Source organism: Camellia sinensis, chromosome 4 (genome assembly GCF_055761805.1).
Source record: "Camellia sinensis isolate YWXY chromosome 4, ASM5576180v1, whole genome shotgun sequence".
In the NCBI taxonomy this organism is placed as follows: Eukaryota; Viridiplantae; Streptophyta; class Magnoliopsida; order Ericales; family Theaceae; genus Camellia; species Camellia sinensis.
Genome location: NC_138964.1, coordinates 146,955,559 through 147,027,647, shown reverse-complemented (window position 1 = coordinate 147,027,647; position 72,089 = coordinate 146,955,559). Strand labels below are relative to the sequence as shown.

At 32.7% G+C, this 72,089-nt stretch overlaps 1 protein-coding gene and 3 long non-coding RNA genes across 9 annotated transcripts; 2 read left to right on the top strand and 2 right to left on the bottom strand.

The window, feature by feature from the left end:
* Positions 1-27,035: 27,035 nt before the first annotated feature.
* On the bottom strand, positions 27,036-30,687 carry LOC114318498 (uncharacterized). 3 transcript variants are annotated; one of them, XR_014327649.1, is made up of 5 exons: positions 30,484-30,645; positions 29,955-30,048; positions 29,782-29,869; positions 29,457-29,659; positions 27,036-27,167 (listed from the first exon to the last, which is right to left on the bottom strand). It is a non-coding gene; the product is annotated as an uncharacterized LOC114318498 (long non-coding RNA). The 3 variants fall into 3 exon arrangements; XR_014327650.1 differs by having other exon boundaries at positions 29,782-29,887; positions 30,484-30,620; XR_014327651.1 differs by lacking the exon at positions 29,782-29,869 and having other exon boundaries at positions 29,457-29,577; positions 30,484-30,687.
* A 6,054-nt stretch (positions 30,688-36,741) lies between these two features.
* Positions 36,742-38,759, top strand: LOC114318496 (uncharacterized). Its single transcript, XR_003649028.2, has 3 exons — positions 36,742-37,089; positions 38,116-38,267; positions 38,359-38,759. It is a non-coding gene; the product is annotated as an uncharacterized LOC114318496 (long non-coding RNA).
* A 1,386-nt stretch (positions 38,760-40,145) lies between these two features.
* LOC114318478 (uncharacterized) lies at positions 40,146-46,353 on the bottom strand. Of its 4 annotated transcripts, none has more exons than XR_014327646.1 (4): positions 46,077-46,353; positions 40,885-44,463; positions 40,719-40,784; positions 40,168-40,642 (listed from the first exon to the last, which is right to left on the bottom strand). It is a non-coding gene; the product is annotated as an uncharacterized LOC114318478 (long non-coding RNA). The 4 variants fall into 4 exon arrangements; XR_014327648.1 differs by having other exon boundaries at positions 40,246-40,642; positions 40,885-43,178; XR_014327647.1 differs by lacking the exon at positions 46,077-46,353 and having other exon boundaries at positions 40,246-40,642; positions 40,885-43,178; positions 44,175-46,031.
* An 11,496-nt stretch (positions 46,354-57,849) lies between these two features.
* On the top strand, positions 57,850-61,401 carry LOC114318477 (bidirectional sugar transporter SWEET5). The gene is made up of 6 exons (XM_028265374.2): positions 57,850-57,889; positions 58,258-58,294; positions 59,165-59,381; positions 59,520-59,681; positions 59,789-59,908; positions 61,255-61,401. The coding sequence occupies exons 1-6, from the start codon at positions 57,850-57,852 to the stop codon at positions 61,399-61,401; spliced, it is 723 nt and encodes a 240-aa protein (XP_028121175.2).
* Positions 61,402-72,089: the final 10,688 nt, after the last annotated feature.

Sequence of the window (72,089 nt, the reverse complement as noted above, 5' to 3'; positions counted from 1 at the left end):
TTGGAGTTATTATTTGATGTGGTTGTGGTTGTAACTTCGACCACTTCATATCTTAACGAAGATCACATATGAGAATGGTCCCGTGTGCAAGCCTGTATCAGTAACAATTTATTTGGAAAGCAGTTGTGATATGGTTTGTGGGGTTAGTTTTGTGTAAACATTTTCTTGATAGAGATCAAGGCCAGATTGCATGGTCAAGTATCATTTTTACCAGTGAACCCCTTATTAGTTACTATCACTTCGTTTGGGTACAGAAGTTCTTTAAAATTAAAGTGAATAAAATCTTATCTTCGGTTAATTATTTCACAAAAAATATTAAATAAGTTAATAATATTATCCGTTGAAAGATAAGTCATGTTAGTTAGATTATGTAATTTTAATTAGTAATTTTGTAACTAAAAAGTATGAGGTGAAGCAATGTTTAAGTGATATTTTACTAAAATTTATTCAATTTTTAGTTGGTATTATAATTTTATATTGTTCAGTTTTAGTATTTTTTTTTTTGGGGTATTTTTTTTAAGGTTCCTGATATTATGATTTTATAGTATAAAGGACATCAAACATTTTCATGATGTCTAAGGTCCCTCAACAATAATCCAGAGAAAATTGGTCCAGCAAAAATTCAAGCCAGAGAAAATTGGTCCAGAGAAATTTTGAATTTCTCTGACCTCCTTAGCCTTTCATGGACACTGCCAGAGAAATTTCCTTAGCCTTTCATGGACTCCAGAGAAAATTTAAATTTATTTGCCGTGGGTTTGATCCTCCACTAGCAGCATCCTGGTTATATGATTATGAATTACAAATTCTTCAATTTTGCCAAAAGATTTCGTTAATGTTAATTTTGCCAAAAGTCTATATCTGCAATTGTTTGGTCTTTGGACTTTTATACATAAAGACTTTTGGTTGGTGACTTTTGGTGAAGTTACTGGATAGAGCCACACAAATTTCTCTAGATAGCTTCATATTTGTTTGTTTGTTTGTTTGTTTTTTTTTTTTTTTTTTTGTCTTTTGTTCAATTTTGTCTGGTTTGATCAAAAACACAAATTTTTTTTACACAATTTTCTTTGGATAGAGCCACATAAGGCCACACAAATTTTCTCTACACAATTTTCTTTGGATAGAACCACACAAAGTCACACAAATTTTCTCTAACACAATTTTCTCTAGATAGAGTCACGCAAAGCCACACAAATTTTCTCTAGCATAATCTTCTTTGGATAAAACCACACAAAACTACACAAATTTTCTCTACACAATTTGCTGCCAATGTGAGTCACTAAAATCAGCATCTCCCTCAAACATTAAGGTGAAATCCACTTCTATAGTGAAGTAGAGGGACTAACCTACTATTTGTAGTTCTATTTAATAAGCCAACTATACTCTTAAGTTAATTCTTGTCTGCTTGAGGGTTATCCCCCGATGATTGATCTATTATCTTTAAGCAGAGAAAATCTCGCTATTGCCAATAAATGCTTCGGTAAGGTATTCTCTGTTATTTTGTAAACAATGTAAAATTAAAGACGTCATTATAGAATGCATATTTTCTACCAAGAGGAAGGTCGGGGTTGACTTTCAAAGCATTTTAGTATATTTGGTAATCTCCATGTTAGCTAATTTTGGTTGGATCAATTTGTAAGTTATATACCCAGTATAGCACTGCAAGCACATAGATTGGGGTCAAAGGTATCTCTATTGGTGTGCTAGTTGCCTTGTATATACTTCTGTGGATTTGTATGAGAGATAGAGAATTGAGCAAGAAGAAGAAGAGGAGGTTGTATGGACTAAGACTAAAAATTGAAGACAACAAAGTTGTATGGGCTTACCAGGCAGTGATGAGCTTGCAATTATCAAAGACCATTATCAAAGATCTATACCAACTATACATAAGTTTCATAGCTCACACTGGATTCAGATTCATTCTCTAGTTTCCTCAGACTGGATTTTCTCTGGATTTCTTTGGTACTCAGAGAAATTTCAATTTTCTCTGGTTTGAACCCAGAATTTCTCTGGGCAAAGAATTTCTCTGGGAAATTCCCAGAATTTCTCTGGGTTGGATTGAATTTTCTAGCAGCATCCTGGTTATATGATTATGAATTACAAATTCTTCAATTCTGCCAAAAGATTTCGTTAATGTTACTGGATGTGTGGAACCTAAGGAAAATTTCTTTAATGTTAAACATGCCAAAAGATCCATGCTTGAAACCAGAGAAATTCTCTAGATCAACCCAGAGAGTTGAACCCAGAGATGTTGCCTTCCATAATATATACCTTTGACTCTAACAACCAAACAATGCATAAAGCTGAGAATTTAATTACCAGAGCTAGAGCTAGATGAAACGAGAGTGAGCCAAGCAAGAAGAAAACAAAGCAGCATTAGAGTTCGCATCTTCTCTCTTCTTCACATCTTTCGGGGTTCAAGATTGTGCTGGTGGTTGTTGGTGTAAAAAAAAAGAAAAAAAAGAAAAGAGATACACATACAGCAACACACAAGCTCCCTCACTCTCTCGGTGATGGTCTCGTCCTCCGCCGACTTCTTCTTGCAGATCATGCAAATGCCGTCTTCGTCGCAGGGGAGGTTGCTAGAGTGCGCCATTGAAGAAGGAAAGGCAGGCCGGGTTCCGACGATCATCTCAGCTCTCCATGATCGATCTGTATTTCAGAAACAGAGTGATGATGATTGCGTTTCCGATCACGAACAGTGAACTCTGTGTGTGTGCGTGTTTGATCGTGGTGATGAGTGAGAGTAGAGAAAATGAAAGGGGCTGAATTTCTCTGTGATAGATGGGAGGGACCTTACACATCAAAAAATAATATCGTGGATCTCTTCCATTACGAAAAGTGGGGGAGGGATCCTAGACCAATTTTCCTTTTTTTTTTTTCTTATTGTTAACATGATTTTTCTATTTATTTGAGTAAAATTTTAATATATAATTTGACAGTAATATATAAAATCAAACTTATCATTTGTCAATGTTAGGTTTTTGAAAACTCCGAGCCGGCCTATAAATTAATAAATTTTATTTTTCTTATTAACATGACTTGCGAGTTATCTCTATCTAGGTAAAAAAAAAAAAAAAAAAAAAAAAAAAAAAAAATAATAATAATAATTAAAAAATAAAAAAAATAAATTTATTAATTTGAGCAATATATTTTTTTATATAAAAAAATATCATAATGCTTGGGCCGTAATCTACAATGTTTGTTTGGTATGGGACTAAAATAAAGTGGGGGATAAAATAATCATAAAAAGATAAAATAAATTAAAAAATTAATAAGATAAAATGTTATATCTAAATCATAATTATTTTTCTTTTTCTCTTATAAAAATTAAAAAATCCAACCCAAATAAAACTTATAATCTCAAATTAAAATAATAATAATAAAAAAATTCAATTCAATAACCAATGTCTTTGTCATCCCAACAAGATATTTTTTTGGAATGTAAGAAAAAAAATTTGTATTAAAAAAGGAATGGGCAGAGGCAGGACTCCATCACCATCATTGGCTGACGGACCAGAAACGGCAAGTCCTCATAACGGACCCTACTTATATTATTTTACACACTGTTTTAATTTTTAAGAGAAGTAATTGAGACCCCTCAATCACCGATCTCCACCACCCCACACACGTGGGGTTGGTGATTAGGGGAAGAAAAAAAAAATAAAAAATAAAAAAACAAAAATCTAACCAATCACAGGACAAGGGGTCGTGGGGGTCAATATTTGGAAAGGGTCTGGATCATTTTTGTTTTTGAAAAGTATTGATAGAGTAGCACACGTTTATTTAAATCAATACAATTAGTAGGGGTGAGCACGGGTCGGTTGCGGCCACAGAACTTTCAATCCGTCATTCGTCCGCCAGATTGGTAGATTGGAGAAAATCAATCCGCATCCATCCGCCAATCCTGCGGATGTGGATTGAGCGGATTGGCGGTTTGGCAGATGGATGCGAATCAGTTTGGCGGTTTAAAATTTTATAAATTTTCAACATAATTCAACTTGTGCACTTCCTAAAAAAAAAAGAAAGTATTACACTCAATAATTTAAAAAAATATTACAATCACTGCGTGTCTCATCTAAAGTAAGAAAATTTAAAACTTTAGGATATCACAATCACTGCATGCTTCATCCACATACTATAATCACAGCATTCTTCATCCACATAAAGTATTACAATCTATGGTTCTTAAAATATAAAAATAATTAAAACCACCAAAACTATGAACATGACAGTAGTAGAGATTGTATGTCTCTGTATTATTACATTTTATATCTGTTTTTGAAAACAAAAACCAACCAATATATATCATATTTTCTATTTATTATTTTTAGAGATAGATTTAATAACAAAAAAATATAGATAAATAATACGTTTATTTTTTTCAATTCAAAAAAAATATTCAAGTTGAAAGTTTTTTTTCAACAGAATATTTAAATTCTTTTTTAATTGAAAACACAAACAAAATATTTAAACAAACTGAAAACACAAAGTCTTATAAATTACTAGGGGTGCTCGCGGTTTGACAGTTCGATTGCGGCCAAAGGAATCTCAAATCCGCTATCCATCCGCTAGATTGGCAGATTGGAGAAAATCAATCTGTAACTGTCCACTTGTAATCACGCATCCGTCCAAAATACAACGGATCGATTCGATTCGGTCAATTTTGACAAATCGATATATCCATTAATCACCCCTAACAATTAGCACAAGTATGTTGTACAAAAAAATCATTTTATTATTGAGCTTTCTTGTCATACCTTGATAACCATGTTGTATTGTTTGAAAGTCACATATAAGATGATGAAATAACTTAAAAAATAGTATTACAATACATATATATATATATATATATATTTGGCAAATTTGATTGTGTGGCAATCAAAAGAGAATCTATTGATAGAGGAAAAACCTTACATGCACATTTTTGTGAAAGCCCCACCTTTATTTATGTTAGGAAAAATTATAAATAGATGGTACAATCACAGAAAATTACGTTGTAAATGAGATTTTTTTTTGGGTGCAACTCTGACATATAAGAAAAGTTGTACTAAGCAAATGAATGAATTTGTAGCAAAACACAGGAGAGTTGCGCACAATCATGAAAATGTAATTTTTTTACCACTATTCCACTGAAATGTAATTTTCACTTTATGTTTTGTGTATATTTCTTTGATGTAATCCTTATTAAATTAAATTAATTGTGAAAATTATTATTTTCAACTCAATTCAATTTTCTCTCATTTTAAAAAACTAAATTCTATTTTAAATATTTTTGTTTGTTTACTGGATTAACTCTAAAGCTCTAAACAAAAATATATGTTGGGAAATTTTCAAAATTCAATTTTAAAATTTTTGAGCATTTTCAAAATATTTCTTATTTATTTTTGAAAAGCTCGAAATAAGTTTGAGAATTTTTTTAAAATGTTTGGAACATGTAATAAACAGTTACATGAAATTATGAAGAAAGATGCTAGTTTGCATGTATACGCATCATGCGCATTGTAAGAATGATGTACGTATAGCACTATGATGGTATATTTTGCACCGGAGATGATTGAGGGCCCGAGATTTCGGGGCTCGAATGCCCCGAAATTCCATTTCAAGTAAAAAAAAAAAAAAAAAAAAAAAGGAAAAAAGAAAGAAAAAAAAAGCAGTTTCCAAAAATAGAAATTAGGGGTATTAGGGGCAACTTTTTTAGGGCCACCAATCATTTTCCATTTTGCACTTAGCGTTCTTGTTTGCTATAAAAACTGATGTGGAAATGATATGACATGACTCATGACCAAAATGGCAGACAGGTGGCATAGTGATGTGGCACAATGGTTGGATGGTTATGTGTTCAATTTTGATATGTATTTTCTTGTGGCTTCATTGTATTGGTAACTAAGTGCACACTGTCTACACTACAGGAAAAATGGCCTACTGTAACCTTTTTTTTTTTTTTATGGCATTTAAGGAAACGCCACTATAAATTAATGAAACACAACGTTTTCAAAAAACGTTGTCTCCGATCTTAGTGAAACGACGCCGTATTGGGTCAATGTATTGACCGTCCAAACCTCTATCTCTTTGAACTCAGTCTCTCTCTCTTTCTCAGTCTCTACTACAACTCAGTCTCACTCTCTTCCAAAACCCCCAATTTGAAGCTCTCATTCTCAACCCTCGATTTGCTCGATTGCAGATCCAAAACCCTCGATGGTTTACATTTCATCGACCTCTGTCGCTCGCAATCGAACTCTCTAACTATTCTTCATCGATCTCTGTCGTTCGAGAGCTTTGCTCTAGCTGTTCTTCATCGAACTCGAACTCAATCTGTTCTTTATCAAATTGATCTGTTCTTCATCAAATTGCATATCCAAAATCCAAAATCGATCTGTTCTAGTTGATCTCTCTTGCTCTTATATCAGGTACATTTTTCATTTTCTACTTTCTCATTGTCAAATCTGCTGATTAACTCTGTAATTTTTTCATTCTTTAGTTAAAAAAAAAAAAAAACTAGTTTATATAATTTGTGATGATCTTGCTGTTCTAGTTCTTTAGATTACTTATGATTTCAGCATTTTATACAATTTCGTTCTTCTAACTAGGCTAGTACTGAACTTTTTCATTACTCTTTTTTTTGTTTTTTTTTTTTTTGGGAGGGGGAGGGGTCATGTTGTTTGATGCTTTAAAAAGTACACAAATTGAAGTTTTGTACTTGTTTATGGTCTCTAATTGGCTTTTGTATACCACTTGTTTGACAAATTATGCTGTTTTGATAGCCTGGAAATACACTAGTAAACTATGGTGTGGTTAAATTGTTGGCAATTTGTTGTCTATTTTTAGATTTTAATATTTCCAAGATCATGGTTGTAATGTGTATGATGAACACGGAGAATAAATAGTCATCAACAAGTAGATAAGGAAGAAGTTTAATGATCGAGCTAAATTATAGGGTTGTTTATGGAGATAACCCTTTTGCGATGTCCACTAATTGGACACTTAAAAGATAGGCATCAAGATTTAGACATGGACACTTGGGATGTTATCCTGATTGAGGTATAAAACCAGCACAAATGATTCAGGTACAACTTCATAACAATGTTTAAGCCACAAAGACCATTTATTATGAGCAGTTTTTAGAACTGGCCACATATCTTCTCATGAATGGCTAGTTTATACACAAAAATCAAAATAAATAGCTAATCCTAGACATGCTGGGTAGAAGTCTCCGTAAGTATCAAAACCTCCCTTGTTCTTTACCTTCTCTTACCTCCCATTAACTAATTAAATACATAAGAAATACAAAGGGAAGGGTTCCTTGATCAGGCTTGATTATTCCCCTCCCTTTTCACGTTTGAAAACCATTTTTCACCAATTTAATAGAGATGTTTGATGAATTGGCGGCTGTTGCACTTAGATGGGATTTCTCTTGGTGTTTAGGGGGTGATTCTAATATCATTCGCTTTTCTTCAGGGAGGTTGCTTGGTGTGCACATCTCCAGATCTATGATAATTTTTTCCATCTTCATTGATGACTTGGGTCTGATGGACCTTCCTTTGATGGGAGGACCTTTTATTACCTAATCTAATAATCAAAAGGCTCCCTCCATGTTTGGCATAACAATTTCTTGGTGTCTTCAGAGTGGGAAAAGTATTTTTGCTTAAGCGATTCAATTTGTAGGCCTTAGTGAGGATAGTTGTTCCTAAAGATTTTCCACGTATGTCAATCTGCCTATTATCTTGTTATGATTTACCACATTATTGTGTGGATGTCATTATATGATTGATTGATTAATTAGAATTGGCTAATTAAATAGATTAATCCACTTGGTTTATTTTAATTGCTAATTTGTTTAAGAGTCTGGCTTATTTCCAAAATCAAAGTGTCATGTTTTATTTGTTGCACCACCAGGATGCAAAAATCATAACAGTTGTTAATTTAGCAAGTAATTATCCATGCATGCATGAATAGCCGTAGACTTATCCAAGAATCTTCATTAGAGATACCTAGTCATCTTTGATGAGACTCTTCTTGTATAGTTCAGTTTGGACAGTTCAGGAGCACAAGTCTATGTTGTATTAATAGTTCCACTGTTTAAATGTAGTCCATCTCGTAGAGATTTCGTGTAGTAGCTCCTTATGTTCTCCAGGTGCATACTAGACAAGTTGTAGCAATACACCCAGTCTATGTAGTGTACTTGGAGAACCATGGGGAGATAATGCCAAAATTTCATTAGAGATGGATAGAGCGGTATGAGCTACTTTTTACAATATAGACAGTGCATTCCTGAATGAGAAAGTAGGATGAACCAACCTATTAGAGAAGAGTTAGAGATGAATGGTGTCATGTCGCATGCATTATAAGGTACTTAATTGAGGTTAAGCATAATTAAAATGAAATAAAATGATAAAAGTTGGATAAATCAGCATAGGTTGCATCCAGAATGTATTGGTCAAAATTGAATCGACCAATAAGGAATTATGATGTTAGCGACAATCCTGGGATATTACTGGGTTATGCTTTAGGAAAAGGAAAAAGGTTTGCGCTTGATAACACACCATGGGTACACGCTCATTGGTATGTGTTATTTAACACTCCTGCAGTTGTCCCATATCGAGAGTAAGATACAATCTTTGTTCCAAAATTTTATTGATACCATTAATAAGTATATTGCATTTTATAAGTACTTTAAATGTATAGGGTGCATCTTGATTTTATTAAGAGGTCACATCGTCGTCTCAAAGATTTTGATGTGGATCGCCGTCACAATGATGAGTTTCCTAGATGGTTTAATTCTCATGTAAGTACTAATAACTTACATGTTTCTAATTTTCAATTCTCATGTTTTCAATTTTTAATTCTCTGTTAGTTGATGTTTAATTTTGTTAACTTTTTAAAAATAGGTTGAAGGGCTTCTAGCTATTAAAAATGCTATGTTGTCAAATGAGATTAAAACTTTGGCATTGGGACCAAGTGAAAAGGCCATGAGATTCAGTGGGTATATAATTAATGGTACTAGGTATCATATGAGGAGTCGTGAGTAGAGAAGAAAAACTCAAAATAGTGGGGTTATGGTGAAAGCAAAGTTTTGTAGCTATACAAGTACCAATGACATGAATCCTGTGGAAGGTGAAGTAGCATACTATGGATATATAACAGATATTATTGAATTGTATTACTCATACGGCCGTAAATATGTGCTATTCATGTGTGACTAGATTGACAACAACAAAGGACTGAATCATGATGGGTTTGGTTTCACACTTGTTAATTTCAATCATTTTTTATGTACAAAGAAACAAAATAACGACGAGCCATTCATCTTAGCATCTCAGGCATAACAAGTTTTCTATGTTAATGATCCCGTTGGAGCTGATTCGGATGTTGTAGTCAAGATGAAACCTAGAGACTTGTATGAGGTGTGTGGAGAACAACTAATTAATGATGGAGAACATCACAATGAAATGGAAGGATTTGGTGACCAAGAATTAGATGCAACTTCATTTGCTTGTGAAGATGACATAAATTGGGTTAGGCAAGGTGATGTTGGAACAACTATTGATGAAACTATTGGACCTCTTGGGATATTGACACAGACACAATCTGAAGAAGATGAAGAAATGATATAATATTGTAATTTTGTGTCATATTCATTGTTACATTTGTGCTTTTAGCATGGATATTCATGTTAATGAAACCTTTGCTTTTATAATGCGTCATTTGTTTGCTTTTCAACGTGACTGTCCTTGAGACAACCTTTTGTGTCCTTGAGAAGGATCATATCTGTTATATTAAGATTGTGTTTAAAATTTAAATTTGTAGAGAAACTTTTCAATATTTTGGAAAGTCTTAATGTAGTAGATTCTTTTGTGCCAAAAATGGTGTTAAGCTGGTTAATTACTTTTGAATTTTTATATATATTGTTTGGTTGTAAGGTTGTCAAGGGTCTTTTTGGTATTTAGATATTAAAATTACCTTGCATCATTAGAATTTGTTAACAGAAATTTAAGAGAGGGGAGTTTATATGTACATTGTCAAGTAAAATTCTGTTGTTTTTGTATTCACTATCATATCTATTGTACTTTATATTCATTGTTAACCCATAAAATTCTATATGTATGCTTGTGGTCTTCTATAAACTAGCATGACAGATCAACGATGCTCTAGGCAGAGGCAACATTCAACCTCTGCAAATTCTGAGAGTTCTTATAGTGGGAGTTCAGATGAGAGTTCAGAGGAGAGTACACGCATCATACCTGATCCACCCATGTCATGGTATCCTCCATGTAGCTTGCCTAGTACATCATTGAGTACTGGTTCAACACATGACACTACTGCTGGTATGAATTATTTTATTCAATTGAATTACTCTATTAGATTTCTCTGTTTATGTTCTTTTTTCTTTTAATGCTTTATATTTCTTTTTTTTTTAACTAAGTGATTTTAATCTTTGCTTTCTTGTTTAATTAGTAACTCAATTACATTTAAGTCAGTAAAAAAAAATAAACAATGAAATACCAGCAAGCTACATTTACAGCTGATAGAAAACTTGCACACAGCTAAATGTTTTTGAATCTTAACTTTTTTGGCTGCATAACATCTTTATTCCTCCTCCCCTTGCCCACTTAACAGGTTCTATAAATTGAACTGACCTAATTTGCTCCATGGTTTTCAACTATTTTTCCCTTTGTCAAAAATCTATGTAGGCTTGGCTTTTGGCTTTGAATTGCAGAGACATTGTAAAACAGTCTCTCTTGTGTCCCGTTTGAGAAATATAGTCTCATTTTGATCGCATTTAGCCTGGAGCTTAAGTCATTTAAACTAAGTGATTTTAATCTTTGTTTTCTTGTTTCATTAGTTACTAAAAATGAAGATTTCTTTTGTTGACAATCACATTAATTTCTTTAACAGAATTGTGACTGGAACCCAAGTATCTTATCAATTTTTGTCATTCTTTCTAGTATCTTCTAACTTGACATTGATATTTGGATGTGTAGGTCGTAGTTCGAGAGGCCCAACACTCATGCATGGTAGTGATTAGAACCCAAGTAGTGGCATTTTACATATTGTGCCTAATGAGTTGAATCAAGTGGTTGATGGGTATACACCCTTGGCTTCTCATTTGGGTGTTTTAGCTCGAGATGGGAACCTTATGCCCCTCACTTATAGAACTTGGAGCCATGTACTGAAGGAAAACAAAGAGAGAATTTGGAGAGAAGTAAAAGTAAAATAATTATTTCATTTATTATTTTGGGAATATCTTTTCTTCATTGTTCGCCATGAAAATATGGACTTGTTTTGAATGAAATATTGATGAAATTCTCTTTATTATTGTTATTGTTGATATGATCGATGAACTTTTCTCATTTTCTGTTACACCTTGATGATGAATTTATTTGTTAGAACACTTTATTTATGATTATGATCTTCTTTATGTTATGGTATAAAATTTTCACTTTAGCATCATGCAATAGTCACAGAGTAAAAAAATACTGGTTTGTTTGCTACTATTGTGGGCTTGCTGCTGTGTGTATGCTACAACGTGTATGTTGTTGCTGTTGTGTGTATGCAATAGTCATAAAGTTGCCAATTATTTGTAGGTCAATACAGATGCTGACGAGTCAATGAAGAAATTTCTTTTGGTATCTATTGGAAAAAAATGGAGAGAGAGGAAGGCTAGAGTTAAAAAAATGGGGTATATGCCATTTGACAACTATGCTGATAGGTTAACTCATCGACCCGAAAGAGTACATGAGCATCAATGGCGAAGCTTAGTCTATTATTGGGGCACTCGGAAGGCACATGTATCATTTAATTTTAAATTGTACTTTTACATGGGATTAGTGTTAAATTGTTTATTGAACTCTATTGTAATCTCATAAGATGAGTTTGTTGATTAATAAATTATCTTGTGTTTGTGTTCATATATAATAGAAAAAAAAGTACAAAAACCAAAGAAATTCGGAAGAAGAAGACATTAAATCACATAACCGGCAAAAAACCATTCTCCGTTGTTCGAGTAGAGGTATACAGTTTCTTTATATTTCAAATTGAAATTGTATATTTTGATTTTGTTACTTAATTTTAAGTGTAATTGTAGGAAACTAATAAGAAGAATGGAGTTCCTGCAACTCGCTTAGAGGTGTGGATGGCTGGGTACTCGAAGGATAACAAACCAAGTACTGATAAAGTTACTGAGGCCATGGTATGTAGCACAATTATTATATACTTTGCATGTATGGAATGTATTAGATACTTGTCTCATATTTGTTTCTTTATTTATTTTTTAAAAGTAAAATTAGATTTCATAACAGTATACATCCATCATATTAATTTAATAATGTAGCATTACTTTTCTCTCTAAATATTCGTGTACACGTACGTAGATTGACAGAGAATTGCATGTTACTTTCAAAATTTGTTACATTTTCTTAAAAAACTAGAACAAGTCAATTAAGTTTTCTTTTTTACTTGGCTGTAAGCAGTGCCCTAATTAAGTTTTCTTGTTTACTTTGGTTACTTTTGAGAAATGCTTTGTGCTTGCTATTTGACAGACTGAGAATTTTGAAAGAGAGAAGCTTATTTAACACTTAAAAGACAGAAAAAGAAAAGAAAATAAAAAAAACACCAGAGACAGCTTTAGGACCTCAAAACTCAGTTCTAACATAGAACTGTAAATTTAGAATGTATATGATATATTTTGATAGTTTAGAATGTAAATTTGTACGTTTGTTTAGCTTAATTAATTAATGTTAATGTTATAATCAGTGCTGTGTATATGTTGTTGTATGTATGCTACTGAGATAAAAATTCATAAAACCCCAAACTCCCTGCTGTGACAAAGGAGAAGCAGAACATGGGTTGAGATTTTGCTGATGCTGCCGTGTCTGTTGCTGGGTGAACTTGCCTTGCTAGTCTTGGTTGTGTACCTAGAAGTGAGATTACTTAGCCATGTGATAGATTGTTTATAATGATAGATTGTTTGTTTAAATGGCTGCATATTACTGGAAAGACGTGTGGCTGCTGATGTTAGCTTTTGCCATGTACTCTTGATGTGTGGCTAAATATTGCTAGAAAGACGTGGCTGTTGCTGTTTGTATTTTTTCAATGATTTTATGGTTTTCATTTCTATGCTACTTCGTTCCAGTCTTAGATGTTTTCATGGCAGTTAAATGGTCGTTATTATGTCTTGCTTGTAGGTTGAATTTTATTGATGGCTAATTAACTAATTAACAATTGCAGACACAAATGAAGGAGCTTGGGGCACAATCCAATGCTACAGATGAAGAGATTATCACACAGGTTCTAGGGCCTGAGCGACCTGGTCGTGTTCGAACATATGGATTGGGTCCTTCTCTGACCAATGTCTTTGGAGGCGGATATAGGCAATCACAAGAACAAACTCATATCATCCAAACGCAAGTCCAAGAGCAACTTAACCAATATAAAGCACAAATGGAGATGCAAATGAAGGAGATGATGGATGCTATGCTTAATCAACATAAAGTACAAATGGAGATGCAAAGCACAATCCAAGCTCAACAAGCACGAATAGAGCAATTGGAGTCTCAACAGGCCATGGGTGGGCCTTTTGCACCAGCTGCTACACATGTGCATTCACAGTAACAATCCCATGCATACACCTCCTCATTTAATTGCCATCGTTCGTCCGAGGAAGTGAGTTAATAGTTAATTATGAAATTTTCAATATGACATTTTATTCATGTTATTTGTTCTTATCAAATGCAGGTTCACATATCAAAGAAAGAAAAGAAGAAAAAGAAGAAGAAGTAAATATGACAAACTCAATGAAAGACTCAACAAAAATAGCATAACACAAGGTAAAGGGTTCCATGTTTTGCTGAGTTTAAGTACTAGTTATTCTTATAGAAAAATGGTACACAACATTTCTCTCTCATTTTCTTACTAGTCACTAGGCACAAACTTGAGGGTTCCATGTTTAGTCACCCAAATATATTGTTTCGATTTACTTTTTCTTATTAGTTGCACAGATCCAATTGATAATCCTTTGTTTAGAAGCAACAAGATTTGAATTTGATCATATTATGGTATTTGAAACTCAACAATTTTATGGGTATCAAATTTGGGTATAAAGTGATGTGTTATATTATCATATTATTAATCAAATTATGTGATTCTCCGAAAAAAAATTATATAGACTCATTTATCAGAATAATGTGTATTAACAATTATTCTGATAGGTGTTGTGTTTGATAGTGATAGCTCCAACTCTGCCATATCATATCATTCTATATACTTCTTTTTAACAATTATTGATTGCTCTGCCGATAAATGGAACTGGTTTGGCTCTGGCAGTGCTTGGCCAAGATCCAAACCTGAGGTCTGCAATAGAGAATTGCTAAAGGAGGCGTGTCTCTGTACCAGTTGAAGTGCATGAAAGCACTAATGGTCCTCATATTTGATATTGGCCAAGGATAAGGCTCCTTTTATGATATTTGATTTCTCATTACTGCAGGTCAACAATTTTGGGATTTTTGAACCATACAAAGGAACCATCTATGGAACAACAATCTCTAATGAGTAGGACGTTGAGCCTCTTGTCGATTACCAATGGTATTGCTCATTTATGGAAATATCTTAATTGAAGTTTTAAGTTTGGAAATGTTGTGTTTTATTGTCTTGGCATAAGTTCTGTAACAAATGTAAAGAATTCAATTAAGACACAATATATACTGTTTAATGGATAATATTATACTATGTGGTTTTTTTTTTTTAGAGATTATGATTTTGCAATTGTTTGGCCTTTTCTGTATCACGGATTAGATTTCTTCAATGCTAATTTCCATTAATTAATTTGGTCAAGAAAACAATATGGTTTTCATGTTGTGGTTATGTAGGCAATTGTTGTTCTTATTCAAGATGTGAATACTGGCATAATGGCATATATTTTTAAATCAGATTCATCTCTTCAGTGTTTTGGCTGCTGCAATGCCTTTGTTTGGCTGCCGTAATGCCTTTTGTTTGTTGGAGCTTTGTCTAGAATTCCCTTGTTAAAAAAAAAATAAAAAATGGATGCATCCATGTGAGTTTGAGCCATTTGTGCTCAATTTCAGAATCAGGAATAGAGAGAGCGGGGAAAGAGAGAGAGAGAGAGAGAGAGAGAGAGAGAAGATAAAGAACCCCCCCAAAAAAGTGGCATTTTTGCAAAAACGCCACTAAATGACATCATTATGATGTCGCAACGTTAGTTTTTCCAGAATTAAAAAAAAAAAACAAAAGTGGTGCTTTTTTGAAAAACACCACTAAATGACATCATGATGATGTCACACGTTATTTTATGATGGAAACAGAGGCGGATGTCAACGAATTTGTGGCGTTTCAAAAAATGCCGTCTAATAGTTTTAGTGACAGTTTTCAAACGTTGCAAAGCTATTGCGGTGCCTGTATCAACGACGAAAAATTTAAACGTTGCCGTAACATTTTGTGGTATTTTTCATGCTTTTAGCGGTGTTTTAAAATCGCCGCTAAAACTTGATTTTCCTGTAGTGCTAGTAGAGATAAATATTGTCTTTAGTAACCTAATGCACGTTGATAAGGGTAAATATTATGTCTAACAAATCGATGCCACAACATGACTTTAAACATTTTTCCAATAGATTGACCTCAAACAATAACAAAAAGGCAAGATTAAACTTGGGATCCTATTTTCACTTACTTTGTCAATTATCTCTATGGGTTAGCTTGTTTGGATAGAATGGTCAATGATTTGAATCTCTCTGCATATATGTGAATCTTATGCACTATATATTTATTTTAAAAAAAATGCTTAGTGCATTGAAATAGAGAGAGCTGGACTCCGCCCAAATAATGTGGTTAGACGATTGCTCGAATGATCGATACCACCCTTATCAACTGCAATTGTTACCCTTATTAATCAGTGTGTCAACCGACATCCTTCTAGATAACCGGCAGGATGACCTCCTGGATGACTTGTCGGACGACCGGCATGCACAAATTCAAATAATTCGAATGAGACCAAATTCGATGAATGTGGCATTGCTCGCATTTAAATTTCTCTTTTCCACGTTGAGAATTTTTTTGATATAGTGTTATATTTAATTTTTATTCTTATGATTGTAATTCAACAAATTTCATCATAAATAACATATATGAATAATAAAAACATTGTATATATATCGAGTTTAAAAAAATTCTATTTAGTGGGGTCATGCAAACTCCATAATTCAATACCTAACGACACCCTTGGAAATACCTACTACTAAAGGGAAAAAAGGATCAACATGAAAAATGATCAACATGATGATGAAACTACAACCAAGCAAATAACAAAACTAGAGCAAAACAATAAAAGTAATTATATATATATATATATATATATATTGTTGAAAACAAGAATAGACTACATTAATTTCCACAAATATTAGTCCTCAGACCAACATGCATTTACTCTTGCATTTTGAGAAGAAAAAAAAAATCATAAAATTATAAGGGAGAATTACAATTTAGGCTAATCTTTTAAAAATAATTTTAAACAAGTAACAAACTTTATGAACATTAATAACTAATAATTTATTCCATGAATATGTAATTATTTTCTGGAATGGCCACTAAAATGTTAATTTCCCAAATTGTAATGGGGTTATGTTACATAAGACACAAATCATAGAATTTGTAGTAAAACGAAGTGTTAATGACACTAAGACCCCCTAAACTATTACTGAAAATCACTTTACCATCTATAAACTTGTATATATTGACCCTTTCCACTCAAGGTTCTAAAAAAACGGCTATTACGTAACGTAACGGGCCAGTTTGTAATAGAAAATGGAGCTATTGTTTCGAATACCCACCGATATACTGTTGTGAATTCATCGGAAAACTAGTTGGTTCTTGTTACGTAATAGGGTGTAACCCCCTACACAAGCTGCGACAGGCTGATACTCACCAGTTTGGACCGGTATTGGAAAGAAAGCATTGAAAAACCTGTAAAAATGGTTAAGAAATTTCACAGCCGTGACATTCGATTCCTAATACATACCGACCAATTCTACTGATAATGATACTCTGCGATCGATATCGATATTGTTACGTTACCCAATACTACAATTTAGAACCATGTTTCCACTATAAAAATTATACAAATATACCTCTTTTGAAGGTGGTCTAGAGAGAGTCTGTAAGGGTGAAAGTGATAATTTTTTTTTGTAGTTATGGGTTTTAAAATGTACGGATTCATAAATAAAAAGAATAAAATGATATTCTTTAATAGTTGAGGGAGTCTTGGTGTGAATAACCCTAAAGGAAAAGTGCAACAATGAAGAGAGACCAAGGCAAGGTGAGAGAGGAGATAGGAACGACCAACAATGGACGAAAGTGGAAAGATCATAGAAAATTTTAAGGAAGTACTTCACCATCTTCATTGCTAACATCCCAGATCCTATGTCAGCAGAATCACGAAAAGGAATTTTTCAAAGATTTGGTAAGGTTATTCATGCTTCAATCCCTGATAAAAGAACAAAGCATTTTAACTCAATATTTGGGTTCATAAGATATGAAAGACAAGAATCGGCAGAAGAAGTAGTCCGCAAGATTAATAGTGCTTGGTATGATGAGTTCAAACTTTTGGTAAAGCCAACAAGATTTGATAAGCCTTTTCGGCAAGGCTTACATGATAATCAGAGAACATTGCAACAAAAAAGCCTACAAAAGCCACTTCAACCATCATTTCGGGGTGTCAATGAGAGATATGATCATCACATACTAGTAGGGAAGAGACCATTTTATGAAGATGCAGTGAAACGTACAATAAAGACTATTGAACCTAAAACAACGGTGCTGTGGAAGACGCTGGCAATGATTGGCTTCATAGAAGTGTGGTGGTCTCAACTAGTCTACTATGTGCAAACCAGTCCCTAGTGTCATCTTTCTCTAAAGAGGATGCTAAAACAATCCAAGTACGACCTTTCGGAGAAAAATCTTATATCCTAACCTTCCCTTCTAAAGAGGGGATGAGGAATAGACTTCAAATGGATATGGAATGGTTCATCAACAGATTTGAGGAAGTAAAAGAATATGATATAGTTAATTATAGGGATACTTACGTGTAGGTCCTAATAAGTAGATTTATTGTCTAATAGGTCCTATGGAAAAAAATTGTCATAAAAACAGTCACTAATTATAAGTTTTAGCGACAATTTATAAAAATCATAACCAAAAAAAGTCACTAATTGTCAATTTTTAATGACATATATAAAAAACTGTCATCAAAAATTTATTTTTAGTAACAATTTTACCAAGACTTATTTTCAATAGGACTTGATGGGAATTAAGTCCAACTATTAGGATAAATTAGTAGTTTACCCTTAATTTTTATATGGTTACTAACAAGAGAACAGTTTGGATCAATTGTTATTGAGTTCCCTTGAATCTATGGAGCTACAATACATTCAATAGAATTTGCTCTGTTTAGGGGGAAGTCATTTCAATTGAGGATTCAACCTTAAACAATCTATCTTTCAAGTGTGGTAAGATCTTGATAGTCACAAATCATTTTGATATTATTAATTAGTCAATCCAGTTGGTATATAAAGGTTGGGAATACATCATTAGAGTGGTAGAGGAACAAGTAGTGAGTTTAACCTCTGGTAAATACTCTCAATGAAAGAAACTAGAGAAAAAAGAAGGTGATGTGTCTAATGAGGTGGATTCAAATGATGATGTGGATGCCACCCAACTAGCAAATGAGAGCCACGGTGTCATTTAGAGGAGGCCTGGAAAAGATCAACTCATTTATGCCGGAAGTCCTACAGTCGACCGATCATTGTTTTTGCATGGGAAGTTGAAGTAGCAGACCAAGCCAGTTGCATTTACAACGGATAACCATCTTATTGCTAATTCAAATAGGATGGGCCTTTTCGTTAAAAAAAGCCATCTCCGCCCCTATCCCATCGTTGAGCCCAATTACAATCCTCAAACACCACAATATCACACCCCTTCCAAGGCTTTTTTCTTTTACCTCCATAATCCATCCACAAACCATTTCCAAAGCCCATAATCATTCTTTCAGCCCACTACCTATCTGGTCTTTCCTCACTCATAATCCCCAACCCAACCTTCCAAACAAACCCAGCTCAAGCTTACCCTAAAACTCTTTAAGCCCAATCCCTTATTTAATTCATAAACCTTTACCCTATCCCAATCCATCTATGGACCCGATTGAGAGCCTTTCTCAATCATTTGTTCCAGAATCTCCCTATTTTGATAATCCAGTTGATGAAGACTCAACCTTGATTGTTTAATCTGAGGGTGAAATCCACTCTAATGACCCCATTATAGAGGACTCAACTTCGCCTTTACCATCTGAGAATGAAATTGAAAATGTTACAAAATCATTGGTGGAATCATCTAAGACGAAAGGTAAAAGAAAACTTCTTTAACAAATTTTGGGAGAAGTTGCAGCAGAAGTAAAAACAAAAGTGAAGCGAGGTGGAAGATGAAATCGAGATAAAACAGCAACTCTGAGATCGGCTACTGCAGCCATCTCCCTCTCTTTGTCCCCAAATGACATTGGAAATAGAAATCATATTATTTTGAATGAGGCCTAACCAATTTGGGAAATTGGGAAGCTTTTGGGCATTAAAGCAGATGGTTAAGAAGAAGAAGTCATCAGTAAAATTATTGACATTCAAAATCAAGATGCAAATATTGGTCAAAGATCAAGGGTAAATAGGGAGTGATATCCATACCCTGAGGCACAATAAAAGGATTCCACCACTAGTGCCAAATGAAAGTCTTATCCTAGAATATCAGAGGGGTAGGGAAAAAAGAGAAGCGAAGAGGTATTAAGAGATTACTCAATCGAAAAAAGATAGATATGATGTTCTTGCAAGAAACGAAGTGCTCTTCAGTTGACAATCTTTTAGTTAACTCACTGTGGCCAAGCTCTTGCATTGACTTCATTACAGTTGATGTATCTAGTTCTTCAGGGGGTTTACTTTGTGTTTGAGACTAGAATTTTTTTACAGTGGTAGATTATCTCCAGCACTCTAAGTTCATTCTTCTGAAAGGTACTCTTCTTCCTGTTTTTGAATGTATCTCTGTGAATATTTATGCACCAAATGATCCAGCTATAAGGAAACAACTATGGGGTGAGCTGATTAACCTTAAATCCTATTTTGACTTGCCCTGGTGCCTTGGAGGTAACTTTAATGAAGTATTGAGAATAGGTGAAAGAAAATCATGCACTAGAATCTCATCTAGCATGAATCACTTCAAGGACCTCCTAGTTAGATTGGAATTGAGAGATATTCCCATGCTTGGAAGATCATTTACTTGGTCAAACAACCAAGAGGCTGTTAGGTGGAGCAGAATTGACAAGTTCCTTTTAAATTCAGAGTGGCTTGATAAGTTCAATATCAAACAATGGAGCCTTGAGAGAACACTTTCAGATCACTGTCCCATTTTGCTCATGGAAGATGATGGAGATTGGGGGCCAAAGCCTTTCAAATTTTTGAATGCCTGGGTTTCATATCCCAAATTTATTAAAGTTGCTCATGCAGCATGGAATAATTCTTAGGTATCAGGGTGGGCAGGGTTCAAAGTTCTTATGAAATTAAGAGAGGTGAAATCTGTGCTCAAACAATGAAACAAACATGCTTTTGGAAATTTTAATGAACAACTATCCAATATTGAAGAACAATTGCATATCCTTGACATCCTCCAAGAAAATCAAGCACTGACAGAAGATGAGCTCAGAAGAAGAAGGATACTAAAGTCAGACTTGTGGAAAACTCTCAAACTAATTGAAATCACCTGGCTCCAAAAATCAAGACAAACTTGGTTTAAGGATGGAAATAAAAATACAAAAACTTCTCACATGGTGGCTAATACAAGGAATATGAAAAATTCTTTAGGAAGCCTCTCCATTAATGGTTCTAGTATCGAAAATCCAGAGCAGATTAAGAATGAGGTTCAAAAGCATTTTCAAAATTTTTTGACTGAGAAATCAGTTTCAAGACCCAAAATTAAAGGGCCTTTTGAGCATAAACTATCAGGTAAGGAGGCATTACTTCTAGAAAGTGATTTCACTGAGGTTAAAATTTGGGATGCAATCCAAGATTGTGATGGGAGCAAGGCTCCAGGCCCTAATGGTTTCAACATGATGTTCATTAAGAAGTGTTGGCACATTATAAAGGATGACATTTGCCTCTTCATCAAAGAAGTTCACCAAAATAGCAAACTAGTGAAAGGTAATAATTCATTTTTCTGGGCCTTGATTTCGAAAGTTCCTAACCTCTCTTCCTTCACCAATTATAAGCCTATTAGTTTAATAGGTTGTCTTTACAAAATTCTTGCAAAGCTTCTTTCCAAAAGAATGAAACCCATCATGCCTAAACTCCTTGATCATACTCAGTCTTCTTTTACTAAAAATAGATAAATTCTGGATGGAGTACTTGTTACGAATGAGGTAGTTGATCTTTGGAAACACAACTCCAAAGGAGGTCTACTTTTGAAATTGGACTTAGAAAAGGCTTTTGATAGCATTGATTGGAAATTTCTCTCGCACATACTAAAAGAATTTGGCTTTGGAATGAAATGGATCTCTTGGATTTCTGAATGCCTTTCGTCCTCAAACATCTCAGTGCTAGTAAATGGCTCACCAACACAGGAGTTCTCTCTATATCCAAGCTTGAGGCAAGGAGATTCTCTGTCTCTTTTTCTTTTTAATTTGGTTGTAGAGGGTTTTAACATTCTCATGCAGAGGGCTAAATATGAAACTTTTGTTTCTGGGTCCGCTCAAGCGTCAAAAGAGGCACTCGAACGGAAAATCTTAACTCTCAGTATCTTTTGAGTTTGCAGGCGGGACGCTCGAGCGTAGGAAATGGCGCTCAAGCGAAGAATGTTGGCTCCTTGTTGTTCTCCTGTAGCTCTGTAAAACTTCTGGGACTTGTCATTTTATGCTCGAGCAAGGGATTCGTCGCTCGAGCGGGCCTCTTAGTTTGTGACTTACACTCGAGTGGGAAATGTGGCACTCGAGCGGGCTGCGCGAATTTAGCAACTTTAAAAACGCGATTCTAGATCTTTCCTTCCACTTTTCATTTCTATCTTCCCTCTCCTCTCCTCTTTTCCAAAAAACCCTAGTTTCTCACTCTAAAATACCTTCCATTCCACTAAGATTTAGCTTAGATCATCTAGCAAAAAGTGAATAACACTTGGAGAACTTACTTTCTCGCCAATTGGATCTTGATTTTGCGAAGGATTCTTCAAGGGGCTTCATTTTCTTCTTACTTATAGAGGCAAGGATACTTTTATCCTAGTATTTCTTTTCTTTGAACTGATTTCATGGTGTGGTTATGATTTATAAGCCAATTTGAGAATATTGTTGGATTATTCCTATATTCTACATAAGAAACCATTTTATTTGACTCTGGTTTGAAATTTCTTTATACTCTTCTCTCAAAACATGTACATAAATATTGTTGAAACCCATTTCAATGATAAACAAGACAAACCCCCAGATTTGGTAAAACCTTAAATTTTCAATTTGAGTTGAAAACCCCAAATTGAATGGAATTTCCTTTTAACTCATGGAATGCTGTGAATAATAAAGAGGTGAAAGATGTGGAAATTGTTATGGTAAATGAATTGAGGCTTGGATGTTATTTTCTTTAAAATGTGGTGTTGTATTCCAATCTTTGGCAATGTTAGATGGTTGTTAATTGAAATAAAATGTGATTGAATTGTTGATTGTGCATGAGTCCGGGTAAGAGTCAGTTTTGAAAGTGTGATGTTGTATTGGTACCCGCGCGAGGAGTTTAAAAGGTGCCCAAATGCCCTGTTTAAGCTTATCACTGGACTAATGTGGAAAAAATGGCCTTTGGGTGTCCACACAGTCCTGCCGTATAATAGCCGGCGAAAATGGAAAAACGGATGGTTTTCTTTGGGTGCCCACTCCCTGCCATATAATAGCTGGCAAATACGGGGGTGGTTTTAAAAAAAAAAGCAAATGGGTGTTTTGAATTGGACTCTTACAGGCGGACTCATGGTTTGTCTTCTATGGTTGTGATTGTTTGATTGTGGTGCTTGCTGGCATGAATTACATGGTGCCTGAAGATATGAATTATAACTGTTACACTTGGGTTATTATGTATTGCTATAATTGATTGAGACCATATGTGGGGATAAATTTTCTTGTTCCGTTTTGTCACAAAGATACCATAATCCAATTTGAAAAGATTAAATACTTGGTTAAATGTATTCTTACTGGGCATATAACTCAACCCTCTGTTAATTTTCAGGAATTGATGAAGTACCACCCCCTTGATAGATGAGATCCAACTGTAGCTCTTTTTGGAAAGAAGTTGACTCAAGTGTATTTTGATATTTTGAGTTAGGATTTTTGTAATAAGACTATCAAGTTATTTTGTTGTTATTGTATGCCCTAGAGGCTTATAATTTGTAAGGCCATCTAGTTCATTGAATTGATATATGAATCCTGAATCTTGTGAGATTGTGCATGGTTAATTGTAATCCTCTAACTTTTAGTTCAATGAAAAAGATGACTTTTGAGTATATTCTTGCGTTTATCTTGGCCTTTCCTTATGAGAAATTCCAGGGCATTACACTAAATCACTCAATCTTGTTAAAGGAGTTGGCATTGGACAAACAGGTCTTAATCTCTTTCATCTCCAGTTTGTGGACAATACCATTATCTTCTGCAATCCAGAGTGGAATGAGATCATCAACTTGAAAAGGATCCTCTGCTATTTTGAACTTGTCTGTGGGTTAAAAATTAATTATCAGAAGTCTCTGATTTGTGGAGTTGGCGTGAGTAATGACTTTGCACTTCAAGTTACAGAGTATTTCAAATGTAATGTGAATTCCCTTTCAATACTTTATCTTGGTATGCCCCTTAGAGCAAACCTAAAGATGAAGAAAACCTGGGAGCCTATCTTGGAGAAAGTCAAAAAAAAACTTTCCTCTTGGAAAAGAAAATATCTCTTCGTAAGAGGAAGAATTACACTTATCAAATCAGATTTGTCCTCTCTCCCACTGTATTATATGTCTTTGTTCAAAATGTCTACTAAGGTAGCTAGTGAAATTAATAAATATAAAAGATTTTTCCTTTAGGGTGGAAATGATAAAAAAAAGAAGAAGAAAAGAAGCTTCATCTTCTTAGTTGGGAGGCTTGTTCAGTAAGTAAGAAGTTTGGGGTTTCGGTTTCTGGAAAACCATTGATTACAACGAAGCCTTATTATGCAAATGGTGGTGAAGGCTTGCCCCTGAACCCGATGCCCTCTGGAGAAAAGTTATTTATGAAAAAAATGATGTCGATCATGCTAGTTGGCTGCCTAATTAATCAAAGTTTAAACTTTGTTCATCTGTGTGAAGGTATATTTCTTCGAAGGAGAGGTTCGAATCCAGAATGTTAAACTTATTTCTTAACAATACTCATTTGAAGATTGAGGACGGAGGCAGAATCAAGTTTTGGAACGACAATTAGGTGTCTAACCCTTCCTTGTCAAAGATCTATCCTAGATTATTCTCTTTTGCTTCTAATAAAGATTTCTCTGTGAGACAGATTCTCCACAATAATAATGGTTCTAGCTCCCCTGAATGGAACATTATTTATAGAAGAAATCGTAGAGTTTGGGAAGATGAGCTTCATCAGGATCTACTCTCAAGATTGCAAAATGTGGCTTTCAATAGAGATGGATCAACTGATGTTTTGGTTTGGTCTCCCCCATCATCTAAAGGAGCTTTCTCTGTTAAGTATTTGTACACCATCCTTGAAGAATCATTGCATTTAACTCCTTTTCTTATGATGAAGCTATGGAATTCAGTGGCACCATCCAGAATCAAAGCTTTTGGTTGGTTAGTCTAGTGGAATAGAATAGCATCCTTTGATATACTTTTCAAAATACACATTATTCAACCTTCAAATTCGTGTGTTTTTTGCGGGATTGAAGAGGAATCATCATCTCATATGCTGCTGCATTGTCAGTTCTCATGGAAGGTATGGCTAAAATCTCAATCTGGTGGGAGTTTTCTTGGGCAATTCCATCCTCACTGTTTGATCTGCTTAAATGGTGGTATAGCTAAAAATCAAAGCTCCTAGGAAAACTCATTTGGAAAGCAATTCTTTTAGCAACACTATAGACCCTTTGGATTGCAAGAAATGAGAAGATCTTTAATAACAAGGATCCTAACTGGGAGAACTTGGTGGAGAACATTAAGTTCAAAGTTGCAATTTGAGTGAAGCACTCTGCCAATCTCAAAGATTACACAGTCAATGACTTTGTGTTCAACTTGGGAGGTCTGAAGGGCTTGATAATCAAATGACGCAACAGCTTTTCTATTTAGGTGCTTGTCTTTTTGTTTGTTGTTGCTTCCTTTTGTTGGTCTCTCTCCAACATGTTGGCTTGAACTAACATATGATTGCGGGTTATCCTTGGTGCTAACCTAGTTAGGATTAGGAATTTTCGCTATGATGTTGTTTGCTCTTGCCTTGCCTTTATTTAAGTATATCAATCTGTGCTTCATTGATTTCATTAATAAAGTTTCATTTTGCTGATAATAAAAAATAAAAAATAAAAAAACCCTAAAGCAAATTCACATATGAGTTCTTCATTATGTTTTGGGTAAATCACATTTGACTCTCTTCAAATGTCACTTTGATCATTTCATTTTTAATTATGACAGTCATCTCTTTAATCTTTTAAGTAAAGTTTCAATATTGCTAATGTAGTTTATAGACAGTTGAGATGAATATATATATATATAAATATATATGTATAACCCATCTTGATTTTGGACTATATCGTCACTTTTGTTTTTTAGATGAAATTATCTTATTTGAACCAAAAGAATTGGCACAAACATATCGGGTTAAATTTTCTAGGAAAAAAGACACAAGAAGAGAAAGTTTCATTTCATATGAAAGTATAGGTCAGAATGAATGTAATTACAATTAACAAGATCCCCAATGACAATGAATCTAGTTAGATATATATTTTTATTACACTTACGTTTCCACAATTAAATTGAAAATCAAATTACTTTAGTCTATTCTTCAAAAAAAAAAAAAAAAAAAAAGCAATTAACCTTACCTGTTAGTGTTTTTTGTACACCCCTATTGCAAACAAGAGCATCATTTGAGTATGATACTGAAACCTTGTCACGACCCAAACCCGTCCCTATAGGTTTAGTATCATGACTGGCCAGTAATCCTAAGATTACCGAAAGCCTCTTAAACAGATACATAATATTAGAGGCTAACAGAAGCAAAATACAAACATACATCGTCCATTGAGCTGTGCAGACATATATGAGACAAAAAAAATTTAAACTTTATATGCATATATCATACATTACCCTTACGTCATCACATTTGTACAAATAAGACAAAAAGGGAACTTAGCCCTATTTACAAAATAAACAAAAACTTGTTCAACCAAAACAAGAAACAAAAACTTAAACTTTAATTACATAGCCATGACCACTTAACATATTTGGAGCCTCCACGAGAGGCACATAGGTTGACTAACAAAAACAGAGTTCAGGCAGAAGAACTAGGCCTGGTTACGCGCCTAATCACTTATACATAAATAATACAGTGAGCTGGAGCCTAGTGAATAACAACAGAATAAAAGTTTTGATGAATGATGTCCATAACAGATTCATAAATTAGAATTCAGATTAGAAACAAATTCATATACATATTCAGATTTGTAAACAATCATACGTGATGCATCTATTAGCTTTAATAGATCAGATTGGTCATAAAGACCCATATTCACATAAGATGGTCATAAAGACTCATATGCAAAGTAGCTGGTCATAAAGACCCATATTCACATGAGATGGTCATAAAGACCCACTTGCAGATCATATAATTGATTATGCACAATCAGTTCCATGAATGGAATCCACTTGAAACTCTGGTACGAGTTAACATATAACACCAGTTAACATATAACATGACATAATGCTATAGATGCCATGATATATTTCATAAATAAGACAATCATTCATCTATATAGAAATTATCATTTCAGAAAACAGAGATTATCATATCATTTCATGTAGAAAATACTTATAGTCAAACATAATTTTACAGAGTTACTACTCACAGATAGCTCCAGAAGCAGAATGGACGGATCAGACAGATGGTAGTGCGTGACCTACACAAACACATAACATATACACATTGAAATATAATATTACTTCATTGATCAAACTTGACTTCTCTTGTCTTTTTCTGTCTAAGTAATTCGAAATTGTACTATGCTTATTTTTTATTTTATTCAAATGAATCGGGTTTCCATTTCACATATTTTTTCATTACTAAATCATTCTTTTCCAAATAAATCGATTTCTTACATGGCTTCTTAATCAATTACTACTAGGTCAATGCCTTATTCTTTAACCAACTAATTTATGTTGATTGTTAGTTTATTAATCCTCAATGAGTCATAATTCATGCCTAAGAATATGTGGGAAGAGATGAGAATGAAAATATGACCTTAAATGCAATTTTTTCAAAATATGCTGAAAAAGCTATTCGCTCGAGTGAACCTTTAGTCGCTCGAGCGGTCTGTAAAAGACTGTAAAAGTATTATAAGCCTCAATGTGCGCTCAAGCGATAATTAGTCCGCTCTAACGGTCTGTAAAATTCTAGAATTCTGAATTTCTCAAATATGACTTCCAAACACATTTTTCAATCTTGAAACCATACATATCTTGATCAAAACTTAGAAAACATTTTTGAGAACATAAATACTTATTTATAAATTATTTGCTCAAAATTTCATTAAATTCTCAAAACTTAGATCAAAACATCATGTATGCAAATATTTTCAACTTCTTTTCCTTTGAAAAATAAGTTTGAAATTGAACATGAAACTCATGAATTTTTCTGAAATAAAACTTAATACAAAAATTTTGATACATCAATACTTTACAAATCCAAACTCAAAATCATGAAACATAATTATTAATTAATTTATTTTAATCAAAACCTTGCTTAGTTTCAAAATCAAAACCCATGAACTCATGGTTTCTAAAATTCTTCTCCAAAATCAAAGTACAATGAAATTGCATGTGATTTATGAAGCTTATTTTTACTATAGCCTTCAAAATCAACCCAAAATTGGTGAAACTACAAGTTATCTTCCACGATCATATATGCAACTTATTTCATGTTCAAAATCCAATTTCTTTCTAATTTCATGAAATTAAACCCAATTACCACTTGATTTTAGTTGCTAAGTAATTAAACTATAAGGATTAAGCTTGAATTTCTTACCTAAACTCTTGAATTTGGTGAACCCTTTCAAAATTTCTATAGTCTATCTTTAATTCTTCACTTTTCCTTTACTTTCTTTGTGGTATATCTTGAATTCTCTCACTCTTTAACAAAGCTTTCTTTTCTAGCAACCAAGATGAGATGAGCTCTCTCTCTCTCTCTCTCTCTCTCTCTACATTCTCCCTTAACTATAGAACTCACTCTCTTTCTAACTCTTCCAGCACAAACATACAAACATGTATATTGAGTTCACCTCGACTCCTTCAATCTTACGAGCAAGGATCCTCTAGAGTTTTTTTTTTCTAAAGTTTCCTAGAGTGGTGCATTATGTGGTTGAGATTTAATGGCAAGTCACATCAATTTTTCAACATTAAATCTCAACCACACAATGCACCACTTTAGGAAACTTTAAGAAAAAAACACTCTAGAGGATCCTTGGTGCAATCTTACACACAACATCCCACTTCTTTGACAATGAAACACGTGTACACATACACACTTACAAAGCTTTCAGCACATTCCTTATCATGCACGGCCATACACAGATTTCTCAGGATACACACAGATTTCTCAACACACCCACACCTACATAATTTAATTAGCTTAATTGTCTTCAATCAAGACTCAATTAATTTTATTTAATTTTTACCAATCTGAATCAGATTTTTAATCAAACTACCAAAAGGTTTTAAATATCAAATTAAACTTATTTCTATCATCAATTTTGGTTTCTCAAATCATCAAGGCCTTCAATTTCAAATCAAACTCAAAATCTCCATCAATAAATTATATATTCAATTCGAACACCTTATAATTACAATTACTAATCCTCATAATCACATTAGCTTAATTAATTTCAATTTGAACTCAATTAATCAAATCTTAATTTTACTAAACTGAGTCGAAATTAAATCGAATATTTAATTAATCTCTCATATAGTCCAATACTTAAAATTAAATTGATTCAACTAATCAATTTCACCTCCTTAGACTATTTGAACGTTCAATTTTTAATTTCAAAATAAATCCTTAATAAAATCATTTACAAATCCAACTCAATAATTGTCATAAATTTCAAATTAAATCAAAATAATGAACAATTAAAATTTAAATATCTTTAATTAATTAAATACTAATTATTATATGTGATGAGATCGTAACACACCTGGATTTGCACACACACATGACTAAAACCAACTTATTCTGAACCAGATTGCTGCAGACTCAGAGCGGCACGGAAACCGGCCGACAACGGTCATCAACGTCGATTAGCCTGACCTTCGAGGCTGTCAGAAGGTGCGGATCAGATAAGGCACGTTAAAGTTGCGAACGACAAGACAAAAGGGTATTTGATCAAATAAGGGCACGCTGAAATTGGAATACACAGTAAGGAATATAAACATTTCAAGAAATAGCAACAAAAGTCTTCACAATCCAAAAACCCCCCATTTCTACACCAATTCAACTCCAACTTCACTTGAATCACCAACCTGGGGTGAATTGGCATCGGTTCGACAGATTGGACAAATCGCTGACTTTGACAACCATGAATCTATGCATTGAGCATGAAAGCTATGGCTGCAATTAGGCAACAATCTACACAAATCACCCAATTTGTAACTCTCCAAACACACTGCACATTCCATAGGACTTGAGTTATTACCTTTCTCTTTGTCTTCTTCCATTTTGTACTCAAAACAAGGCAGTTTCTTGATATCTTCCTGGGACATGCTTGGGCTTCTAATGCTTGTACTTACCTGTACAACCACTGTACCATTGTTATATCCCCTCCTAAATGCCCTCCCAACAATACAAACATGAATTGTGACCAGAACAGCAATACCCACAAAAAGTAAGACCACAGAGACAACAATTTCCATTGCCATATCTTAATTTAGTAATACCCACAAAAATTATCACTTCAAAACACCAAGATTTTCCTTCTTTCATGCCAAACACTACCAAGACCCAACTATACAAACATGAATTCTGACCAAAACAAGCAATACCCACATAACGTAAACTCACATAGACAACAATTTAGCAATACGCAGGAAAAGTATCACCTCAAAAGATCAAGATATTCTTTCTTTCATGCCAAACAAACACTCTACCAAGACCCAGAAAATGTTTTTTCTCTTTATGTCAAGCCCATTCTGGTGATTGTCAAGTAGAGATAGAAATAGACATACCCAAAAGCTGAAAACTTGTGTATGTGATTGTCTTGCGGGAATATCATTGGTTTTGATGAAGAGTTTCTCAGTTTACACAGAAACAACCTTGTTTTTCTGAGGTCTGAGAGTTTGGTGGGCAAACAGAGGCTTGAAAAAAATATAACTAGTGGGCTGATTTGTATTTTAGTCTTGTTTTTTATTTTTATTTATTTTGAAAGCAACGTCAACTTAGGAACACCAATAATGGTGAATATCTTTTGGGATAAGTATTTAATATTGAAAAGAATAAGAAATGAATATAAAGATATATATTTAATATATATTGTTCATGCAATTAATTATTGCATTTGCTTTTGGTATCTCAAATTTGACTGTCCCATGAACATTTGATTGTGGATTTGGACTAGCAACTAGAATTGAATTGGTAAATGTTTGACAAAAAATTATTTGGAGTGTTATGAAAAGAAAAAAAACAAGTAAAAAAAGAAGAAGAAAATATTATGTGTTCATATTATTGTAATATGTTAGAGCAATCATGTGAATCTGTTCTATTATTGTATATAAAATCATGTGATATTAGTACTGTGACACTGTAGCAGTTACTGTAGCAATCGTTAGGACAAACATGTTACAATACATGAACAAACAACAAACATGTTACGATACATGAACATAATTGCTACAGTAACTGCTATATTGTCAACGTACTTGGTATTAAATTAGTTTGTCTATAATAATATAATAAGTTCACATAATCACTCCAACATATTACAATAATATAACATACACTGATTGACACTACACATTGGCTAGACTAGTAAACCCAACTTATTTTAAATCTTGGATTTGTTAAGGAAAAAATAAATGAAAAGATATTTATTTATACATATTTTTTTACAACTAACCAAACATATATATTTATTTGTTTATATTTTTCTAAAAAAAGTAATTTAATTTACAAGGTTTTCACTACTACAGAGTACGCAAACACCGTCTTATTTTCACATAGCTTGGTTGTGTTTTTTCAAAAATACTTTTCAAAAAATTCTACTTTCTTATTTTTCGTATTTTTTTGTTTTTACTGAATTTTTTTAATATTTTAAGCAATTTTTTTTTTTACTTTTTAGACATACCTAACATAAATATACCTAAAAAGTAAAAAATTTGTAAAAAAAACTATTTAAAAATTCACAAAATACCAAAAATATAAAAAAAAATACGAGAATTCAGTACATTTTTTATATTTTTATGTATTTATTAAAATTTTAAAATATTTTTTCACAAATTTTTTACTTTTTAGATACATCTAAGTAAGGTGGATCTAAAAAAGTAAAAAAAATGTTTAAAATTTTAAAAATATTCACTAAAAACAAAAAAATACGAAAACCAAAAAACTGAATTTTCAAAAAACTTAATTCAAAAAACTCAAATCAAACACTGTTGTTTTTGGTATTTCAAACACATAACATCCAAGTCACAATTGTCGTGGAAAATCACTATTTTCTTATTTTCCTATAGTCCAAATATAACTCAAAGGAAGGATAAATGTTAAAAAAATAGACAATATATTTATGTTTAATTCTTTTAATAGATTGTACATTGATGTAAATTTGAAGACAAGGAATCATATCATTAATGTTAAAATTACTTGTCAAATTAATGTAAATTAAGGAATCAACATCATTGTCTTGGACAAAAATGTCAAATTTATAGATTGTAAATATTGTGTTATAACGTCACAGATAAAATGTTGTGGCATCATTTTCTGTTTTATATATATATATTTTTTTTTTGATAACGTCATAGATAAAATGTTGTGGCATCATTTTCTGTTTTATATATTTTTTATTTGTTATTTTGATAACGTTATTTATTTATTTATTTTTTTATTTTGATAGCTTGACAACATAAGGCTTCGTTTGGATGTGGGTTGACCTTTTGACTCTTTGATTATTTTAGTTTGGGTCTAAAAAGTTTCGTTTAAGATAAGTTTTTTTGACTTTTTTGACTTTTATGAGAAAAAAATGAAATAATTATAGTTTAGATGTGAAATTATGTCTTATTGAGCTAAAAAGTCTATTTTATCTTTTTATGATTATTTTAACCCTAATATGACATGCCAAACAAAGCCTAAATGAGATACAAAGCCTCCGTTTGGGAAGTGGGTTGACTTTTTGACTTTTTGGCTTTTTTGGCTATTTTAGCCTGGGCTAAAAAGCTTGGTTTGGGAAGGGCTTTTTGGCTTTTTTGACTTTTTTTGTGAGAGAAGAATGTAATGATTATAGGTTGGATGTGATGTTTTGTTTGTTATGGCTAAAATAGCCTATTTTGTTTTTTGTGGCTAAAATAGCCAAAAAAGCCTGAAAAAGCCCTTGCCAAACACAGGCAAAATGAAATATCTCTGTGTCAAGATAAAACACTAGTACTAGGTAATAAAATATGATAACTAACCAATAAAAATTAGAAGAGTAATAATAAAAGTTTCATTAATAGTGGAAGGGTTAATTTCACTTTTATCTCTTAACTATCATCAATTTTCAGATTTCAATTTTAAATTATTGATTTCATCTATTTTAGTCCTCTTTTTTTATTATTATTATTTATTTTTTTGTCCATGTGATCCAACTAGAGATGAATGTACAAATTAATAATTGTTAACTTTTAAATTGTTAGGCAAAAATAATAATTTGATAATTTGGACAACTTAAATCATATGAACAAGTATCCATGAAAATAGTTGTGGTGTAGTTTGTTTAAACAAAAATTATTCGATGTTTGCACAAAGCCGTAGGACCTGTTGGTATGTTTGTTTGTTTGTTTGTTTTTTTTTTTTTTTTTTTTTGTTCCTAGGGAATTTATTAGAAAATTCTCCTTCAATTACTTATATTTTAATTAATTTATAAGATATTTCTATATTTTAATAAATCTTATTATTTTAGACATTTGATCTAACAAATCCTAATTATCATATTTAATGTGTTTTATAGATAATTTAACTTTTACAAATATTTTTGAACCCTTAACAACTTAGTAATGTGAACATTCACATTTAATAAATTTGATAGTGTGAATGGTCACGTTAACGGTGTGAATGTTCACGTTGACAATGTAAATGCTCACATAATAAAATATTCACACCGTCAATATGAACATTAATATACGTTTCAAACTATCATTATTAAGAGTATTTTGGTAACTATGTCACCCATAGAATTTATTGGAACATAATAAAATAATTCGGATTAAGTAAAACATAAGTAGGTGAAGATAAATTTATGAATAAATGCCCATTTTATTTTTTTATGTTTCTAAAATTAAAAATAATAAAAAGGTTCAAAGTATCACTTTCATATCATTTAATTTTTGGGGTAAATTCATTTTAGCCCTCTGTGGTTTGCAGTTGAAGCACTTTATCACTGCTATGGTTCAAATATAGTCAAAAAGCCTTTATGTGATTTTAGAAACAACAATGCTTCTGACCCTCAGTACGGACGACCCCCAGCGACCCTCAGTGCCACGTGTTGGCCTGGGGTTGGCTGACAAAAAAAAAAAAAAGTTTTTTTGTCCAATCACAGACGACCCCGAGCACCCCCAGGGGGTTTAAGTCTTTTTTGTTTTAGAAAATGCTACTGTTAGTTTAACTGAAGGTGTATTGCACACACCATTTTTAAGGGTGGTTTTTATTTTCTAAAAAATTAGAATGAAATTAATATAACAAAAGGACAATTTTACCCCAAGTTTCTCCAAACCTAAAATTAGATTAATATATTAATTAAAATAAAATAAAATAAAATAAAATATAATTAAGATTTGATATAAAATATAAAATATAATTAAAAAAATACAAAATAAACAATAATTAAGAATTGATCTAAAATATAATTAAATTAAAATTAGAGTAAAAATTTAAGAATTACGATAAATAATTAAGAATTTATAATTAATTATGATTTAATTAAATTAATATTAGACATTATAAATTATGTGCATAAGAGTTGAGAGAGAACAAAATTAACAAAAAATATAGGTTTTGGGAGTGTTATAGTCATTTCGTATTTATAATTAACGGTGTTAACGGTTGTATTTTAATCTAAAACTATATAATGGCATATGGTTATTTTTTAAAAATAAGGGAGTAAAGTGCAATTAAGCCATATCACAGGGAGATAAAATGGATTTTTCCCTTAACTTTTTGTGAGAAAAAATAATTTTTGCAATTCAATTATTTATTTTATTTTATATTTTGTTCACTAAAAATAGGGCATTGCTCAAAAATTTATCCAAAATCTATTTATCAAATAAATTTTTTTACTTAAAAAAAATAAAAACTAGACTAAATAGGTGATTTGGTGCCTATTGTGCCCATTGGTGGGACTCACTTCGAACTTATTGAGATAATTTGAACCGTTTATTTTATAATATAAATTAAACAAATCATTTAAGTAAAAAAAATTTAAATTGATTGGATATAAATGGTAACTATATGATCGATTCATATTATTTTAAACAAATTAGATAACAAACGTGATTTTGACAATAAACGTTTTAATTTTTAAAACAGCAATGATAGAGACCCCTTTGTAGAGGACCCTCACAACCCCCTTTGTGATCTACACCATTCATGATGTGGACCCCACACATACATGAGTGGGCCCCACACATCATAAATAGTGTAGATCAATAAGAGGGTTGTAGGGGTCCTCCACAAAGGGGGTCTGACTCATTTTTCTTTTTAAAATTATAACTTTCTTAAAGTCCTCTACAAATGAATGAATTGTTGAAATCATTTCAATAAGCCCGATTTGCCCAATTTGCCCAATTTGAACCACAGCTAGCGCCCCCAAATTGACCAAAAACGACGACCCGTAGACGATTTTAGTTAGTTATTTTAGTAGATTATTTTATTTTTTTGACTATTTTAGTAAGTTTAAATTTTTATATTTGAAAAGATGATTAAATTTTTTTGTAATTAGATATAACGTTTGTAAGAAAAAAAGTAAAATAATTATATATTTGATGTGACATTTTATCTTATTGACCATTTTAACCTATTTTGTCTTTTTAGAGCATCTCTAACGGTGAACCAAAATTTTCACCAAATTTGAGTTAAAAAAAGTTAATTTTCTCAATCTGATATGGCTTACTCCAACTGTGCATCAAGAGGGAAGGGTCGATTGGTAAGTGTAATTTTTTTTTTTACCTGTTTGAACCTTTTTTGATCGGTTTGAACCTACCATTTGAAAGGGAACCGGTCGACCGGTAGGTCGACCTGTTGGACAACCGGTTGGTTGACCGATTGGCCCACCCCAACGGTAACGCACAGTGAAATGGTGAAATCTGGAGCATGTTCTCACTTTGATGAATTTTTTGTTCTATTTTTATTTTGATACCAATTTTGTGAAACCATTAGAACTCCAAAAACTAAATTTTTTACCAAAATTCAAATCTAATATAAAGTTTGATGAACCGTTAAAAGATAGTCTTATTAATCTTAACCTAAAAAGCCTCCGTTTGGGAAGTGGGTTGGCTTTTTGGCTATTTTAGCCTGGGCTATTTTAGCCTGGTTTGGGAAGGGCTTTTTGGCTTTTTGACTTTTTTGGCTTTTTTTGTGAGAGAGGATTGTAATGATTATGGGTTGGATTTGATGTTTTGTTTTTTGTGGCTAAAATAGCTTATTTTATTTTTTGTGGCTATTTTAGCCAAAAAAGCCTGACTTTTTGCTTGCCAAACGAAGGCAAAGTCCACTTATAACCTTTTGCCAAACAATTGTTGGTTTGGCTAGGTTTTTTCGTTTTTTTAATTGACACTTTTTAGTTACGAATTTAAAATTTTATTTGAGTTAATTTTTTTAATTTTTATGAAAAAAATAAAATAATTATAATTTAAATATAATATTTTATTTTATTAATTTATTAAACTTATTTTATTTTTTATATTTTTTTAACTTAAAAAGTCACAAATGAAACCAACCATGATCTTATAATTTATATATATATATATATATATATTCAGATTTTAAATTTGTAATGTAATGCAGGGTGAGGAAGGTTTTTCAGTCATTGTCAGAGCCACCATCTTCCTCAATAAACGAAATTAATTGCAGCATGAATTTTATAGGTTTCAGATTAGCACCAGAATATTTATCTCCTCCAACAATAATTTAAAATATATATATAATATCAAGAAATTATTGACATGTCTTTTCAGAATCAAAAGTCTATGGATTCGGTCCCCACAAGCCTGATAATACCACGTTAACAAATAAAAAATTATTTTATTTCTTTTCCATCACTATGTAATATTACGTCTATGATTTTGCATTTGTTACAATTAATGTTTCGGGTTCGAATGGCTCGAAACTTGAAATTTCTCTCTCCTTTCGATCTCTTCCTCTCTTAGCCGTTCACCCTCGCCTTTCTCACCTCTCTCACCTCTCTCACTCTCCTTAGCAGTTCCCTCTCGTCTCTCTCAACAAACCTCTCTCTCACTCTCGTCTCATCCCTCTCTCCTCTCTACCTCTTCACTCTCGTCTCTCTCACTTGTCTCTTGAAGGAGTTCGATCCACGATGGAGGACGGAGGACGACGAACCACGACGAATGGGAGTCTGCGACAGCGAATCTGAGGTAAACCTGAAATCGCAAAGTTAGGGTTTACGTTTGGCGTCAATTTTTGTAGAAATTAGTGAACTCTGTGTTCAGCAATAAAATCTGTGATTTTCCTTCAAAGTTAGGGTTTGGGATTTGCCCTTATACACTGTGTTCACATTCTGATTTGTGACAAATTTTTAGACAAATTCTGATTTGGGTTTGGGATTTGCCCTTATTAGATTGATCTATTGTCAAATGTTCACATTCTGATTTAATAGCCTTTAATTTGTGACAAATTTTTCCCAATCTTGAAAAATCCTGTTCATACATCCATGTTTTTCTCTGTTTTGTTTTTTGCATATTTAGAATTACACTTTGGATGATGAATTTGAATTGGGAATTGCAAAAAGGTTAGGGAAATTGAGAAAAAATTTAACTTATATTTCATTTATATTTGTCTCATTTTCTCTTTCTATTTATTTTATTTTATTTTTTCAAACATCTACCTAAATTCATGATCTAAACACAATCTCACTGTGAAAAATTTTATAAAAATTGTGAAACATTTTATATTTATGATGCATCAGAGAGAGAGAGAGAGAGAGAGAACCAATCTTGTGAAATAAGCTATTGGAGCAATAACTAGGGTAGTTAGGGCTTGCCTATAGGCCACAAAAACCCTACGGCTCATTCCTTGCAAAAGAACAGCTGTGGTTGTTAAAGAAACCCCTGCATAGATCACTTGCAGCCCAAACATAACCATTGCAGGCTTATAATCATGTAAGTCATCCATTTTTTCCTTGCCAAAACCTTTGTGAGCAATGTGACCATATAAGCATTACCATCACTCATATATATATATATATATATATAAGCTACCTTCTAATACACACACACAATGTGACCATATAAACTTTAGTTGTTGCTGAGTTGCAGCTGTGCTACACAGCGTAGCGAATCCTTTTGAATTTCCAAAGCCCAAGTCTCAACCTTCTAGCATTGTTGATAAAAAAAATATAAGAAGAACATCGTTAGTTGAATCTGTTGGTATTTGTTATGCAGATAAAAAAATGGATTCAAATTCTACTAATAATACGGACATGAGATTAAAGCCAAGGTATTGTAATTGTGAAAAAGTAGCTTCCATGCGTATTGTACAAAGCAATGACAATGGAAATCAAGGACGTGTCTATTTTGTTTGCCCAAGAAAATATGTAAGTACCTGTTATATAAATGAATCTGTTACCTTTTACAAATTTGATTTGTTCTTTATTGATTAACTGATTCTTGTCCATTGTAAACTAGGAACGAACACTGCAATTACTTCAGGTGGTTCGCAGATGATGACAACGACGACGACATTACCTCCACAATCCGTGCCACTGCTGGACCTCGGACAGATTCAACAACAGAAGAAATTAATGATCTAAAGAGAAGGGTTGGTGAGCATGATAGACGGCTTCAAAGGATGGAGAAAATTTTCAAGGAAATGACTTATGTAATTGTATTTTTTGTATTTTTATACTTTATCATGTAAATGACTCAGTTGTTAGGTTTTGGAACATGTTATGACTGTAATCTACTTTTCTACTTGTTTTGTAATTTTTTTTTAGTGCTTAAAAATCTGATGGTTTGAAAAAACAAGTGTATAACAGGTTTGTTTGAGATGAAATGTGTTGAATGAACAGTGTGTGGAATCTGTTGAATTTTGTTGGTTGCTTAACAGTGTGTTGAATGAACAGTGTGTGAACTTGACAATGTGTGAAATTTGTTGAATGAACAGGGGCATTTCTTGAATGATTAACAGGTTGAATGTGTATAACAGGTTGAACAGGTTGAACTTGACAAAGTGTGAAATTTGTTGAATGAACAGGGGCATTTCTTAACAGTGTATATGATGGGAATTGTGTTCCGAAAAGATTGCTATGCATGTAAGAAAACAGGTTGAATAGGTTGACATTATTTCTGAGAAAATGTTGACATGCATGCATTTCTTAACAGGTTGAACAGGTTGACATTATTTCTCAGAAAAGGTTGACATGCATGCATTTCTTAACAGGTTGAACTTGGAGCTTAGAACCAACCTGTGCCACTTGGAACCAACCTGTTCAATTATTTTCCTCAATTATTTTATATCTTCATGTGGCACTTGGAACCAACCTGTACCATACAGATTGCCTTATCAGTGATGGTCTATCTGCCTAGAACAAATGAACAGATCAGATTAGCCAATACAAATCAGATCAGCCAATTCCCATTTCAGTTTATTTGCCTTATCAGTGATGGTCTATCAAATTGGATTTATGATAGATAATCAGGTTGAAGGATTCAAGAAAATCCTAGAACAAATGAACAATCATCTACAAAATAAATAAAGTGGGATTGCAACAAGGACCAGCATTCTGTTATACTGCCATGGGAATTTCAATAGCTGCAGGATAGATCAAGCTTGTTGATCTTCTCAACAACTCAATTATAAAATCCAAACTTGCAAAAGAACTTAGCTCAGATTGCTAAAAAGTGGTTTGGCAAATGCCAGCACCAGCTCAATAAAAAATGAATTTTACCTAGTTCTTTCAAGTTATTAGGTGAAATAAGGCTATCCATATGGAAGTTAACTTGGGGCTGGGAAATAAAACAAGACCTAGGTTAGATAAAGAACCTGATAACATTCAAGGGTGGGCACACCATACATTTTCTTAGTGAAAAGCCCCTAAAACCCTAAATTGAATGTTATGGGGAAGTTCCAGACAAGACCCAATAAAGAAGGTTCATCCACAGCCTTTCTGGTACCAAGAAATTACCATTAGCTATTTGAACGATCATGCGAACTTGACATGGCTACAATTGCCAATGCAGATCAAATCAGCCAATTCCCATTTGAGCAACTCAGATCAGATCAGCAAATAAACTCAAATCAGATCAGCAGATCAGATCAGATCAACCAATGCAGAACAGATCAGCAAATAAACCAGCAATTACCTCCAAGAGTAGACCAGATTAGATCAGATCAGCCAATGCAGAACAGATCATAACAGATTCACCTCCAAGAGTAGACCAGATCAGCAACTCAGAACAGAACAACATAGGGTAGATTTGGGCAGCCAGATATAAACCAGATTTGTAGAGACCATTGCTAACAGATTTCATTCAATTAGATCAGATTTGCAGAGTTGACTTCATCAGCAATATATTCATTCAACTCAAAAAATAACAAAAAATTTCTAAGAATAACATATGGTTGGAATAACAAAAAATTTCTAACAACATATTCATTCAAGCACTACAGAACCATTTCTAAGAATAACAAAAAATTTCCAAATCATTCAACTAAAAAATATGGGACATTCACTTCATTGAACTCAAACATATGGGACATTCAAGTGAATAATCTGAAGTTTACAAATGAAATTCACGTACAATTACCACTTCGAAACTAAAAAAGAAATGGGAGATTCGGATCCCCGTCGATGTTCAAGTCAACAAAATATGACGGTACTATCGATCTTTCACTGCTAATATTGTTGACCATTCCAGCTTCTTGGTGAGATGTGCTCCTAATATCGTCCCCACTTGTGGTAACTGGTGCCTGTAAAAATAAAGTAAATAATAAAAACAAAATTCCACAAACAAAGTGGAATATATTGAGTCCATTGAACACTTACCGGGACAAGGAAAGGATCTACTATGGCATCCATAGAAGGACGATAGTAATATTAACTTGGCGGCACCTAATGATGAAATAGTAACACAAGTAAATTACTAATTTCAAGCAGTAAAATTAGAAGCCAAAATAAAAAACCCCAAACAACCTTCATATTTAACACGTACCGGTTCATACATAGTGTGTTGCACGACTCACATACAAGGAAAGCTTAACTTACGAGGTTCACCTTGATGCACCTTCTTATTCTTTTCCTTCAACCGATTGACTATTGCATCAACCTTGCTAACCTTTTATTTCGTACATGAACGGCCTCTTCGGCGAGCAACCAAAGGACTTCGTACGTTGTGAGTCATGCTTTCTTTTGTAGTATTGATACAAGGCGGACTTTTTGGTGAAGTATGGGAAGGTGGTAAAGTACTACTTGAAGGTGGTAAAGTACTAGTACATGGCACATTGCTCGCACTACTTGATTGAACTGTTCTCACTTCATCCTTGATTTTCATCAACCTAAGTCGAATCACTTTGTGTTTAGCATCATCATTGGTAGCAAAATCTAGGATCTCATCTAACGTGTTGTGATAGTTATCATGCAACTTTGGATGTAGAGAAGAGCCAAAGTTAGTATATGTGGTTGGAATGCATGTGTAGCCTCTTTCCAAGTCTTTTCTCCATCTTGAAACAATGTATTTAGTTGGCACCTCATATATGGATCTCTCAATGAGCACAGAAAGTGAATGTGCACACATAATACCTCTAAACTCAAACAATCGACACATACATTGGAGCTCACATTCAGTTGAATTAAAGTACACAACAAATTCCACTTTCTTTATCCCCTCACCCAGAACAATAGCCTCCCTCACATGATAGGTAGAAACTGCTCCCTCTTGTTTGATAAGATTTGCATGACAATACACTAGACGCTTCAGTTCTACTTGAACTTATTTAAATTTGGAATTAGTGTAAGCTGCACGAAATTGCTTCTCAAAACGATACACCGTTAAGCAATCATACAATTTGTTACGAGACTTAAAATCTGCTTGTCTCCTTCTCTACCTTACTTCTCAACGCATTGTCATACTGCTCAACAAATTGCTTCAACGTTGTCTTGGAGTTCACATATCCATCAAAGAATGCATTCATACTCTCACTTCGTTGTGTAGTTGACATGCCAGCCCAAAATATGTCTTTAACATAGGCAGGAATCCACCTATGTCTCTCACAGTGTAATACCCCCAACCACTCGTTATCATTCAAATTGAAATTTTCAATCATTACTTCCCAGTAATCCTCAAATTCATCTATTGTGAATGAGTCATAAACTACATTACTGAAAGCAACCTTAATGGACTCGTATTGTGAATATCCTTTCAATTTCTCGGGAATTTTCTTCATAATATGCCATAAACACCAACAATGCCAAGCCTCTGGGAAGACAATTTCTATGGCATTTTGCATAGCTCTGCACTGGTCAGTTATTATCGCTTTTGGGGGAGCATCTGACATGCAACTTAACCATTCTTTGAATAGCCAAACAAAAGTCTCCGTGTTCTCATTACTTAACAACCCACAACCGAACAAAATTGGTTGTCCATGGTGATATATCCTACAAACGGAGCAAATGGCATGTCATATTTGTTTGTCAAATAGGTTGTGTCAAAAGAGACAACATCCCCAAATGCTTTGTAAGCCGCCCTACTCCTTGCATCTGCCTAGAACAAGTTGCGCATGCGACCATCTTCATCAAGGTCAATTGCCGAATAAAAGTTTGAATTTTGTTGTTGCATTTTATGAAAATAATGTGTAATTGATTCGGCGTCTCCTACCCCAAGTCTCAACATTCTAGCATTGTTGATATAATTCCTTGCATCTCATTCATCAAACGTTAATGCCTCATATCCCCCCGCTTCAACAACTATGGAATGAAAATTCTTAGCCACACCAATTCTTGCTGCATCGTTAACTTCTAATCTCCTCTTCACCGGCTCAACAATCCTCTTATTCATTGCAAAATGCCGTGAGTCAGTCGCAACCAAACCATGAGTGTGCTCAAGCACAACTGTGGTTAACTTATATGTTCTATCCTTTTGTAGACTGGCTCTTACCTTTGCTTTACACTCATTTCTTGATAACAAAGATGGTTCCAAGGGATTTATTTCTGATCTTTTTGTTCTGTTCCGCGCCCTAGTACATTCAATTCCAAAGTACTTAACTTCCCCATCACATGTTAAATTTTGTGATTTATAAGCTATAGCAAATCCCGAGTGTTTGGCATATTCTGCATAAAATGCGTACACCTCTTCCTTTGAGCTAAAATACATTCCCTTCTTAGGTTCTTCAACTTCTTCTTCTTCAACTTCGTCATCTTCACACTCATTAAATTAAAGACTGTTATCTTTTTCTTCAACTTCGTCACTCCCATTGAAAAAATTATTGTTCGAATCAATATCCATTGTACCTTCAAAGTTAAATAGAATACAAAATTTTAGAGTACAAAACAATTATCTTACAAACAATTATCTTTATCTAATGCTATGGAATCAAGTAAGGAGACATGTGAAGCTAACTTAAGAAAATTATTCAAATAAGGAGACATGCAAAGTATTAAAACTATTCTTGTATTTATCATAACAATTATTCTCTAATACTATACAAGAAAATGGTACAATTTCAATATAACAGTTCAAATATGTGACCTACAGGATTTGAAAACTTTCTTATACTTCTTGAAGTAAAAGATTGATTTCAAATTATGGATATATGTGGGATGAATCTAATATATATATGCGAATATACATGTTAGATTTACTGGCATATTTCATGGCTTCCCACCTTGACTAGAGAAATTAGCAAGCCCAACATGGAAAAGAGTTCATTTTTGAAATAGTAAGCCTGGAAAGACTGATATGATATAGAGTAGTGTGCTCCACATTGGAAGTGAATCTGATTCAGAAAGAGAACCTGAGCTGACTTATAGTGGTCACACGATACTACTCTAGTTCTAACTTCTAGAGGCGGCTTGACCTTTAGGCCAAAAAATCTCAAAAAAAAATTCTTATTGTCAAATGCCCATTTTCCTGTTTGGCTTAAGGCCTCAAAAATCTCCGAGCCACTACCCATTTCTACAGATGGCTTCCAACCTTGTAACTTGAATTTTCAAATAATTATTGAACCAAACAGAAGTTAGAACTTGAACCAACTCACTCTCAAATAATCAATATTTGAGTGACTTGAACCAAACAGATTCAAGTCACAACCAAACGAATCTGTTTCTATGGGCATGATATATATTTGAGTGACTTGAACCGAATCATATATATAAACGAAAATGACGAGCAGAGAAACAGAGTGGATTTGCAGAGAAACGGAGTGGATTTGCACAAAAGGGAAACAAAAATACAGTACAAGGAGATTCAAATGACGAGCAAAGAACTGAAAAGGGAAACAAAAATACCAGTCAAGACTCCTTTTCTTTAACTGTGGATGACACAACAGCAGTAGCTTCCGGCACCCACGGCAGCAACAGCAACCCAGATCGAAAATGTACAGTGCTGCTAGGTTACGAATGATACATCGCTCCTCTCACGAATGATACCAGTCAAGACTCCTCTTTTTTTTCGTTCTTTTTCTAGTGTTTTGCCGCCAAATATGATGCTTGGCTCTGATACTTCATTCAATTCAAGCACACGCCCGCAGAGGATAGAAAACCAAATTCGAGCCACTCTCGAGCCACAAGATTTGAGCTACGAATCGGAATTGTAAAATTAAACAATGTTTTTCTTGTGCAATTTGCCAGCTCATAGCAGAGAATAACAGAGATGACTGCTTAGCACTCCCTCATCAATTAGTTCTACATTTTTTTTTAATAATATTATGGATTCGTTTAGGTAGTAGGTTAATTTTTTGACTATTTTAATTTGGGATTAAAAAGTCTCGTTTGAGAAGAATTTTTTTTATATTTTTGACTTTTTGTGAAAGAATATAATGATTATGGATTGGATGTGATATTTTATCTTATTAAGTTAAAAATTTTATTTTGCTTTTTTATAACTAAAATAATCCCAAATCCATCCAATCCATTCTTCTCAAACGAAGCCTATATACCTATTTTTTGAATAAACCAATTTGACTTGTTCTATTTTGTGTAACAGGTATAGTTAGAATAACTGTATTTTAAAAATAAATTATTTATTTTTATCACATCATATAAGAAGTAAATAGGAAAAAAAATATTTTTAATTCATAAAATGATATCGGGTCATAGCTATACAGTATAAAAATGACCCTCATGCATGCACGGATCACCACTAAATGGCTTAAATCAAATTACGAAAATGGACTTGGCAAGTTTTGATTTTGCTAAAAAATTCAATCGCATCTTGCGCGTGCATATCACGAAGCTGGAGTCTCAAAGAATAATTAAACTTTGTTTTAGTAAATTTGAATTGAATTAAGCAACAACTAATCTTTATTTTGGTAATTTTGGATTAAACAAGCAAAAAATAACCCCTTTCATATTCTCTCTGATTATATATTATCTCAATAAATGTAAATAACTACACATATGAGACTCATCTATTTGAACATAATTTATGCATTATTCATGAAACTTTTAAGTTGGTAATCCATATAAAAAAATTGATAAACATCAAAGAATTAAATTTAGGGGTGAGCATAGTCTGAATTGGTTCGGATTGGGGTAAAACCAAGACCAATCCGTTATCTACGGTTCCTGAAAAATTAGAACCAATCCAATCCATTTAAATCGTGGAACCAATCCGTATAAACACGGATTGGATCGGTTTATGACCACGGATTCACATAATTAAATAACAACAAAAATATAGAACATTTTAATTTTTTTAAAACATAACCACCATAGCAGAGTTATCCTAAAACTGGATATACATTACGCAAAGGGAAAAAAAAAAACATGAATGCAGCACATCATGGATACACATTACTGATATTCTGGATACACATTAACAAACTCCATAAACAGGGGAAAAAAGTAATGATCTGAGATGAAATCAAACAGATCATATATGAGCAAAGTTATCAATTATGGCTTAAAAAACAGGGCAATCCAACAGAACATACACAAATATAATATTAATCTAAGAGTAATGCAAAAAACAGAATTATAAAGAAAACAAAACATAAATCTAAGACTACAATGCAAAAAGAAGCAAAACACAAATGAAACCCACAAAAAAAATATATATGAGTTATCAAATGTAACAAATCAGAGGCTGAAAAAATCAACAAGCGGGTTACAGAAGAAATCCACAAAAGAAAATATAATATACATATATATATATATATAGAGAGAGAGAGAGAGAGGTGGGGAGCTCACCAAGAGAGAGAGAGAGCTACAGATACCAATCTGAGATAGATGATCTGATTTGAGATGGAGGATCTGAGAGAGAGAGAGAGAGAGAGAGAGAGAGAGAGATAAGAGTGTGAGAGGTAGTAAGTGAGTGGCGTGAGGTTGGAGAGAGTACCAAAAGAGAGAGATGAGAGTGTGAGAGGCAGTGACTGAGTAAACGGCGTCTGAGATGCATGATCGGAGATGAATAAGAAAGAGAAGAGAGAAATAAGAGTGTGAGAGGCACTAAGGCAGTGAGTGAGCTGCTGAGCGGCGTGTAGAGTGAATTAGGGCTAGTCTTGAACTTTATATAAAACACGAAATTATATTATGTGTGAGGGTACATGGTATACATATAGACTTAAATGTATATAGTCCGGATCAGTTCCAATCCGGAACCGATCCGTGACCTACGGATTATCAAATTCCTAATCCGGAACCGAACCACGGATTCAAAAAATCAATCCAATCCTACCGGATTGGATTAGGCCGGATCGGATTACAGATTATACGGATTTCTTGCTCAACCCTAATTAAATTTAAAGTCTGGACAAATGATGTGGTAGTACACCAGTGATTGTAACAACATGCAATGCTGACAATTGGACCAAAATATAAAAATTTATATTAATAAAGAAAAAAAATTGTTATTTTTAATAAAATTCGTCTGCATATGATTGTAAAGTTTGAAAAATTTGTGGGATGTATATGAATGTCCAAGAAAGAAAATGAAATTGCATGATTTGTCTAAAGAAATGTTCTAGCATCACAAATGATTGATAACAACGTGCAAATGTCCACAATCTTTTTAAAAATGAAAAAACTAAAAAGCCTTCATCAAATTGAGAGGAAGTAGTACATAGAGAAGACATTTGATTATATCTTGTTAAAAAAACATGATGTTCCTCCACTTATAATCTAGCCTTCTTGTGAAATAGAGGAGAAAATATTCTACCTTAAATAAATCTTAAATCTGAGTATATAGCTTTATACAAGTGACATCCTAGGAATCCCATCTATAATAGGTATCTTAAAGATTTACAGTAAATACAATGCATAACTATTTCCTAGTTTATCTCATTGATATTGGGATAGCCTTTATCTTCTCAACACTCCCCCTCAAGTTAGAGAGTGAAGGTCAAGAACTCCCAACATGTGTATCATGGTTGAGAAAGCTTTCTTTCCCAATGGCTTGGTGAATACATTCGCAAGCTGTTTTTCCGAAGCAACGTGTTCGGTTATAATTGAGCCGTCTTGTATTTTGTCTCGAATGAAATGACAATCCATCTCTATGTATCGGGTTCTTTCATGAAAAATTGGATTGGCTGCAGTATGCAGGGCTGTTTTGCTATCACAATATAATAATGCCGATTTTGGATGCAATATTCGCAAGTCTTTCAACAATGAGCGTAGCCAAGATAATTCACAACATGTACCTGCCATGGCTCTATATTCGGCTTCTGCTGAGGAGAGGGATACCGTTTTCTGCCTCTTTGTCTAAAATAAGAGAAGATCCCAAAAAGACACAGTAACTCGTAGTGGATCTATGCGACATTGGACAACCACCCCAATCTGAATCTGAAAAAGATCGCAAAGAAAAATCATTCTGAGAAGAGAAGAACAAACCCTGGCCTGGACTGCTCTTCAAATAACGCAACACACGTAAGGCAGCGTCCATATGCGGTTTGCGTGGTGCATGTATGAATTTGCTTAACACATACACTGAATAAGTGATATCTGGCCGGGTAATAGTCAAATAAATTAGGCGTCCAACAAGCCGCCTATATGGAGATAGATCTCTAAGTAATGCACCTTTATCCGGGAGTTTGATGTTTTGCTCCATGGGAAAGTTGACAGGTTTAGCTCCCAATAATCCACCATCCTTTAGAATATGCAAAGCGTATTTGCATTGTGATATAGAGATGCCTTTCTTTGAACAAGAGATTTCAATGCCCAGAAAATACTTCAAATTACCCAAATCTTTAATCCAAAAATGACTGTGTAAAAATTGCTTAAGAGCAAATATAGCAGTGAGATCATTACCCATAATAAGAATGTCATCAACATATATCAACAATGCTGTAAAGGATTTGCCATTTCGACATGTAAACAAAGAGTAATCTGTTTTGGATTGAACAAAACCAGCAGCATGAATAGCTATAGAGAATTTGGCAAACCATTGACGAGAAGCTTGCTTTAAACCATACAAGGACTTGTTGAGGCGACATACCAGATGCTCCCCCTGTTGCAGAAGACCAGGAGGCGGAGACATATAAATTTCCTCATAGAGATCACCATGAAGAAAAGCATTGTGGACATCCAGTTGATGAAGAGACCAATTTTGGGCAACAGCCAGAGCTAATGAACAACGGACGGTAATCATCTTAGCAGTGGGAGAAAAAGTGTCGTGATAATCGATACCTTCCAGCTATGTGTAACCCTTGGCAACGAGACGAGCTTTTTAACGCTCGATGGTGCCATCCGAGTGCCGTTTGATCTTATAAACCCAATGACAACCAATAGGCTGTTTGCCACGGGGAAGAGAAGTGAGAGACCAAGTGTTGTTAGCGTCCAAAGCAACCAATTCAGATTGCATGGCGGCAAGCCAGTAAGAATGAGAAGTAGCCTCATCATAAGAAAAAGGTTCAACATTCTGACTAATAGTAGCAACAAAGGAACGATGCTATAAAGAGTAATGATGATAAGAAAGAAAATTGCTAAGAGGATACCGTGTACCTTTGTGTGGACCAGATGACAAAGATGACAATGGGAGGGTAGTGGTGACTTGGTTGCAAACATAATCACGTAAAGCTAGTGAAAGAGCATGAGAACGGTGAGAACGACGTAAGAGAGGAGCATGAGTGGGACTGGGTAGATCGGGACTGGAAAGGGGCTGTTCTGGAGCGGTAACAAGAGGGTGGAGAAGTAGGTCAGGGGAAAAAAGACTGAAGAAAAAAGATCGGACACAGAAAGAGGGAGGACGGTGGCAGAAGGAGGGAGGGAAGGTGAAAAGGAAAGCGTCTCAAAAGGGAAAACATGTTCATGAAAAACAAAGTCACGACTAGTGAAGACTCGATGGGTGGTAAGCTCAAAGAGCTTGTAAGCTTTCTGGCCATATGGGTAACCAAGAAAGACATAACGGGTGGCTCGAGGAGCAAACTTATGAGGAACATTCACAGTGGTGGCATAGGCAAGACATCCAAAAACCTGAAAGTGAGGATAGGAAGGGACCTTGCCATAGAGGTGTTTATAAGGTATGTGACGAGAAAGAAATGGTGTGGGCAAACGATTGATTAGATAGACAGCAGTGAGGACACATTCAGCCCAAAAATGGACAGGAAGATGAAACTGCAAACGAAGGGCGTGAGCCGACGCAAGAATATGGCCGTGTTTACGTTCGACCACCCCATTTTGTTGAGGAGTAGAGACACAAGAACACTAGTAATGGGCGGCCTGTTGTTTAAAAAAATCCCACATAGCATAGAATTCAAGTCCATTATCAGCCTGAATATTAGTGATAGAGGCACTGAATTGGGTTTTGACAAAGGAAAAAAAATTAGCAAGTAAGTGTTGAGTGACACTTTTGTTGTGCATAAAAAAGACCCAGGTGAGTCTAGAATAGTCATCCACAATAGTCAGAAAAAATTTTGCACCAGAAAGGGAAGCAGTTCGATATGGACCCCAAATATCACAATAAATTAATTCAAAAGGCCGAATAGACAAAATAGAACTAACAGAAAATGGAAGCCGACGCTGTTTGGCAAGTGCACAAACATCTCAAAGATTACTTGACTGAAAAGAAAAATTTAACAAATGCCTGGCCATAAAATCTAAACGAGCGGAAGATAAATGTCCCAATCGGCGATGCCACAAGTCAGTAGAGGAGAGGACATGAGAACAGGATGGACGCATAGGCGGTTCTGAAGACTTGGTTGCTAAGGATCGGCTAGGAGCTGGTGTGTCTGATGTTAAGGCAACCAAGTAATAAAGTTCGTTGCGTTCTTTACCTAAACCAATCGTCCTCTTCGTCGTCAAGTCCTACAAAATACACCAGGAAGGAAAAAAAGTTACGGAGCAATTTAAACTTCTTGTAACTTGACTCACAGACATCAAATCCACCTTAAAAGATGGCACGCCAAGCACATTTTTTAAAGACAATACTGAGTTCAGGGGTAAAGTTCCAGTGGAGAGAATCGGAGCCTGTTCTTCGCTTGGCATGATAACCAGCAGCAAAGAAGTATTCTTACAACTGTTGACAAGTAAATTTGGAGATGAAGTAATATGGTCAGTGACACCACTATCGATAATGAATCGATGAGTGTACAATGGTACGTGTGACAAACCTACAGCAGTACCAACAACGTTGGCCTAAGGGGGTCCTTAACCATTTACGATAGATAATATTTGCTGGAATTGCAAATCTGAAAGTCCATTTATAGCTGACGGCATCTCTCGCATCGTAGAGTCCTCCGTGACAGTATTTGCCGAAGGCTGAGTACTAGTGTTGGGTTTGAAACAAGTACCTCCTGGAGTGGGTTTGTTTGATTTATGGCGTGGATGTATTGGCGGATACCTATTCAATTTCCAACAAGTTTCTCGCACATGATGATCTTGATCGTAGTAAGAGCAATGTAATGGCTTGCGATTAAGTGAGTTACTATTATCCCTGTGAACTACCATGGCTGTGGTCTGGTTATCCATGCGAACAACCATAGCTGCGATCTCCGTTGTCTCACGTGCAGTGCCTACACTGCATTATTTTTCTTCTTGTACAATGGAGGAGTAGGCCTTGGTGACGTCAGGCAGAGGATCCATCAAAAGGATTTTCCCTCGGATTGCGTTGTATGACTCATTGAGTCTCATGAGAAATTGCATCAATTTGCGACGCTTATGATCTGCCCCACAAGAGCAAACGGTGGCATTATAGAAGCCGAGTTCATCCCATAATCCTTTCAGTTTGGTGTAGTAAGCTGCAACGCTCATTTGATCTTGGGTAAGACAAGTGATGTCCCTCTCAATCTGAAAAATATGAGGGGCATTGCTTTAAGAAAAACGATCCCGAAGGTCGTTCCATACCTCCTGGGCAGTGGTTGAATAAATGACACTGTCGGCAAGATCTGGTGCGAGAGAATTGAGGATCTAAGATAAGATCGTATCATTGCATCGTCTCCATGATGCATGGTCGTCTGGTTTAGTGGTGGCAGCTGGCATGGCTATGGTTCCATCAATAAAGCCCAATTTGGATTTGGCATTCAAAGATATGGTCATAGCTCGAGACCAAGTTGAGGAATTATCCCCATTAAGAGGCTTAGAAACGAGCACCATTCCAGGATGATCAGAATGATGGAGAGAAAAAAAGATTTGCGGTGTCGGTGACGGCAGTTGATTGACCTTCATTCGAACCCCTTTCGTTTACCGTGATGGTGGAAAATGGTGAAAAGAAGCAGAAAAAGCTAGCTTTTTAAACCTGCTCTGATATCATGTGAAATAGAGGAGAAAATATTCTGCCTTGAATAAATATTGAATCTGAGTATACAGTTTTATACAAGTGACATCCTAGGAATCCCATCTACAATAGGTATCTTAAAGATTTACAGTAAATACAATGCATATCTATTTCCTAATTTATCTCATTGATATTGGGATAGCCTTTATCTTCTCAACACTTATCCCACAACCAAACGCAAGATTATCTCTCATTTAATACAGTAAACATACATTCCTGAATTCTCATAAATAAACTTTGGGAGCTGGCCCTTTTCCAAGAGAAAAAAAAAAAAAAAATGAGCTTCTTAAATGGGATTGTTTTCTCTCAAATTGTCATCTCAAGACCCATTTTGGGATAGATTTCGGTGAACCGTTCAATTTTTAAGACTTGTTGAATACAATATGCATGCAAAAAAATCAAGATGATTGGATATTGATAGTTGCATGTTTGAATCAGATTTGTTTTTAAAAAAATAGACGACAAATATAGTTTCAAGAATAATTATTTATTTTTTATAATATAAATATGATTCAAAAATATAATTACCGATATCCAATCATTTTAATTTTTTGCATGAATATTTTACTCAATGAATCTTAAAAAGTGAATAGTTTGAATCACCGAAATTAATCCTAAAATGGGCCCACTAAACTCAAACACTCTCTTGTGAGAATCACCTCCTTAATTAATTAAGCTAATTATGTGATTAATGTTGATCATGTATTTGTGTGTTAATTAAGTGTCATATGTGAGATGCAATGTGCTATTGTGAATAGATATGTGTAGATATAAAATGAACCTGCCTAAATTAGTAATTTAAACAAATTAGAAGTAAATAATGGGATGGGTAATTAGAGCCTAATCCACATTGGTATAATTAAGTTTAGTGTAGTTTAGATTAAACTAGGCTATGATGAGGATTAATTTAATTTGGATGAATTTGTTTTAAATTAGTTTAACCTCATAATTAATTAAGGTTTAGGAAGATTAGAGCTTAATTATATTTCCTAAGCTATTCATCAAATAATAAGAGAGAGAGAGAGAGAGAGAGAGAGAGAGAGAGAGAGAGAGAGAGGAGAATGTTGGAGACAAAAGTTGAGAGAATAAGAGAAAACTCTAGAGAGCTCACCAAAGAAGATTGAAAGGAACCAAATAAGCTTCAACAATTTAATCACCTAAGGTAGGAATTCTTTTCTTATTTCATGAATTTGAGTTAAACTCATAATCCTTCAGAATTTGAGTTGAATTAAAGAGGAGATCATTCATAATTAGGAGTTTAAGGGTGTAAAATGGTGTTATGAAACCACATAAGTTCAAAAGGGATGAATTGAAGAAATTAGCTTAATATAGCAACATGCGTGGCATGATTTCATGGAAATTTGTTTTCATACACTTAAATTCTAGCATGGCCTCTCAAGATTTCAAAGGAATTTCTATAGAAGGGTTTAAATTGAAGCTCTTAAATTAATAATCCATGATCCTACAATTTTTTCCAAAGAATTTGATTTTGAATTGGCTAAATGAATTTGTTTTTAAAGCTGTGATTTGTGTTTGATGATTAGAAATTCAAGTTCAAGGTTATATTTATGGGTATTTGGGTTGAATTATGTGGAAATGAAGTTAGATTTTGAGGAAATGAAGGTCTACAAACAAGAGCAATTTTCAGACTCAACATTACCCAGCACCGCACGTGCGGCTTGGGGCCCCGCACGTGCAGAAAACAGGATAGAAATAAGCCTACACACTGCTTTAATTGCACGTGCGAGGTGCATGTGCAGTGGCAATTCCACACGTGTGGTCAGTGCCCGCATGTTCAAGTTGGTCCCGGTTTCATTTTCACTATATTTTTCAAACTTCTAGGCCTTCGTTAGCATGGTTTTCGCATGTATTTTACATTCATATGCATTTCATGGACATAAAAGAGAATAAAGAACGGATAAGACTAATCGAATGAATAAACATCGAATAGGTATATGACCAATTGAACGAATTTAATATAAATTTGAGTTATTGTTCTTGAACTTGGTTATGTAGGTCGGACGCCGCATCTTAGTCACATGTTTCAGGGAGCCAACTGTGAGTAACAACGTTGTAAAGCTATGTTCAATTATAATTATTTTCTGGTTGATAAATTGCACTGTCTCTGAAATGGTACTGTTTACTAAATGAATGATTGTCCTATTTTATAAACCGTGTTCGTGGCATCCATAGTAACTATTACTGCTATTGTTTACTATTATTTTTACTGTTATAGAAATCTTTGTTAGTTCTAATCTTTGGAACTACTGTTTACTGTGTTGATGACCATCATACATGATTGATTTGGTCTTTAAGACCTACTGTACTGTTATGCTATTAGATATACCACGTATGACTGCTATGATTCAGAATGACTGATATATTATGAGATACTAACTAAGAAAATGATTTACTGATGAAATTGATTATTTCAATTACTGTAAGGACATCATTCATAACCCCTTTACATAATTGTTATTTATTGGGCTCTAGCTCATTGTTTATTATATCTATGTAGGTGATCAAGCACCGGGTCGGACTTAGCGGCATCGACCTAATCCCCATTTTGTCAAGCCAACTACCGTGCCTCACTACGAGGTTCCAAACCGTTATGTGTTAGGGCTTTTGGGTGGTTCAAAATTCGCCCATTTGTAAATGTGAACTAATGTTATGAAGTTTTTGTTTATAACTTTTAATAATAGGATTTAATTTCCTAGGTTATGTTATGTTTTGTATATGTATTGACATGGACTTAATATAAGAGTTTGTTTAGTTTATTTAAGTCCTCACAGCTCATTGGACGATACATTATATTATTTATTGGCTTCCGCCAGCCCCGTTTACTGCATTACTGTAAAGCAGGTCTTTGGTAATCTCGGATTACTAGCAGATTCTGACGCAAAACCTATAGATGCGGGTTTGGATCGTGACAGAGTGGTATCAGAGCACAAGGTATACCATACACACGCGTCCAAATGAGGTATAGGATGTCTTAGAAAGGAAATTAGGACATTTCCTTTATGTGAATATATGATAACATGAATATGAGAACCATCTTTCACATGTTTATTATTACTATAATTTATATAAACCAATGGAGAGAACAAGAAATACAAATGGAACTGAATTATCAGATGCAAGAATTGAACAATTGGAAAGAATGGTTGAACTTTTGACAAAATCACTGAGACAACAACAACAGAATCAACAGCTCTCACCTCCTCCTCCGTCACCAGTGCAAGCTGAGCCAAACAATGATGATATCATAGCTCTAACCCAAAAATTCAACAAAATAAAGCCACCGACTTTTCAGGGAGGTATTGAGCCTTTGAAAACCGAGGCGTAGATTTTGGAAATCGAAAAGTTGTTTAAAGTTTTTCCGTGTTTGGAGGCACAAAAAGTTTTACTGACAACTTTCACCTTACAAGAAGAAGAGAGACGATAGTGGATGCTCATTCGTGATAGTAACGGTGCTATGACCTGGGCTTAGTGTTTATGACTTTTGATAATGAGATTTAATTCCCTAAGTTATGTTATGTTTTGTACATATGTATTGACATGGACTTAATATAAGAGTTTGTTTAGTTCATTTAAGTTCTCACAACTCATTGAACAATACATTGTATTCTTTATTGGCTTCCGCCAGCTCTGTTTACTGTATTACTGTAAAGCAGGCCTTTAGTAATTTCGAATTACTGGCCGATTACGACACTAAACCTATATGATAGATTTGGGTTGTGACATCTCTTGAGTTGAAATGGCCAATTTGAAAGAAATCAAACCCTTTTTAAATGATTGTAAAATTTGACAAATTTGTGACATACATGATGAGTGAAATAAATAAATGAATTTGCATGATTTGTTCTGCAAATTTTTTATTTAAATCAGTACTTTGAAAGACTATTTTAAATTTCTGAGAGGTGATTGTTGCAAAGTCCATTTTGTGAGTCCAACAACAAATCAGTAAGGCCCAATTTCTCGGGAAGTAACTAAGCAGTCCACTACGCACAAAATTTGGCCCAAGACACATTATTTGGAACTGGTATTACCTAAAGCCCATCAAATGTGTGATTTTTTTGCACCCAAATACTAATTCCGTACGGTCAACTAAAATTTTGAAATTTTAATTTCGATTATGTCCTAATGTAAATTTATTAATAAAAACAATAATTATTAAACCTTAAAATACAATATTTTATTTTTTTCGTGGTACACCCTAATCACTCATTTGTATTCTTCATATTATTTCTAAAGTTCCAATTATTTTTTGTTCATCTTCTTCCTCACCATTGTCATCAACATCATTGTTTTTTTATTGTGTTGTTATTTGCAAATAATTTTTTTTTTTGAATAAAATCAAACAATAAATAAGAATAATAATAAAAAAAAAAATTTGAAACAGTCTATCATCTAATTATGTATTCAGATTGTTTGGGCTAAAAAGGATTAGCCTGAAAAGATGGTTGAGAAGCACAGAAAGAGACCAAAGTTTGCTGCTTGATTGATTAGTAAACGATTCACTCATTATCTTTATGTTTCCTTTTCTTTGTTTATCAATATGCTGAATGAAAATCAATTGTGATGTTGATTATGTTGGATGTGTATTGTTTGGTAATGGAAACTCAAAACAACATTTCATCTACCTTTTTATTTTTTATTTTTTATTTTTTTATTTTTTTATACCCATTTACCTTTTTATTGATGCTGAGAGATTTCAACAAGGCAGGGGTGTTAAAGAGGTTGCACAAGCATGGAAGATTTGTTTAAGAAATCTATTTAAGGGTTTTTAATTTTTTTTTAAATGGTGTAATTTAGGATTTTTGATTTGTTTATTATTTTGGTGTACCATAAATTATGGTTTTATCTTGAAGGGTAATTTGTGAAAAACACGTAGGATGTACTGAGAGTAAATTATAATCCTAAATAATTTAATAGAGAGTGCAAAGAAATTAGGTATATTGAATGATTTGTTGGGTACAAATAGAATCACCCCCATCAAATGCATGTAAATTTGTTGAGTCAAGTCCATCGAGTATTAAATTATTGGGCAAATTACATATAGCCCCCTCGAGGTTTAACAAAATTACAGATACCCTCTTGAGGTTTGAGAAATTATAGATACCCTCTGAAGGTTATATTTTCATAACAAATTAGGGGACAATTTGTTATGAAAATATAAACGTCAGGAGGCAATTTGTTATGAAAATATAAACTTTAGGGGGGTATTTGTAATTTTTGAAATCTCAAGGGGATATCTGTAATTTAGCTAAATCTCGAGGGAGGTATATGTAATTTGCCCTAAATTATTTAACCATGGCTAAAGGTTAACGAGATTCAAAATGTGTTTAAATTTCGCTTGTTTATATAATTAATCAATCTGAAATGGGCTTTTAACAAGTTGAATATTAGTCAAGCTTGAATAGCTTTTTTATTTATATATAATTTATATAAATTTATTGAGTCAAGTAGTAATTTGTTTAAATTTAATTTAAAATTTTAATGAGTTTTAAAGTATGTTTAAGTTTGACTTATTTAATAACAAGTTGATCTTGAATATAAAAGTGTTTTTCTCTTATCCTATGCACTCATAATCACATAATTTATTTTTTAATTAGTTTTAATTTAAAGAAAATTAAATTGTGAGTGAAACTTTGGACTTAATTGTTTGTGCAGAGTTGATTTGAGTCATATGATGAATTGTCTAGTTGTATCGTGAAAGAGACAACTTAAAGAAAAGATGTGTTGTACTGGTTTCTAAATTTTACAATTGTAGAGAAATCTTATTGAAGAGAGCGAGTCTGGCTTTGTAGAAAACAAACGCAATATCTATTTTTTAGGACAGATGATCCGAGCCCAATAATATCCAAACAAAAAATTCTAATATTAAAAAAGTTTATCCAAATATACACATTCTTTGTGGATAATATCCAAATGAAAATTCTAATCTCTACAGAAAATTTGTTCCAAAATAGATAAATTTTTCTAATAATACACCAAAAAATTATCTAAATAGAGAAAAATTATACCCAAATATAGACAGAGTTCTTTGTTCAATGCATTTGTAGGACTTAATCACAACCAATCTCTTGACAAATCTCAATATGTATATATATCATTCATAGTTTTCTACTTCTTCTTATCCTTATTATTATTTACTTCTTCTTCTCATTATTATTATTATTATTATTATTATTATTATTATTATTATTATTATTTAATTTTTCTCTTCTTCTTCTTCATCTATTTTGTTCAAAGATGGAACCAGAGACAATAAGAACGACTGTTGGAATCATTGGTTAGTCCTAATACAAGCAATGATCACACTTTTGTCATTCTTCAATTACATATCTATATATTCATTCAATAATTTACTTTGGTTTATCATTTTTTTCCTCAATAATTTATATGAATGTAAATGAGATACATTGAATTATATCCTTCTTGATCTAACTTGTTATTAAAGAAATGGTTTTAGAAGATTCTGGATTTAAGTTTTGTCATCCCATTATTTTTGTATTGTCTTCATACACTTTGTTCTTTCAGTCTGTTCGACTCTTTATATATGACATAGGGTTGCATGTGATTGAAATTGTTAGTTTGATATACATTGTAGGGCTCATTTCAATCCTCTATTTGTTAACACATATTCCAATGTTCATACAGGAAATGTCATATCGTTCTTCCTCTTTCTCTCACCAGTGTAAGTTTCTCTTTCATGTAAACATGTGTACACCAACCTTCCCTATTGTTCCGTTCAAACAAAACCTTCCCTATTGTTTAAAAAAATAAATTAAAAAAAAAAAAATCATTTTTCATTATATTTCAATTTCAAAATTGTCCTCCTTTGGAATGCCCTTCAACAAGAATTTTTAAGCCTCCGTTTGGGAAGTGGGTTGGCTTTTTGGCTTTTTGACTTTTTTGGCTATTTTAGCCTGGGCTAAAAAGCTTGGTTTGGGAAGGACTTTTTGGCTTTTTGGCTTTTTGGCTTTTTTTTGTGAGAGAAGAGTGTAATGATTATGGGTTGGATGTGATGTTTTGTTTGTTGGGGCTAAAATAGCCTGTTTTGTCTTTTGTGGCTATTTTAGCCCCAACCCACTTGCCAAACACCTAAAATCTTTTCTCTTCCATTACATCAATGAATACAAAAAAAAAATTCAAAACAATACATAACACTGCTTTCTGTGCACTATTCTAAAAATATATATATATATATATATATATGTGCATTACTGCTATCATATTAGTATTTTTTTCTAGAATTTCCATGCTTTGAATTATGCATGGGGAAATATATAATTAACCAGTTCTTGATGAATTTGCACAAATTTTTTTATACATCGATAAATTTTCACAATTTTTTATATAGGAAATTCACAAAATGCAGTGCTAGGAGCACTGTTTTCTATGCATTATTTTAAAAAATTACTATATTTGTAGCCGTACAACCATCATGTTAGTTTTTTTTTTTTTTTATTTAAAGAATTGCATATATATATAGCTTTGAATTGTGCATGGAATTAACACAATTCTTGTGAAAATTCTCATTGTAACAAAATCGATTAATTCACAGCCCGACAATCTTTAAGATAATCAAAGCAAAATCAGTGCAAGAGTTCAAGGCGGACCCCTACGTTGCCACCGTGCTGAATTGTGCCCTATGGGTGATCTATGGCCTTCCCTTCGTCCATCCTGATAGCCTTCTTGTCATCACAATCAATGGTACAGGGTTGGTCATTGAGCTTGCCTATGTCCTCATCTTCATCACCTACTCTGATTGGCAAAAGCGCGTACGTAAATACTAGACATTACAATTGATCAATCTTTTTTTTTTTTTTTTTTTTTTTCCACTTTAGTTTCTCTAGCTAGTTCTTTGCACTAATGGATTTTTGTTTCTCTTTGTTTGTGTGTTTAAATTGTATTTTCAGCGGAAGATTATTCTTGCTCTTTTCTTGGAAATAATTTTTGTTGTTTTTATATTCTTCATCACCATGACATTTTTGCATACCACCCAAGCAAGATCAATGCTTATTGGGATATTGTGTCTCGTCTTCAATATAGTTATGTACACTGCACCGTTGACAGTCATGGTACGTGTATTATTTTCCTCTTATATTACTAATTTATACACACAAGTATTCATATTTGTTTGCTATTTATTGAAGTTATATATTTATATATATTTTTTTTGGGACAGAAACTAGTCATCCAAACAAAGAGTGTAAAATACATGCCATTCTTTTTGTCAGTCGCTAACTTTGCCAATGGTTGTGTGTGGTTAGTTTATGCACTCCTTAAGTTCGATCCTTACATCGCGGTGAGTAAATATTTTCTTTTAGTTCAATTAGTGATTCCATGTATGTACGTTATATTAATTGTTGATTTTGATGAATTCGAGCAAGGATCCTCTAGAGTTTTTTTTTCCTAAAGTTTTCTAAAGTGGTGCATTGTGTGGTTGAGATTTAATGACAAGTCACATCAATTTTTCAGCATTAAATCTCAACAGCACAATACACCACTTTAGGAAACTTTAGGAAAAAAACACTCTAGAGGATCCTTGGTGGATGAATTCATTTCTATAAATTATCTGAGGAGGGGAATCAATGTCATCTTAATTTTACTTCAATGTTCTGTTTGGTTACCAAGAAAATTTGGATCCTAGAACAATTTGGGTTCATCTTGCATCCATACTCAAGTGGAGCATTTTTTTTTCACAATTAGGTATAGTAATGCCATAACTATTATTAATTCCCCTTGTGAACATTTTCGATTACTTTAAATGGTTTTCTAAGGAGCAAAAACTTGTCAATTATTCTGGAAAAACAAAATGTGGTTATAAATTTGTGGGTTACTTTCTAATTACTAAATGGTGTCAGATTTGATTTTGCCAAATCTGTGCCGCTGAAGTAATTTTTTTGGGGGACAAATTATACTTATGATTACTGTAATTTGTCTATTATGTCAATTTGATCACTATTATTTTATCAACGAAAGTCAATTATTAATTCGATCCATATAGTTTTAATTGTAACAATTTTCCCTTTTAATTTTTTACATTTTGCCAACCTAGTCAAGTTGATAACATACGTCAAGAAATTAATAAATGGTGAAATGATTCATTAAAAAAGGAATCGAACATTTTAAGTTGGACTCAATTCCTTTGAAAAAAGTGAATAAACTATTTTGGCCATTGACTCAAGTTTAATTTCTAAATGGGCATTATCAATTAGGCCTTACTTAGGAATAAGCTTGTAAGCCAGTTTATTGGTTTATTAGCTTATTTGGATCACACCATCTCTTTACTTTTTGCACATTTTTTCATAATAAGCCAAAAAATCAACTAGTGATTACTTCCCAAAGTAGCCCTTGACAAAATATGAAAATTCAATAATAAAGTAGATGTAATTAGAACTAAAACACCAAATTGACATAATAGACTACAGCGAGTATAGGTATAATTTTCCTTCCCGTTTTCTCTTAATTCCTTTTCCTTTTATTTTTCAGAGTTTCTTGGTGCTTCCCATTATTAACTAGCTATAGTTTGCATCTAATCATCACTATCATGCTCAATTTACTCATCTAATAAACACTAAAATGTACCATTTTTCTATTTTGTTTTTGTTTTTGTTTTTTGTTTTTTTTTTGGTTTTGTTTTTGGTATAGATTCCCAATGGTTTGGGAACACTATCTGGTGCAATTCAACTCATACTGTATGCAACCTATTACAAAACGACCAATTGGGATGAAGATGATGACACGCCAGCTGAGATTTCGGATGTTGAACTCTCCAAGAAGAATAGTACTCTTTAAAAATGTCATTTTACACAATATGAATTAAAAAAATTCATTTGTTTAATATTTCAATCTTTCCGGGATTGATATTTATTTTCATCAATGAAAGTAATAAAAGAAGAAGAAGAAAGAAAAAAAAAAAGAAAAAAAAAAAAAAAGAAGAAGAAGAAGACTTATTTCTTATTTCATGTGTGTTAATTGCTTGAGTTATTATTATGTGTCATTACTCTTTTAAGATCATGCTATATATCTTAAAAAATTCAATTGAATGTGATTTTTTAGAAATAATATTTTTATTTCGGAAATAATAGTTAATTAAAAACAGTTTGGTTTAACATAATATATCTTACAATGATTATGTTTCCTATTTTTTTTTTTTATTGATTTAGGTTTTCTATTTTATTAATTTTTTATAATATAAGATTTAGGGCGAATTACACTAATAGTCTCTATAGTTTGGAGCTTGTGTCACTTTAGTTCTTGACTTTTCAATTGTGACGACACATTTGATCCTGAATTTTGAATCTTGTTTCAAATAATGACAATTGAATATATTATTGCTTAATTTCAAGGACAAAGTCGTCAATTTGATAAAATATAAACTAACTTCACAAATAAATGTCAAAATAATATTTTTGAATTTTAAAAATTATTTCTACCCACCAAAGATAAAATTATGTAAAATTGATAAATCTTTTACGCATTTATTTATTTATTTATTTATTTTTCCAAATTAATTTTTATTATGTATTTGGATGATGATTATGTAATGGGTGATTGCTAGGCTTTTAATGTGTAATCAATATATTTAAGGGGTATTTTTTTTAAGGTCCCTGATATTATGATTTTATAGTATAAAGGACATCAACTATTTTCATGATGTCTAAGGTCCCTCAACATCAATCCAGAGAAATTTCAGTCCCAGAGAAAATTCGATCCAGAGAAAATTCAACCCAGAGAAAATTCAATCCAGAGAAATTCTCTGGTCCAAACCAGAGAAAATTCAATTCTGTCTAAAATTTACCTCTCATTCTAGCTAAAATGAGGTGTACAGTTCTAGAAACTAAAGAACGAGAAAATGAAAAACATGAGTTGCAGAGATAAAATCTCTCAACAGCAACGGTATACGGACACAGCTCGTTGCCTTGAAGGTGGCATGCACATGATCACCATGATGAGTATGAGAACAATCAGCATAAGAGTTGACTTGATATCTGGAGCTTCGTCTTCACCTTCTGCCATGATCAACACTTCTTGCTCAAGCTTTCTTCTTCTTTAGTTTGTTTCTCTGTAAACTATCAGTTTGATGCTTTTGCTTGTTCTTGTACTCTGCCCAAAATAAAATGTAAAGTTGTGGTTAACAACCAAGTTGATTTGTTAATTATTTTGTGCTTGAGTTGGGAGTGTACATTGAATTTGCATTTAGTTTCTTTGAATTTGCATTTAGTTTCTTTGAATATTTGACCTAAAATTCAGTTCAAATGAAAAAAAATAATCGAAATAGACGTTTTGTGAGCTAAATTACCAGAGAAATTCTCAATCCAGAGAAAATTCTCAACCCAGAGAAAATTCAGTTCCATTGCCAAATACTCTTGGAAGCTTGAATCCAGAGAAATTTGAATTTTCTCTGGGTTGAATCCAGAGAAAATTCTCAACCCAGAGAAAATTCAGTTCCATTGCCAAAAACTCTTGGAAGCTTGAATCCAGAGAAAATTAAAATTTCTCTGGGTTGAATCCAGAGAAATTTGAGAAATTCTACTACTAAGAAGGTGGAGAATTTTTAAAAACAGAAAAAGAAAAAAAACCTATTTTAACCTCCTTCACTTGTGCATGTGTTTGGTCTCCGACTTCAGAATTTATCAACCATGAACCATTGCCTCCACTCTCACTCTCATTCACTGACATACCCATTAAATTGATTATGACAATACCAGAACAAATTCCATAAAAACAAGCACACAAGTGTGTTTATAAAATTAGAGAGAGGGAGAGAGAACAGAGTAGTAGAGAAATCCAGAGAAGTTCTGAATTTATCTCCAAAGAAATTTTGAATTATGATGGGACTGCACAAATGGATGCTATATTCCGTACCATCCGTGCGCAATCAAAGCTGGAAGGTCATGATAATCCTGTTGTTGGATATATAGCAAAAGAGATCCCAGAGGGTAAACTATTGGAGAAATGGGCTGAGAAGCTAAAGAATTCGAACCTTCAGCTTGGTGATATAACCAATGGGTTGTCTGACCTTTTTGCTGTTAAGGAGGGTCATGAGATCACAAATGTGAAAAAAGCTGCATATTTGACTGCTAGTGTGATGAAGAATTTTGTGGTTCCAAAACTAGAAAAGATCATTGATGAGGAGAAAAAAGTCGCACATTCTTCAATAATGGATGACACTGAGAAGGCCATACTGGATCCTACTGGAGTTAAGGTGAAACTGAAGGCTGAAAATGTAGATATCTGTTACCCTCCAATCTTTCAGAGTGGTGGGAATTTTGATCTCAGACCTAGTGCATCAAGTGATGACGAGTATCTGTACTACGATTCTGCCAGTGTGATCATTTGTGCCATTGGATCTCGGTATAACAGCTACTGTTCAAATATTGCCAGGACTTTTCTAATTGATTCTACTCCAACGCAGGGTAACGCTTACGAGGTTCTACTCAAGGCTCATGAAGCAGCAATTGGTGCATTGAAACCTGGGAACAAAGTAAGTGCTGTTTATCAAGCAGCCCTATCTGTGGTTGAGAGGGATGCTCCTGATTTGGTTGCCAACCTCACAAAATCAGCCGGGACAGGAATTGGTTTGGAGTTCCGCGAGTCAGGCTTAAGTCTTACTGCCAAGAATGAACGAGTGTTAAAACCAGGCATGGTTTTTAATGTCACACTTGGTTTCCAGAACTTACAGACACGAAGCAAGAATCTGAAGAGCCAGAATTACTCTCTGTTGCTTGCAGACACTGTTATTGTTACTGAGAAGGGCCACGATGTGGCAACTATGTTGAGTTCTAAGGCTGTTATTGTCACTCTCATTCACTGACATACCCATTACGTTGGGGCACAATGCAGTGTAGTTTGCAGATCTGCAGCAACAACAACACCACCAGTGTCCAATATCAACGCCTCTGGATCGCCGCTCCTCAGACGGCTTGGCGACGCCATTGAAGGTCGGATCCGGTGAAGGTGGAGTTCAATCGGTTGGAGAATGAAGTCAGAGCTGAGGACACAAGAGTTGATCTGGACAGGTATGAGAATGGAGAAGTTTAGAGAGAGAAAGTGAGAGATGAGTTTTGATTTGGTAAGGTCAAATTTCTCTGTGATATGTTTAGGGACCTTAGACATCAAAAAATAATTTTGTGGATCTCTCCCATTATGAAAAGTGGGAGAGGGACCCTAGACCAATTTTCCCTATATTTAATATATGAAATGTTTTTAATTTTGAGTTTTTTAATTTAATGGATTGATTTAATATTGATATCAATGTATCGCCATATTTGACTTTTGGAAAAATATAAACTAATTTAATGAAAATAAAAACAATCACCCATTACATGATCATCATCCAAATACATAATAAAAATTAATTTGATAAAATAAATAAATGTGTAAAAGATTTATAAATTTTACATTTTATCTTTGGTGGTTAGAAATAATTTTTAAAAATTCAAAAATATTTTTTTGACATTTAATTTTGTCAAATTAATTTATATTTTATCAAATTGACGACTTTGCTCTTAAAATTGAGCAATAATATTTTCAATTGTCCTTATTTAAAACAAGATTCAAAATTAAAAATCAAATATGCTATAATTAAAAAATCAAAGATCAAAGTGATACAAGTCTCAAACTATAGGACTAATTTGTCCTAAGATTTAAGTAGTCAACATGAATATGTAGATATGCTTTTGGGTTAGACAGTTTCTTATTTTATACTGTTTTTTTTTTTTTTTTCCAACTCTGGATATTATATGTGAATTAATCACTATTGATTCTTTTATTTCTTGATTTTTTTAGTGAATCAACGGATTTAAAGAATGATTACATATTTAGGGGGTGAATTATGTGAACTCTGAAAATTGACAACAAAGTTCTATCAAAAGATATAAAATAAATAAATAAATAAAATTATATTGAACAAAACCAATAAAAAAATTCAAAAATTTAAAAGAGGATTACATATGTACTTTTTCAACAATAATAAAAATAAAAAACAAAACAAAAGAAAAGAAAATTCTCTCCCTTAAGAAAATTTATGTAATACTCTTAATTTAAAAAAATAAAAGAAAATACAGTGATCCACATAATTATTCAAATGAAACTATAAGTTCGTTCAAATTAAATAGATAATTGATATAATTTACTCTAAAAGATATACAACTTTTAAAAAAATTTGAGTTGAACTCGGGTTAATTAAACCTACCCAAGTTGCACACCTACATCTACGTACTCACCTTCACAATTAAAGCCTCAAATTAATTCTCCCATGACATAATACAAATATACATATAGGTATGATTGTTTGGGGACTAAGTCATCAGATTAATTAGACTATGTATGCTAAACAGTTCTAAATTTCATATGTAGATTCAAAATCTATATAATAAAACAGATTGATTTTTGAATTTGTGATGCACACATTTATCCTATTAGAATATTTGAATGGTTCAGATATGTTCAAATTATAAAATAACGGTTGTAATGTATTCTACTTCCCGCTTCTCTCTCTTACTTTTTCCTTTTCTCACCTGCCTTCTCATGATCCCATGAATAATCCCATGAATGATCTCAAGATCCCACCTTCCTCTTTTTCTTTTTCTTTTTTTCCCTTTTTTATTTTCCTCTCTATTTATTTAATTTTATCGTTCTTCATTTTGTTCACTTCTTTTTGTTTACACCGTGTGCGGGTATACACTAGTAAGCCTATAAATTAATAGTTACTCAAAATCATATATCCTTACTATTGAATCCCATAAGTACACTATAAATGTTATGATAATTCCTTGTTTCAAATATTTTTGATGTAAATCACTAACGCTGTGTTTGGTTAGAAGATTTAGGGAAGGAAAAGAGAAAAGTTATATGAAACTAGGTGAAATATAAGTATATTTTATTCACATTTCACGTATATCGTTTGAATAAAAAATCAAGTTAATCGGACATCTGTAACCTCATGATCAAGTCCTAATTGTTTTTAAAAAAATTATTAAAATCATGTTAACCATTTATTTTTTGAAAGACAAATGTGCTCTTATTATGAGACTACAAATGTCTAATTTACTTGATTTTTTGTCTGAATGATTTATTCGATGAATCTTACAATATGAACGGTTCGGATCATCAAAAAAGATTCAGGACACACCCCCAATGGGCCTCACAGCAGCCTATTGTGCCTCAAGGCACGGCAGGAACCCCAACTCTTAACCAAACACAGCATAAGAGTAATGTTAGAGATTTCAAAATTTCTATTAAAATCTTTACCAAATGTTTCACATGAGTTTAGAATCTACATAAGACTCATATGATATAAGTCTCACACTTATGTGAGACATTTAGAAAAATTTTAGAATCTCGACCATTTTGCAGTCACTAATGAATTATAACAATAAATCTAGAGAGTAGTGGTATGTGATTGGCTCTGTTTTTTTGTCTGCCTAACCAAAAAAAAAATTACATAAAAAATTTATGATCAATTTTGGTGTCTTCTCCACCACCACTCTTGCCCTAGCCATTACCCAAAAAGTGGATAAAAACTAGGAAAATTTACCCATAAGTCCTAATTTTTGAAACGTTGAACCATTTAGTCCTAAAAGTTTTCTTATGCTCCATTTAGTCTCATTTTTACATCAACATGATGTGAATGATGTAAATGATCTGATGTTTCATTCTATAATTTCAAAATTTATTGAAATCTGATGAACATTAGATGTTTTTCATCCTATATTTTCAAACATTATTGAAATTTGATGAACATTAGATGTTTGAAATCCAATGTTTGTAACATGACTCTGATGTTATTAACATTGTAATGGGACCTTTCAGTCTATAAGAAAACTTTTAGGACTAAACAGTGCATAAGTTATTAATTTGGGATTTATTGGTGCATCCCCCTAAGCGGTATTTTTTTTTTAATCCGAATTAAGCGGTATTTTTTTCATAAACCTCTTTTTAATTATTTATATTTGGCTTAGTTTATATTATTTTTTTAAATTCTAATAAATTTTATGGGTGATATAATTATCAAAATATTTTTAATAATTTTTACATTTACAATATGAATGTTCCGTGATATGAATATTCACACCGTTGATGTGAATATTTATATCGTCAATATGAATGTCTATACCATCAGTGTAAATATTAACATGTCAATATGAATGTTCATACTGTCAATGTGAGCATCTACACGTCAATATTAATATTCACATTATAAAATATGAATGTTCACATCATTAATTTGTTAACCGTTCAAAAAATATTTGTAAGAATAGAAATATTCATAAAATACTTTAAATATGATAATTAAGATTTGGTAGATCAAATGTTCAAATAATAGAACTTATTAGAATACAAGAATAATTTATGAACTAATTGTGATACAAATACTTAAAAAAATTTTTTTTTAATAAATCTCCTAAAATTAAATTGTCCAATTTTTGTGAGATGTTCCAGAGTGCATTGTGTTCCTTTTAGTGCTGGTTTAGCATGGGGGTCTGGATGAGGTTGAAACTATTTTGGGAGTGGTTTGACTTATTCTAAATAAGTGCACTTTTTAACTTATTATATAAAAGAAATATGTAGAAAAGTAGAGAAAGTGGATAAAAAAGTAGAGAAGAGATGTTGATAGATGTTAATTGATGTGATCTAAATAAGTATATGTGAGTGTTTGGAAAGTAAATTTTTTTGTAAGTTTTTTTAGTTGTAGGATATTATTGGAGAAAAAAAAAATTTGTGTTTGGAAAGATAGGTGGATTTTTTTGTAGTTGGATGTGATGTTTGTAAGAGAAAAAGTGAAATGATTATGGGATTTGATGTGAAATTTTGTTTGGATTTTTTTTTTTTTTGGTAACTAATTTGTCTTTTAGTAAAAAAAACAACAAAAACAAAAAAAAAAACAAAAAATCTCCTTCCCAAACAGCGCCTATGCAAAAAAAAATATACTTTTTTAGTGCATGCCCAACAAACACTTTAGTCACAAAAAGACAAAATAAGATTTTTAGTCTAATAAGATAAAATATTACATTAAAATCATAATCATTTTATTTTTTCTCTCAAAAAAGTTTTAAAAACAAAAATCTTATTTCAAACGAGACTTTTTAGTCCCCGATTAAAAAATTCAAAAAATTAAAAAATCAACTCATATCCCAAATGAAATCTTAATTATATATTTGTAATGAAGAATTTGTATTCCGTCATTTAACGGTGAATGTATTAATTTTTTAAAATTTAAACTAATTATGAGTTTTCAATCCTATTTTATAATTATTAAATATATGATTACATAGACAGAACGGAAGGAAAAATTATTAATTATTCCTGAAGCATCACGTAATTATATTCTTCACTAATTACAATTCTTTATGTGAATCATGTTTTTCAATTATTTAATTTAAATTTATAAATTTTACTCTCACTGCTAATCACAACCTAATTAGAATATGATACGGTGATATCTCAAAACCAACAAATAACATCTCAGAATGGAGAGTATCAAACTTCTGATTGGAGAGTATGGGGGGCAGCTTCCAGGATGAGGGCACTCTCGTCCGCACGTTTTCCGTTTTCACGCGTACTTTCTAATAAATAATAGATACATATTCCGTACAAATTGAATTGCCATAAACGTGCTTCATTGACGAGTACCAGTCAAATATATAGTATATTACTATATTTGAACTCATGCTCCTTTTATTATATTAAAAAAGCAGAAATGACGATAAATGGAACGGGGGAATTACCGAACACGTATTGTCTAACTCTAGCCCAATATTTCAAAGGGGGATGTTTAAAAAGTTGGGTTGGATTCGAGACCTTTCTTTTTCTTTTGCTTTTTTAATTAATAAAGATAAATTATGTTAAAATAATTAATCAGATAAAATATTATATTTTATTTATAAGGGTAAACCATAAATACATTCCTTGAAATTTATTTAAAATACAAATTATTCTATATAATTTAAAAAATTATAAATATCCCTAGTTTAAAAAATTTATTTAACAAAATTAACTAAAAAAAAGAAATTCATAATTGTTCTCCTATACAATAATAAAATTACTTAAATTATTAATTGAAACATATTTATAACATCATTAAAAACTGTTAATTGACTTGATGATTTATTAATAGAATGAGAGACTTGTTATGAAATTTGAAATCTCAAGAAGTGGAATGTAATTTCCAGAACTACAGGAAACGATTTGTATTTTAATCAAATCTTAAGAGATGTATTTGTAATTTATCTAATTTATAATTACTTCATTTTTTTAATCAAATTAATTATAAAAAAATAGCCAACTATCTTCTCAAACAAATTTTTTTTAATTAAATTAAAATAATCAACTTCCAGAAGGTGTCGTTTGGGAAGAGCTCATTTGGGCTCTTTTGGCTCTTTGAGCCACAAAAGACAGAATAGGCTATTTGAGCCACAACAGACAAAACATCACATCTAATTCATAATCATTACACTCTCCTCTCACAAGAAAAGTCAAAAAAGTCAAAAAATCAATAAGCCCTTCCCAAACTAAGGCCAAGTTTGGCATGATTGAGAAAAGACAAAAAGTTAAAAAGTCACTATCCTATTTAAGTCACATCATCTTATTTAAGTCACATCACCTCTCTAACACATCACTTCAAACCCAACCCAAACCCAACCCATATTTCATAAAAAGTTAAAAAGTACACTTATTTAGTCTTCTCAAACTAGGCCTAAGCTTTTAAACCCAAGCTCAAATAACTAAAAAAACCAAAAAATTAAAAAGTCAAAAGACCAACCCACTGCCCAAACGGAGGCTCAAGTAGTATTGAAACTCAAGTGTGAGCCGTACCCGGTCAATTCTACCAATTAGTAAATTGTCATTTCAATGCCAATTAATTAAGTAGACTATTTGATTGCATAAATTTTTAGTATATTATATTTTTTATTTATTTAAAAAAAATATTAAAATATTAAGTCAAAATAAAGTTTTACAATAAAATTTAGAAATAAAATTATTTTTTATGGACAAAATATTTTTATTTCAAAAAATATTATTATTATTTTATTTTTAGTAACGAAATTAGACATTTACTCATTTACTGATGATTTATTATTCTTTTTTAGACCAAAATTTTTTTATTAAAAATAAAATTTTTGGGATCAAATTATTTATAGATACTTTTTATAAAAAAAAAATAAAATTGGAACCATCATTTAGTGACTATTCTCATAACAATAAGAAGTGGTTCTCAAATAGTTTCAATTTTAGAGGCAAAAGAATTTGATCATTAAAATTCTTATTTGTTGTATATAGTTATTAGTATCTTTTTAATAAAAGACGTGGAATTAAAATTTTTAGTAAATTATAAATACACCATTTGAGACTACTTAAAATACAGATTGTTTCATGTGATTCTAAAAATCACATCTTGCACCTTCAAATTTCTAATTGCATAACAAATTAGTCATTTTATTAATGGGCAAATTACACTAATAGTCCCTATAATTTGAAACTTGTGTCACTTTAGTCTATGACTTTTTAATTGTGAAACATTTGATTCTAAATTTTAAATTTTGTTCCAAATAAAGACAATCAAAGATATTTTCTTTACAAATGTTTCATTTAAAGGGCAAAGTCACCATACAACTTATTTTGGTTTGGTAAAGTTATGCTTGTTGGTTTTTAAATTTTATTTTTAGAAATTTTTTCTAAAAAATTACAAATTAAATTGGTTTGTTAAAACACATCATTTATATATATTTTTATCTTTTAGGAGTGTAGAAATAATTTTTTAAAATAATCTTTTTATATTTATTTTTTTTAAATCAGTTTCTATTTTTCAAAAGTCAAACATGGCAAAAACTTTGATATTATTATTAAATCAATCCTTTTAATCAAAAAATTCAAAACTAAAAATATTTTATGCATTAAACATATCAATTACACATCCAAAAATATTGTTCACGATAATACAATCATCTATTACATGATAACTATCAAAAAAAATGAACAAATCAACCACCAGTTACATGATTATCATCCAAACACATATTAAAAATTAATTTGGTAAAAAATAAAATAAATAAAAATATAAAGGATTTATCATTTCTATATAATTTTATCTTTGGTGAATAGAAATGATTTTTAAAAATTTAAAAATATTTTTTTGACATTTATTTTTGTCAAACAAATTTATATTTTATTAAATTGATGACTTTGCCCTTAAAATGGAATAATGGTGGCTTCAATTTTCTTATTTGGAACGAGATTTAAAATTCAGGGTCAATATATCATAATTGAAATGTCAGAAACCAAAATGATACAGCCCCCAAACTACAGGAACCATTAGTATAATTTACCCTTTATCAATAAATCATCAACTCAATCAAGAATTTTTAATAATGTTAGAAATAAATTTCAATTAACCATTTAAGTAATTTTATTAACATATAGAAGAATAATAAATTTCATTTTTTTTTGACAATTTTGTTAAATAAGAAATTCCGACAATA

Bases quoted from the DNA above. Each gene is read 5' to 3' on its own strand.
- LOC114318477 (XM_028265374.2), top strand. From the start codon at position 57,850: ATGGAACCAGAGACAATAAGAACGACTGTTGGAATCATTG. The intron at 58,295-59,164 runs GTAAGTTTCTCT...ATTAATTCACAG, and splicing joins TTCCTCTTTCTCTCACCAGT to CCCGACAATCTTTAAGATAA. The intron at 59,382-59,519 runs GTACGTAAATAC...TTGTATTTTCAG, and splicing joins ACTCTGATTGGCAAAAGCGC to CGGAAGATTATTCTTGCTCT.